The following is a 63,465-nucleotide window of genomic DNA, read 5'->3' on the forward strand; positions in this document are numbered from 1 at the left end:
CCGGCCAGCCTCTAGGGTGTGATGGATGGAAGACAGACAAATGGAAGGAAGGGAGAGCAAAAGGGGAATCGGATGCCGCCAGCCCAGAACAGAGGACCTTCCTGGCGGGCAGACCTCCTTCCTCAGGGGGCACTTACCTGCGTTACTGCGTTCCTGTTTCTATCTGAAACAGGCAACCCACTCCACACTGTTCACATCTCCACACCTTTGCAGGCAGTTCTCACTGACCGAAGTCACCTGTTCCTCTCCCCCAAAGCCACCTGCAGACCCACACTCCTCCCTTCATGACCTAGACAATATCTGGGCCATAGGATACTTAAATTCCAGTTTAACTGGGCATCCTGTATTTTTATCTGTTACATCTAGCACATGTACACTTCCTTCAAGACTCAGCTCTTGGGGGGCGCCTGGGTGGCCCAGTCGGTTAAGCGTCCAACTTGGGCTCAGGTCATGATCTCACGATTCGTGGGTTCTAGCCCCCTGTCGGGATCTGTGCTGACAGCTCAGAGCCTGAAGCCTGCTTGGGACTCCGTGTCTCCCTCTCTGCCCCTCCTCCACTCACACTCTGCCTGCCCCTCTCTCTCTCTCTCTCTCTCTCGCTCGCTCTTGCTCTCTCAATCTCTCAAAAATAAATAAACGTTAAAAAAATTAAAAACAAAAACAAAAAAGAGGGGCACCTGGGTGGTTCCGTCAGTTGAGCATCCGACTTTGACTCAGGTCACGATCTCACGGTCCGTGAGTTCGAGCCCCGCGTCGGGCTCTGTGCTGACAGCTCAGAGCCCGGAGCCTGCTTCCGATTCTGTGTCTCCCTCTCTCTCTGCCCCTCCCCAATTCGTGCTCTCTCTCCGTCTCAAAAATAAACATTAAAAAATAAAAAAAATAAAAAAATAAAAAAGACTCACTCTTGGACTCTTCCCACCCTGCCCCTGATGCTCCCAGGCCCAGGGGCTCTCTCCGCCACCGTCACATCTCATCTAGACTCTGTCATACGCATATCGCACTAGAGCACGTTCCCTTGTATCTGCTTTCCTCTCTGCAACATGAGCCCCAGGAGGGCATGATCCAAATGTGTGTTCTCTTGCCAGGCATGGACGAAATGAGAAAACCCAGGTAAATAAAAGGGAAATAAATTCACTCAAATAGGAATCTGCATCCTGTAATCCAGTATAGCGGGGCCCTACTTTTGAGCCTCTAGTGAAACAGTTGAAACGAATGTGGAAGCAGAGACAGTAGGTGAAGCACGTTATAGGCAGAGAGACCCTTTTTATCCCCACCTCTCTTCTTCCAGGTGGGACCACATCAGTAACCAAGTGGTCCCTGAGATAACCCTGATTCCCAGAGAAGGTCTGCCATCACTCTTTGGCCAACCCGTTGGAAGAATGCACACGTTCGTGGGCAGCCAGCTCTAACCAAAGTCTATGCATCCCAAAAAGTTTGAGATTCATTGTTTCCCCTTGCTCCCATCTTTCTTGCTTCCAGCAGAGATGAGATCAGCTTATGGAACTGGAATCTCTCTAAACCACAAATCTATCTGAAATGGATTCATTTCACACGTGATGGAATTTCAAGACCTGATTATTTTGCAGTTATATCAATGTTGATAAATGTCAACTATTAACCAGATAACTAAAAATATTAGTTTTTGAGTTTTTTTTTTTTTTAACACTTATTGTTGAGAGAGAGAGTGTGAGCAGGGAAGGGGCACAGAATGCGGAGCGGGCTCCAGGCTCTGAGCTGTTAGCACAGAGCCCGACGTGGGGCTTGAACCCACGAACCGTGAGATCGTGACCTGAGCCAAAGTCGGACACTCAACCAACCAAGCCACCCAGGTGCCCCCCAAAAATTACCTTTTGACGTCTCACACCTAGAACAAGAATTTCTGTATGTAGTCCCATAACTGGAAAGTTTGAAAAATCATATGTGTAAAGAAATGTATTGACTGACATGTTAAGAATAGCGTTTTTATTTTTGTAGATCGATAGAGTAGAATGAGAAAGGAGGGAGAGGGGGAGAGGAGAAAGAAGAGGAAGGAGAGAATGCGCTGGGGGGTTCTCGCTAGCTGCCCATCATTTAGAGGCGGAAGTCGTGCACTGACTCTGAAAATTGACAAAAAGTAACCAGAGAGCCGCCTGCCTGCGGCCAATTCTCTGGGTGATTTTTAACAAGGCCAGAGAAGGGAGTAGTGAAATCCATCAACACTGACCCAACGGAGATGCTCGATAGATGTTTATTGAGTGAATGAGTAAAAGACAAAGCCCCCGGAGCCCCATAGTCGCCAAAGCCCACCCTGGTTACGAATGGAGAAGCACCCGATCCCCTTAAAAGTGAAGAAAGCACCAAGTGAAACTTGTGTAACAGCCCCGCGTCCAGAACTGGCTGGGGCTCTGAGAGCCACCTCGTGGAAGGTATTCCTTTAAGTGCAGGTGTTTGTTTCCTTTGGCACGGCAATATGTAATTTCCCATTTTTAGAACAATGCTCCAAAGAACAGTCACCAAAACAACTTTCAGAGGGGGCGGTTTTCTTCCTGGCCACTGCTACAGCCCTGTAAAACAACAATAACCAAGGGATATTTATTCCAAACACGGTTTGCGTCTCTCCATAAAATCAGGAGGCCGTTCCTTAGCTTTGCACAGGCGGCCGAAAGACCCTTCCGACCCCTCGGCAGAGCATCCAGCCAAACTCTTGTGTCTCTGGGAGGGGGAGACTGGGAAACGGTTCTGCTGTTGGCGCAGTTTTGGTCTTGACACACCTCCCTCCGTGTGGTTCCCAGGCGGCGAGGGTGGAAAGGAAGTTTGTAGAAAGGCTGTGTCCGTTCTTTGGGTGTCCCGTACTAAGCCTGAACCCGGAAGAGGGCAGTGTGTTCTTGGGGACGTGCAAATAGCAGACTTTGAAGGTGAGGGCCCGGGAAGGGATGAGATGCATCCCCCCACCCCCCACCCCCGGTGGTGGAACCGTTGAGAAATCCCTTTCATTGGCATCCCCGCCCCGACCTTCTCTCTGCTTCATATACTCAAGAAACTGGCTCCAAGACTTCAGGAGTCCATCCCGCTCCTCCCCATCTACTTACCCTTTCATTTCCATCCCGCTGCTTCTGCCCAGATCACATAGAACTCCTTCCCACCTGAACCTGCATGTTTCCCCTCCTCCATGGCCTCCTGGCCCAGGTCACGTTGACCTCCCCTGTGGGTCTGCACATCCCGGCTTCATCTTGTACCTTCCCTGCTCAGCAATGGTCAGCGACTTCTCTTCCTGTAGAAAACGTCTGGGTTCCCTGGCAGGGGGGGAATCTCACCTGAGCCAGTCTTCCTTTCCAACCTTATCTTCCACTAGATCCTCCATAAATCTTAGGCGTCATCTCAAAACGGCCTGCTCACCATTCCCAGACTCCACCTTTGCCCTCCGGGTACCACCTCCCTCCCCCAACCCCCAAATTTGAATGACCTTCCTGGTCCTCTCTCTGTGACAAAAATCTTACGCATTGCTGACAGTCCCACCAGCTTTAACACCTCTCTCTGCCCAGTCCAGCTGAAGATGACCTCCCTCCCCCCACACCTTACTGAAGCACTGAGACTCCGCCCCATCCACAAAATGGCTCTACTTTGCGGAGATAACATTAGCGTAACTTTTTTTCAAACGTGTGCTAAATCGTTTCGAGGAGAAAGGTGCTGAGCCTCTTTAAGAGACCTAGGTAGAATCAGTTCAGTGTCGGCTCTGCCATTGCTACCCAGTCCTTTACTGGGCACTTGCTATGACCCGGGTGCTGAGCTGAGTGCTTCTTAGGTATGACCTCATTCAACCCTCGCGATGAAACTCTAAGGTAAGTACCACAGTCGCCTTTTTACAGACAAGGAAACAAAGGCTTTGAGAAGTTAAATAACTTCCCGAGAGCCTCCCAATTTCAGAGGAGCAGGGATGGGGCCCAGGCTTGGCTCACGATATTCACTGCTGTGGCCAATGCTCAGTATTTCCTTCTCAGAGAACTTACAACCCAGAACAGTCAGGATGAGCAGGTGAATGGGAAACCACAGGTCGTCTCCCAACCAGAACAAATTCATGGGAAGTTTCCCCATTCGATGTTTCGTTTTGTTTTGTTCTTTAGAGAGAGAGAGGGAACAAGCGCACGTGCACACAAGCAGGGGGAGGGGCAGAGAGAGAAAAGGAAAGAGAGAATCTCAAGCAGGCCCCAGGCTCAGCCGGGAGCCCGACTCCAGGGCTCAACCCCACAACCGTGAGATCATGACCTGAGCCAAAATCAAGAGTTTGGACGCTCAACCGACGGAGCCACCCAGGTCGTCCTTTTCATTTTTTTAAAATCAATGTGATCATCATCACGTTGTGATGGTGATAGTTTGTTTGGTCACCTGGATATACTATCTTATGAGTGTCTGTTAAGCCTCTTGCCCAATTTGTATGGGGTCATTGTCTTTTTCTTACTGATTTACAGTTGTTCTTTATATATCCTGAAAACAAATACTTGGCTGGATATATGTGTTACAGATTTCTTCTTCCGGGTCTGAGGCTCGCCTTTTCGTGGTTTTTTTTTTTTTTTTTTAACAGTTTATTTATTTATTTTGAGAAAGAGAGCGAGAGAGAGAACACGGTGGGGGGCGGGGGCAGAGAAAGAGGGAGAGAGAGAATCTTAAGCAGGCTCCATGCTCAGTCCGGAGCCGGACTCAGGGCTCGATCCCACGAACTGGGAGATCACGACCTGAGCCAAAGCCAAGAGTCGGATGCTGAACCGACTGAGCCACCCAGGCACCCTGCCTTTCCATGTTTTTAACAGTACTTCTTGACGAAGAGAGGTGGTGATTTTTCATAAAATGCTATCAATTTTCTTCTGTGGTTAGTGCTCTGGGTGTTCTGTTTTAGACATCTTTGCCCACCCCAAGGTCATGAAGACACCCTCTCTATGTTCATTTCTTTTACTCTCGCTTTCTAAGTATCTTCCCCTAGACTTGGAGACAACCAATTGGCTGCTATTTCAATAAGGAGCACAGGTCGCCTGGAAAAACGCACCACGACTGGCTCACGTGTCGTTACTCACAGGATAATGTCCACCTGTCTTCGGGCCATCTAGCCCGTTATCCTAAGGCCGCCTTAGAGCATCCACAGACGCCATTACGCACTGACTGCATTGCTGTAATTCCAGAGGAGGCACCCCTAATGAGGGGAAGGGGCATCTTCCAAAATGACCTGGAAAGGAGAAGGGAGGCCATCTGTCCCCCCAACCCTGTTGACACTCTCCAGCCGGCAGCCTACTCCCACAACCCGAGCTGTGATCACTGTGCAACACATTCTTCCCATCCTAGCAACTCTCGCGGTCCCTCTTTATAAACCCTTCCCCTGAGCGTGTTCTTTTCTCCCCGGATTTGCCCTTTTATCATCATTTATTTGCCTAGCCACTTGCCATCTCTAGGGCACTTACTGTGACACCTTTGCTTTCTCCTCCCTTCGCCCCTTCCTCCCCTCACGCAGGCTTATCCCAGCCTCAGTGCCTTGGATTTGGGGGCTGGAAAAGCCTGTGCGGTGAGCCCATCCAGTATGCTGGAGGCTCTTCAGCTTCCTGGCTCTTCTGGTTCCTCCTGTTTCCTTCCCACCTTCCTTCTGTCAATCAAGAGGCCTGAGGGAACAGTGAGGGAGTGGGAGGCAAATCATAGCTTTTTCAAGCTTAAAGGAGCCTTAGATACGATCTAGTGCAACCCCCTCATTTTACAGATGAGGAAACGGATCCCGAGAGGGGAGGGAGAGGATGTGCCAGAGCCAAATATGTGGGGGAACAAAGCCAGGCCAAACAGGAAGTCCAAATTCCAGGGCTTGAGGCAGAATTTCCAGTCCCACCAGGGAACCTGGGACTGCTTCCCACAGCAACTTTCTCCCTCCAAGCCACACATCCCATTCCAGAAACAACCAGGGCTGCTCAGACAGAGCAGCAGACGCAGATCCGACAAGCCCCCAGCGTGTGCACACCAGCGGTCGTCCCTGAGAGTCCATTCCGGAGCCTCCAGGGGACACAGAAGACCACCCATCCCAACAGGGGAGTTTCGCGATGACTAATGCCATGACCACATCTTCGTTTTAATTCTCTAACTGATGGGCATCCCGCCTGGCCGCACCTGTTCCAACTGGGGAGTTGGAGAGCAAGAGAGATGGGTGGAGAGCGGGAGGGGCCTGGAGATCATGTCTGTCCCCGCCCCTGTCACCAAGCCTGCGGCTGAGGGGACCCCCCCACCCAGGGCAGCCCTCAGCTGGGATCTCCCAAGTCATGGCGGCTGTTAGCACTTAACTGAGCGCTTACTATGCACTAGGCACTGTTCACACCACCTTAGATGAATTCAGTCCAACCTCGCCCAGCCTCTGAAGGAGACACTGCGTTTCCCCCACGTTGAAGATGCTGACACGTTGCCGGGGGGCCTCTGGTCGAGCAGCAGGGATGCCTTCCCGGAACGTCTTTGATGGAGTCACCAGTCGGCACGAATCACCCCACTCGTTACATCTTGCCAACATCAAGCTCACCCCCAGCATCACCACCAGACACCCACGGAGACCACCAGGAACATACACAAAGCCCAAGATTTTAGCAGCTCCGTGATGAATATTTGCATTTTCACCGTGACGAACTTGTGTCGACAATTACTAGACATTTTGTGGGATTTCATTTATGGTAGTGACCATAATTAAAAAGATTTCTTTTTAATTAAATGTGAGGATTTTTTTTTTTTTTTAATAAATCTACTTCAAGAGGATGATGAAATGAACAGGGCACGGAGGGCATGTGGATGTGCAGCGAGGGTGACGGTGGCACCGGATGGACTTAAGCGTGGGCGACCCACCCGGTCTGGTCCCAGCTCAGAGGCGACCTCGCTGCTGGAGCCCTTGTGCCTCCGATTCCCACCTGCCGCCCCCACAGCACCTCCCGCAGCGAAGCCCTGCGGATCGGGAGAACCTAGTCAGCCCTCCGGCCTCCTCTGGCCCCATTCCACATGAAGGTCACTCAATTCTGGGTTCTCTCCACTTTCCGGAGAAACCCAGTGAGGCCGATAAACATACTGAGACCCACAAACAAGAGGCCAAGTATGAAGACAGAAAGGAATGAGGAAACCCCGCCCTTTCTTTGGACCCAGTCCTGGGTCTTCTGCCTCCACAAAATCTGCACATCACTGGCTGGGGGGGGGGAATGTCCGCCCAGGACCCTCTGCTGAGGATCCCTCCCAGGCGCCGGGCTGTGAGCTGGCCCTGGCCAGGGGAATGCTGTCAAGGACCCAACACCACCCCCTCCTGCTGGGGTACATGGCCCAGCCTGGTGGCCCCGGAAGGTGATACAGGGAGGACTGTCCTTCCTTGGCAAATAGGGACAGTTTAAAAACAATACTCATAAATGAGATGGGGTGGGGGGGGGGGTGTCTAGGGGAGGGCAGAGGACTCGCTCAAATCCCCAGGGATCTAACAGCAAACCAGAGGCTGGGATTCGCCATCCCCAGCACTCTCAGAGGACAGGAGTCAAAGGCCCTCTGCCCTTGGAGTGCCCGCCATTGCATTCTCTTGGGCGCTGCCTCCCCCACAGCAGGGCGGGTGCCTGGCCAAGGAAGCCGGAGCCTTGTTCAGGGCATTGTTCTCCGTCAGAAGAGGATCTCGAAAGCAGAAGGAAATTAGAAACAACCACACAATGAATACCAGATTCTCCTTTCTCCTGGCTTTGGCTGCCAGGAGAGTAAGCAGGGCTGGGCCGACAGCACACCCCACCCAGCAGTTGCTGGCCCTCCAGGACGTCCAGGCCGTGGGGAAAGGCAGGGCTTGGAGGCTGCACTGGTTCTCCACTGATTCCCACCAGGTCCGTGTTCTTTCTCCAGCTAGATGCTGATTCCTAGACACAGAGCCGCCCTCTGGGGCTTCCTTTCCCACGAGGCACAGCCGACAAGCTACGGGCACTCTGTGTTTGTCGGTTGACTAACTGATACCATCTGGGCGCTTTTCTAGACGTTTTACAGGTGTAGATTCGTGGAACCCCCACAGCCACCCCACGAGGGAGACGCCACCGCTAGTCACGTTTTAGTCGTGACGAAGGGGGGTCCAGGCGACCGAGCGCCGGGCCGGACTGATCTGACTGGGGCAGTTTTGACGGGACTAAAATGATCCCGCTCCGCGCTTCTTACGAACGTCAGCCTCCCCTACGACACCATGAGACACGCGCAGAGCCCTCCTGGAGTCACCCCCACGTGTCAGATAAAAAGAGTGACCCGAGAGACGATGTGTCCCCTTCAGAACTTGCACCCCGAGACACAGGACACCATGGGGACGAACGCTAACGCGCTGTCGGGAGGGGAGACACGCAGAGCCGATGTCAATCTTACCAACTTAGCATCTGAATGTTCCCGCTGAGATTTTTTTCTTAAAAATGCACTTTTTTTCTCCCCCCTGTTGGGGCTATTCTTCATTTTAACATAATGTTGTGTTTTATGCCGCCTACGTAAGTAGGCACCAGCTTCAAATGTTGTGGAATATTGAGCTCATATATCTAGTCAAACTTCTGCTTGCTTTTTGCTGCCTCCATGGCTACCATGAGGATAAATAGAGGAGAAAGGTTTGGCTCTCAATCGTCCTAGCTGGGCCCTCTGCCATCATTCCCAAAAACAAAGGGGAAAAGATGCCAGCAGTGAGGGACCAGGGTGAGTGGTGAAAGAAAACACCGTCCTGTTCCAACGGGTACTGAGCAGAGTCAAAACTCCCCAGCGAGGGCTGGTGGAGGGGGCAGGAAGGCATTCCCCTAATTCCCTGTAAGGAGCATGCGCGTTGTAAACCTGCGGGCAGAGGAGGGAGAAGACGAGCTGTCACCCTCCAACCCTCTGCAGATGGGGTTGCAGGCTTGGAGGACACCAGTGAACCCCAGCTTGTAAGTGGTCCGCCTGGACCTGGGACCCAAGCCCTCTGTGCCCTACTTCGTGTGCCCCACCCCCTCCACCCTGCTGCCCATCCGCTGAAGGATCTGGAAGCTCTGCGTGGTCTGTTAAGTGACCTGCAGTCTCTGGACGGCATGATGGAATGACCACTCCCCTGACCGTGTGCTGTGAGGCTGTCTGAACAAGAAAACCCAAGGATCAGCCTTTGTCCTTGGACTTCCCAGTGGAGGACCACACAAATGGATTGGGTTTTGGGGGTGGAGGTTGTTTCTGTTTTTGTTTTTGTTTAGTCTGTTATGTCCGATTGTCAAAACAAAAGTGCTGGAAAGCTCAAGTTCACAGGTTCACTCTCTAAATGAACCCGTTGTCCCACAAAGGAGAGTGAAGGGAATCTTCATCCCTCCTGGGCATCTTCACCATCCTGCCACCCTTCTCCCATCTCAGAAGGCCTCTGAGTCTCCAGAAAAGCCTCTCTGCTCTGCCCAGTAACAGCTACCGCCTCCTGTGCACTTGACCCCATCCCTGTGCCTCTTTCGGGGACAAGGGAATCAACTACGCCATCTTGCTTCCCCCTCTCTCCCACTGGCTTCCTTGGCTCGTCCAATAAACATCTTCAAGTTTGCCCCAAACTGGGAAAACCTCGTTGTGTCTGCCTCCCGTGGCCAGAGACCGTCCCATCCTTCCTCTTACCTTTAACACCAAACTTCCCGGTGGTCTACCTTGCTCTCCGCAACTTCTCCCGCTAATTCCTAAGCCCCCACAGAGGGCAGCCCAAACCAGTGGGAGATGCTCTCTCAAGGGCCACACATAGTCTTTAAGCATCAAGTCCAGCAGCCACTGCTCAATACCCATCCTATCTGACCTCCCTGCATCAGTTACACCAACAGAAAAAAACCCCTCCTTGTGAAATGTGCTTAGGGCAAGCGCTTTGCATTGTTTTCTCAAAAGCCATTCCCCTTCTCCTTAGCTGGCACGAGCCCAACTTTGTCCAAGGACAGGAAAGAGATTCTTTTATTTCAGCAAGATGGGCACCGGCCCTGGTCCAAGGGCAGGCAGGCCTGCGTCCTTTCTGACCAGTGGAATATAGAGGGACGTCGGTTGGGATCTTCTGGGGACAGCCCCTCCGCCACCCCCACCCCCCACCAATAAGAGAGAGACATGTACAACAATAAGACAGAAGATGTCTGTCCCATGCTGCTCCTTGTTTCCTGTCTTTGAACTCAGCTGTGTGAGGATGTGATGTTGGAGGCTGACGGAAGGCCAGGAACACCTCAGCAACACCGGCCCAGAGCTTGGCCGCTGAACATTCCGACCGTGAAAAAGTTCATCTGTGTCTATACCACTGGACACGTTTGCCGTTACCTGCAGCCAAAAGCATCCCCAGCCGAGTTGTCACTCTTTTCTTGGTTATTGACATTTCCCTCCTGGCTCTCATTCTCAAGTCTCCTTGACTCCTTGGCAGGCCCTCTGCCCACCCCTTGAATATCCCTGTCCTCCATATCCATGGAGGGCCATGCTCCTGGGTGGGTGTGCCCTCTTCATCTACCTGTTGGCTAACTCCACAAATACCCACTGGCAACTTCTATGTGCTTGGCTGGCCTCCTAGATTTGACACTCAAGCAGGGGACACAATGAACAAATAGAAAGTTACAAGTTATGGGGGTGCCTGGGCGGCTCGGTCGGTTGAGTGCCTGACTCTTGATTTCAGCTCAGGTCATGATCTCACGGTTCGTGAGTTTGAGCCCTGTATCAGGCTCCATGCTGACAGCTCAGAGCCTGTTTGGGATTCTCTCTCTCTCTCTCTCTCTCTCTCTCTCTCTCAATAAATAAATAAACTTAAAAAGAGAGAGAGAGAGAGAAGTGAGTGAAGGGGAGGGGAGTCCAATGAAGCTGAGATCCTTGCAGAACCCAGTAAGCCTTGGGAAGGTGCTGGCTGCTCTGCTAAGAGTGCAGTTGGAAGTCATCAGATAAGATGATTAACCATGGAATTTGTGTTCCTTAAAGATCACTGAGGCTGGAATTTGGAGCCAGAGTGGAAGGGGAGAGGCAGTGTGGACTCGCAGTCACCCCGTTGAGAGATGGGGGTGGCCTGGAGATGAAGCCAGTGCAGATGGAGAGAGGGGACGTAGCAGAAAGCCTCAGAGAAGCAGTCGTGGAACGATCCCAGGTGGGAACGGGGTCACCCGGACCTGAGCTGGAGAGGCACCCGCGACAGAGAGAACGAGATGCCCAGGTCGGTAACCACAGCAATGGGGGTGGGTGCAGGCAGACTGCGGCCTTGAACCCCGGTCAGCACCCTGCTCTGGAAGGAGTGGCTTTATTAGCTCAGTTTACTCACGCCAGCCCATGTGGTTTCCAACCCAAAGGTACCACCCAGCACCTGGCATGCCCGCGGCCACTCTCTCCAACAGATAATAGCAACAATAACAAAAACAAGAGTGACCAACATTTACTGAGCATTTACAACATGCCAGGCACTGTGGCAAGTGCCAACCATCCTCCCCAAGTTACGAAGACAACTCTGTGCGGGAGGTATTATAGATGAGGACTCTGAGATTCAGGAAGGTTGAGGAGCAGTTCATAGCAAGGCCTTTGGTGTTGGATAGACATGGGTTTGTCTGCTGCTATGTGACTGGGCTTTGTGGACCTTCCCAGCCTCGTCTGCAAAGGGGGCTTAAACGAGAGAATTTGGCAAAGCACTTAGCTAATGCCTATCCCAAGACAGTGCTCAATACCGATCATTGTGATGGCTGTTGTAATTATAAGAAAACCAAAAGCCAGCTCCTGTCATTTCCCCGTATTAACACCTCCAGTGGCTCCCCCCTCCCCAAAGATTAGGACTCCCTGGCCCACCCACGCCACCCACTCCTCCCAACTGGGGCCACCCATTTCCTGAAGGCCACCCATTTCCTGAAGGCACCTTGCTGTCCGCACGAGCAGAACACCCTCCTCGCCCTTGTCCACCAGGCAGGAGACCGGAAGTTGTCAGCAGAGAGGCCCAGAACCGCCAGCCAGCCCTAGCTAGGCTCCCTGGACTTACAGACCGGGACATCTCTCCCCTATTTGCATTCCGGGCGCTTAGCGCAGCAGCGGCCACCCGGCGACACTGACTGAAGTAAATATCAAAAGCTCATCACATTTCCAAAAAGCAGTCATGGGGAAGGTTGGTGGAGAGGTCAGTTCGGATTCCAGGAAGAGCCAACATCTCAGCCAGCCCTTCTAGCTGTGGGCCAGCGCTACCACCTCCATGTTCTAAGGACGGGTCTCAACCCATCTCTCCTCCACCGAAACTCAGAACAATCCTGGAGGCGAGACAATCCTGGGGGCGAGACTTCGGTTTAAATAACTTGCGTGGTTTGGGGAACACAGCCCAGGGCAAAATGTCGGGTCAGAGAAAGGTTGTTTTCTGGTCCACTGTCTCTTCCAGGGCCCTCCACAGCCCCAGACCCTCACCCTGGGCCCACCCCAGGTCCTTGCCCAGCCAACCACCTGGCAGGACAGTTGCTAGATGGCTTAGAACAATTGCTTATTTATAAGACTCTCTAGGGGATGCCTGGCTGGCTCAGTTGGGGGCCTGTATAGCTTTTGATCTCAGGGTTGTGAGTTCCAGCCCCACGTTGGGTGTAGAGATTACTTAAAATCTTAAAAAAAAATAAATAAGGCTCTAGGGGCACCTGGGTGGTTCAGTCGGTTAAGCATCTAACTTCAGCTCAGGTCATGATCTCGAGGTTCCTGAGTTCGAGCCCCAAGTCAGGGTCTATACTAACAGGTACAGAGCCTGCTTGGGATTCTCTCTCTCCCTCTCTCTCTCTGTTTCCCCCTCACAACTTGAGCTCTCTCTCTCTCTCTCTCTCAAAATAAAGAATAAAGAATAAAGAATAAATAAACTTAAAAAAAAATAAGGCTCTCTAGAAGACTAAAAGCCTTTAATAATAATAATCACCTCATAGGATGGCTGTGGGCAGATTGCAAATCCCACCCCAAAGAGAGTAAGAACAGTAACAGATAACATTTCTTCCTACTTGCCCAGTATTTCACATTTATAATCTCATCTCTCTTTTTTCAAGTTTATTGATTTATTTTGAGAGAGAGAGAAAGTGTGCATGCACACGCAAGATGGGGAGAGGCAGAGACAGAGAGAGGATCCCAAGTAGGTTCCACGCTGTCAGCACAGAGCCGGACGTGGGGCTAGGACTCAGGAACTGTGAGATCGTGACCTGAGCCGAAGTCAGATGCGTAACCAACTGAGCCACCCAGGCACCCCTCTACTCTCATCTTATCCATGTGACGGTGCTATGATGTGCATGGTTTTATTGTCCCCCTTTCTAGGAGGGGGAAACAGAGATTAATTAAGAATGGCGTGGGGCGCCTGGGTGGCTCAGTCGGTTAAGCGTCCGACTTCAGCTCGGGTCACGATCCGTGAGTTCTCGAACGGTCCGTGAGTTCGAGCCCCGCGTCGGGCTCTGGGCTGACGGCTCAGAGCCTGGAGCCTGCTTCCGATTCTGTGTCTCCCTCTCTCTCTGCCCCTCCCCCGTTCATGCTCTGTCTCTCTCTGTCTCAAAAATAAATAAACGTTAAAAAAAATTAAAAAAAGAAAAAAAAGAATGGCTTGTAAGGTGGGGAGCCGGATTTGGAAGCAACCCCCCTTGGAGCCTGCAGTTCTGCCTACCATGCCTGTTCCAGAGGGGGCTCCGATCCCACGTGATGGTGGATTGGGGAGGTCGGTTGGAATCCTGTCGTTTCCTACCAGCTGCTTTTATTTGGAAGGTGGGGAAGGCAGGCAGGCAGTGTCAGAGCGGTCACCAGTGCCTTCACAGTCGGTCCCTGCCATGGTGCTATTTGACCTCCACCTAAGACTTCCCACGCTGAGGGGTGACAGAGATCAAAGACAGCAGGTGACTTGGACAACCCCCATCCCCGGAGTCTGAGCTCTCCCCAGGGCTCACATGATGGGACGTGTGAAGTCGTAAAAGGGGTTTCAGCAAATTTTGCAAGAATAGTAGGAAAACCCTAGGCCCGTCAGTGACCCAAAACAAAGTCAGATGTCCCAGGAGCATCCCGTCTCCAAACCCCATCCATATCTAGGTACTGCATCCAGAAGAGCGAACAGCGTTATCCTGACATGTCAGAAGGAGTGCTTAAGATATATTACACCTGTCTCCACTTTCTCCCACGGTTCAGATCGCTCTTTCATCAAGTGATGCCTCAGAGCTGGCTGTTATCGCTCTTGTCCAGCTCGTCACTCGGCTTCCCTGATGACCAGCGTGGCCCCAGGGCAGTTACTTATCCTCCTTCCAGGGAAAACCGCTGTATTCAATGCCATTTGGGCTGAGGACGTTGAACGGGTGATAACAATAATAAAAATAAAATCAGCCATGATTTCTGAGCACTTAATGTGTGTCAGGAACAAAGAAACAGACTCAGAAACACCCCAGGAGACCCCGCCCATCAACGGCAGAGCCGGGATTCGAACCCAGGACTTGCACCTGGCATCGCACCGCTGCCTTCCAAGAAGGTTACAAGCTGGTGTTCCAGGGTGTCTCTGCTCCCCCAGAGGAGGGGGTGGCTTGAGAAGACCCTTTAAGTAGGCGATACAGTCTGAATTCCAGACTGGATTCAGGAGCTCTGCCCCAGGAACACATCTCTGTAAGAAGACTGCATCCAGAGACCCTCTGCCATGCACACGGTCAGAAACTCTAAGCCAGTTCCGAGGCAGCCAAATGTTTGGAAAGAATGCCATCTTCAACCTCCAGCCCGCTCAGGATGACTATGAGCAGAGAGACTATCAAAACCCAAGCCATTTAAATAATACAAGACGTGAGTAAGAGGATCAAGGTGAGAGAGCTGGGATGTTGGTCGTGACAGCAGGAACTGCCCACCCTCGCTCCAGCAACAGGCTGCTCCATCCTGGGGGGGGGGGGGGGGGGTGCCTCTGGCCAAAATCAAATCCCGATGGCAGGCAAAGGGATGCTGAGTCCAGGAATCCGGGCTTTCGTGATCCACAGGGACAGATCTGCCAGGATGATGGGGATGTCCACAAAATAGCTCGGGGGGGGTGGGGGGGAACCCTTGTGGCAGAGAAATGTGGGAGGGGAGAGGTGGGGGCTTGACAAGTGACCCTCACAAGCTCATCCTGGGGTTGAAATTTAGTGGACTGACACCTGCCCGCATGCTGGGCTCCAGGCCTGTCCTTAAAAAGGCTCCGAGAAGTTAAAGACCTACAGCTGGTTCTCTGCTGAAGCTCAAATTTGCACTTCAGAAGAAAATGCATGGATGCCTATACTGGACCACTTATCACATTGGCTTCTTTAAAAGGGTTTCCTGACCCCACTGAAAGCAAGCAAGAGTCTTATGGACCCTAAAGAGCTGGGCCGGGGGCCCAGGGCCCCCAACCTTGGCTTTGTTTTGTCTCCCAATTCCCAAGGATGTGATCTTCCTGTTTCTTCGAGAGCCACTGTCTGCTCTCCCTTCCTTATCCCCACACCCACCTCCTCACTCCACCCATGGAGCTGACCTCAACCACACCTGCCAGGCTGGAGCCCAGGCAAACCCAGCCATCCACCATAATCCTAAATACGCTGCACTCAGCAGCATGGCCCGATAGGATGGGTTGTCTGGGCGACCACAGCGCGGGCCCCCAGACAAGCTTGGGCCTCACTCTCACGTCTGGCTCCCTAGAGGGGGCCTTTTGTGTCTGACCCTCAGATATCCTGGCCCTGAGACTGGCCCTTGTTATGGGCTGAATTGTGTCCCTAAATCCGTATGTTGAAGCCCTGACCCCCATATCACCTCAAAATGTGACTCTGTTTGGAGACAAGGCCTTTAAAGAGGTGATTAAGTTACAATAAGCCCATTAGGGTGGGCCCTAATCCAGCCTGACCCGTGTCTTCGTAAGAGGAGGAAACTTGCACCCACAAAGAGACACACAGGACGACCATGCATGGAGGAAAGACCGTGTGAGGACGGGGCGGGAAGGCGGCCATCGGCGAGCCAAAGAAAGAGAGCTCAGAAGCACTCAGACCTGCCGACACCAACATCTTGGGCTTCCAGCCTCCAGAACCGTGAGACGATGATTTTCTGTTGTTTAAACCATACAACCTATGGTATTTGGTTATGGGAACCTGAGCAAATGAATACAGACCTCATTCCGGGTCTTTGCCACTTTCTGTCACTAATGACAAGAAAGCTTAGCTTTCATTGTGCGTCAGGCACCGCGCTAAGCCGTCTGCAGGCTTCTCTCATTCCAGCCTCTCAACAGCACAGGGAACCTTACTCCATTTTACAAATAGGAAAACTGCCACCCAGAGAGGTCAGTGACTTCCCCAAGGTCATCCCAGCTGATAAGTGACCGACTGATACGGGATTCGACCCAAGGAGGGCGACTCCAGAGCTGGCGCTCACAGCCATCACACCCCACAACTAGGGATGCCCAGGCCACCAGCCCCTGGAAGGATGCTGCAAAGGACTGAATGTTTGTGTCCCCCCCGCCCAAATTCATCTGTTGAAACCCTACCTGCCCCCCACCACAACATGATGATATTAGGAGGTGGGGCCTTTGGGAAGTGATTAGGAATGAGGGTGAGATCCTTGTGACGGAATTAGCCCTCTTATGTAAGGGACCTCCGAGAATTCCCTCACCTTTTTCCAATGCGTAAGGGCACAGGGAGAAGTGGGCAGGCTACAACCCAGAAGAGGGCTCTCGCCAGAACCCAATTGTGCTGGCACCCTGACCTCAGGCTTCCAGAGCTACAAAGAATACATTTCTGTGGCTAATAAGCTGCCCGGTCCATACTATCCTCTCATAGCCGCCCAAACAGACTAAGACAGCCGCCCTCAGCTCAGCTCCCAGACCAGCTTGATGAGTCAGCATGGCCAGTGGTGACCCTCGGCCCCACAGCTCCAGGCTGCCGTGGACGCTGGCCTTCCTGGAGCCCCAGCGGTGACATGTCCTTCCAAGACCCCAAGAACCTCGTGTCCCTCATCTGAAGGCCTGTGGAGCTGTCGCTCTGCTCCTCTCCCCTCTGAGGGACGCCTCCGCCATTTTGTTCTGTGGCAGCAGGGACTGAGGGAACCCACCGGAACCCAGAGAATAAGCTTGCCCTTTACAGGCCATCTCGGGTCCTCTTCAAATCATCCCCATGACTAAGTGCCCTGGGGGACTCTAGCTCATCAGTTCACCTTAGAAAAAGGGGCAGCTCATAAGCAACAGAAATGACAGCTGCCCTACCAAGAACAAGAACGAGGCTGCTTTTCCTCACCCGCCCTCCATGCCGGAAGGTCAGGGCCACAGTGGGCCGTGGAGACGGTCCCCTTTAGAGGTGGTCCCCTCGCGCTTTCGCCAGAGGGTCACGCGGTGCAGCAGACAGAGCAGGGGTAGTTCTGGGACGGGAGAGTCTGCCGTCAACTGCAGGGAATGGTCATCTCTGGCAACTCACTCAAACTCCCTGCGGGCCCCCTGCCGAAAAATGCCAAGTCAACCCTCTTAATGAACAAAGCCGAGCTTTGTAAGCACTGGATTACTTGGGAGGGTGGGAGGAGGAATAAGAATCTTGGTCCTCGTGCTACTCATGTTACAGTGTCCATTATATTCTACCACACGGGAGCTGAGTTCCCTGCTGGGGCTTCTGCCCATGTCACAAGCAACATGAGGGCAGGAGCCAACCCTGTTCCCCGCATTACCCCAAGCACCGTGTGTGTCCCAGGGTGCGGTACTGATCCACCTGTACCAGACTCACCTGGAAGCCTTTAAATGCCAATTCGCAGTCCCCCGCCCCAGATCTACCGGAAGAGGCTCTCCAGAGTGGGGCCCAGGAATCCGCATCCACCAAGCCTTCCGGCTGATTCTGAGTCTCCCTGCCCCGCTGGGTCCTTTACTTACCCCGCTCAGGAAGTGAGCCAGGCCCTGACAGGGCAGAGCAGTAGGGGAACCGACCGTCCCCGGTGTGCCCTGTGGGGGTTCCTGGGACACGGGACAGTCCAGGGCAAGCCGGGATGGCTAGTCATTCTAGCCCCCCTTCAAAGTCACACACAAGGACAAGGAGCAGGAGTTTCCAAGGTCATCTCCAAATGGCTCTTACTTGGTGTTGGAATGCGCCCCAAATGTACTCAGGGTTGAGAGTGGGCGTGGGCGATGTTCTGGGATTTCACAACACTCCCAATGAAAAAATGAAGTCAGACCATGAGGAGCTGACTCAGGGACTCTAGAGAAGGGTCCAGCTTCCCTGGTTTGTCCCCTGCCCCAAACCTACTATCACCACCCTGTGCTAAAAGCAGCAAATGCCCAGAGCTCACGGTTCCCTTACGATCAGAGGGGTCACCCCTAGGTAGGAGGAGGTCAGGAGAGTCATGGGGTGTCAGAACCGGAAAGTCTCCTGGAGATCAAAGAGTCCTGGTCCTTCATTTCTTGCATGAAAAAACAGGTCCAGAAAGGCCACGTGATTGGCAGGGTCACACAGCTAGTCAGCCCAAAGGTGACCCTAGCTCTCTGATGTCTTGATGTCTGCACCTCGACATTTTTCTGCTGGACAAAAAAAAAAAAAAAAAAAAAAGACAACAGCAGGAAAAGAAACAAGAAATATGAATTGAGGAAGAGGAGGCTAGACACAGAGATGAGTTAGAGGAAAGAGTGCTTGAGGCCCATGGTGTCCTAACTCCCCAAGTTACAGATGAGGAAACTGAGGAACACAGAGCTCAAATATATTTCCCAGGGCTACACACAGGAAACCTCTCTTGCAGGTCACTTAAATCCTATCCACAGGGGGTCCCGTCAACAACTCTGAAGACGTGCTGTGTCTGAAACGAGAGACCCTCATGACAATGTCCAACAGAAAGGAGGGACCAGCGCTCCCAGGGCTAGAATTGGAGCCCTGGATCCACAGACACAGTCCTGAAGCCTTCAGCCTGGGGAGTTTCCCCAGAGAGGGTAGGGGCCACTCTGGAAAAGCAGTGGGGGTGACTTTTACTTTTCATTTTAAGCAGTTTTGAGTTATTTGGGGCTCTGGGTGGCTCAGTCGATTAAGCGTTCAACTCTCGGCTTCGACTCAGGGCACGATCTCACAGTTTGTGAATTTGAGCCCTGCATCCGTCTCTGCACTGAAAGCACGGAGCCTGCTTGGGATTGTCTCTCCCTCTCTCTGCCCCTCCTCCTCTTGTTCTCTATTTCTCTCTCAGAAGAAAACAAAACGAAACAAAAAAACAAACCAAAAAAACACCTATAGACGGTTTTGAGTTATTTGAAATAACTGGTAAGAATTTGCTTTTGTGGTATCTTTTTAAAAAGATTAAAGGAGGGGTGCATCTGGCTGGCTCGGTTGCTGGAGTGTGTGACTCTTGATCTTTGGGTTATGAGTTCGAGCCCCATGTCCGGGGTAGAGTTTACTTTAAAAATAGATAGATAGATAGATAGATAGATAGATAGATAGATAGATAGATAGATAAAATTAAAGAAGGGAAATAAATAAGATTAAAGAGGGGATAAAAGTTCTTTAGTGGCTGGTGAGAGAGGAGCAGGAGACCAAGCCCTGAGCTTGGGAAAGCAGAGAGATGAAAATAATGGGATTTTGAAGACAGAGGCTGAGATCAAGGAAAGAAGACCAAAGGACCCCCTCGGTAACTGGAGGTAAGTTGGATTTCCTGGACGGGAGGTGTCTGTATGGTGGTAGAATTGGACGTGAACTTGCTTTTTTAAGCACATTAAAAGTAACTAATTTAGGGGCTGGCTGGCTCAGTTGATTAAGCGTCTGACTCTCGATTTTGGCTCAGGTCATGATCTCATGGTTTGTGAGTTTGAATCCCACATCAGGCCCATAGCAGAGTCCGGAGCCTGCTTGAGGTTCTCTCTCTCTCTTCCTCTCTCTCTCTCTCTCTCTCTGCCCCTCCCCTGCTCATGCTCACTCTCTTTCTCTATCTCTCTCTCAAAATAAATAAATAAACATTAAAAAAATTTTTAGGGGCACCTGGGTGGTTCAGTCGGTTAAGCAGCTAATTTCGGCTCAGGTCATGATCTCACAGCTTGTGAGTTGGAGCCCCGTGTCTGGCTCTGTGCTGACAGCTCAGAGCCTGGAGCCTGCTTTGGATTCTGTCTCTCTCTCTCTCTCTCTCTCTCTCTGCCCCTCCGCCGCTCACACTCTGCCTCTCTCTCTCTCAAAAATAAACATTTAAAAATTTTTTTTAATTTTTAAATAACAAGTAACAAATCTAGAGATGATAAAGCATTTCTACTTGCCATAGTCATAGGACACAGCACCTAAGGATTTAAGAGCTAATTTCTAAAAAGTATTTCGAGTTCTCCGTAATTGGGTGTTCAAAAATATTACCTCCAAGTTATAGTCCATGACAAAATGGAAACAATCTTCCAGGAATTGATGTCTCTGCGGTTGACCCAGTAAAACCCTGGCTGTGCAGAATCCTTAGGGAATGAATGAGTCACTTTATAGAGTAGAATTTCCTGAATAGCTGAAGGCGAAAACTTTAAGTGACAGGCATGTAAACTTTTAAATACAACTCTTTCCAAACCGGCCTCATCGCAGCCTGCATTCTGAAACAGAGGACCCCGGACACTATTTCTATAATCCCATTTTAAGGCGGCCCCTAGGGTTTACCAACGCCTGGAAGGACTCCACACCCAGTATCTTACAACCAGAAGTTTCTCTCTTGCCACATTCCCCACCCCACACCCGTGCCTCACTCCCTCCACCCCTACTCTACACTCACTTCATCCCTGGTCCCTAGTCCAGCGCCTCATTCCTGACGGTCATCAGGAGCTTAGCCACCACGCCCAGGGGATCGGCAGTTTTCTCTGTCCCTATTATTAAAGCTGCAGAATTGAAATCTACCAAAGAAAGGCACAGAACCACACCGCAAACAATCAGAGCAATAGCCAACCTATGTGTGACACACGACACTTTCCTTCACAGAGTTTATGAAGCAGCTGGCACAGGTAAGTTTAGCCACATTTTTATGACGAAACTGAGGCTGGCAGGTTAGAGGCGCTTCAGAAGGTCACCTGCCCAAAATCCAGTACGTGGATAACTCAAATCCAGGTGTTGTAACTCCAAATCCTTATGCTTTGCTACTTTCTGAATTACCCACGTTGATTAAATGCCTAAAATCTGCCAAAAGAAGAGGCAGCACAAACCAAAACCGGCAATCCGGCCGGACTCCTTTAACACGAAGATCGGTGAAATCACGCCGGGCAGTAACTTTTTATTTCCGTTCGTGTTAAGCTGTTGCTTCTGCAGATCATCGTAATTGCAAATTGCAAAGAAGTATTTGGTATGAGCAAGCCACTGGGGTGTTTCGGCAGGAGAGGAGAGGAAGGGTGCCATGCTTACAAAGGGTGTGGACAACGTGACCGGGTCTGCACTACAATTATGAACAGCCCCTATGGGAAGAAATCAAAGGTCTGAGTGAAAGTGTTGCTAATCTACTCTCAGGAGAGTTGGCTGCGGCTCTGTTTTCATCTGGAAGTCCTACAGACCAGGAATGTGTTTCTGCTGACGTACCCCTTTCCACCATGTTCCAGGACAACGCAATTAGCGTCCCGTGTTCCAACAAATCGCTTGTGACAGAACGTTAGCCATTTGGAGTTTTCCAGTGTATACACCCCACTGCCGCTCTGCCTGCTATCACGTGACGTGGGTGACCACAGATCACAAGTTGCCACCCAGCACTGCCCAGAAATGCTACCTTATTTCTTAGCGAGCTCCCTTTCCCCCCTCCCAAGATGGCTGTCCTACCACTTTTCCTCTCCCTTCCAGCCTCCCTCCCTCTCTTTGCTCTCAGTTCATGATCTCAGCCCTTATGTCACCCAGAAAATAGAAGCCAACGATTAAAGACTACCTCATCTTCCCTCCAACAAGCCCCTTGGCCTCCCAGCATCCAACTCTCCCTTCAAACCTGACCTGGTTTGCCTGGGACTGGGAGAGGGGAGAGGGGAGTGGCCCTGGGACATGGAACTTTCTGTTTTAAAGCTTTCCCAGGACAGGGGCCTTTCAGCTAAAACTGGGGAAGTCGCTCCAAATACAGATGTGCTCCCCCTGCTCCTTCCCATCAGGAGCCCACCCTCCAGGGGACACCGGATGCCATCTCCTCTCACCAGCCTACGGGCTCCAGTCCTGACCACCCTCTCTTCTGCCTCATCCCCCTCTCCCTTCCGCTGAGCATGCAGACGAGGTCTGAGATCCCTCATCTTAAAGAATAAGAAACACCTCCCTTGATCCCACTTTTCCCTCCTCCTGCCAACCCGATTCGCTGCCCTCCAGAGCGAAGTTCTATCCATACTCACCAAATCCTTTCACACCTGCTATTCTTTTATTTTTATGTTTATTTATTTATTTTTGAGAGAGAAAGAGAGAGCGCAGGGGAGGGACAGAAAGAGAGGGAGAGAGAGAAACCCAAGCAGGCTCCGTGCTGTCAGTGCACAGCCTGAAGCAGGGCTCCATCTTAAGAACTGTGAGATCGTGACCTGAGCCAAAATCAAGGCCACGCGGGCGCCCCTCACACCTGCCATTCTTGGCGAAGCACTTCCACTCAGGCTCCCTCCCCTTCAGTCCAACAAAACCTCCATGGTCAAGGCCACCCACACTTGCCAAATCCAAGGTGAAGTCTGAGCTCCTATCTTACTCAACCGGTGGCGAGGGAGGGAGGTTTTTAATTTTTTATTTCCTATCGATTACAGACCAATACTGTTGAGAAAGAGAAAACAGATGGATAGCTGCAAGAATGAACCTGTGCTTGGGGGATTCGGCTATAAAAGTTGCTGAATGCCTACTCGGGAGTTTCTGTAATACATCTCCCCATGAGCCAGGCACTGCTCCGGATCCCATACTCTCCTGGTTTAGGGTGGGCCCTCATCCAACAATTGGGGTTCTTCTAAGAGGGCAGTTTGGACAAAGAGACACAGACAGGTACAGAGGAAAGATGGCCATGTGTGTGACGAGGCAGAAATGGAATAGTACAGCTGTAAACCAAGGAATGCCAAGCCTTGTCAGCAACCACCAGAAGCCAGGAAGAGGCAAGGAAAGAGTCCTCCCTAGAACCTTCCAAGGGCACGTGGCCCGGACGACACTTTGATTCTGGGCTTCCAGCCTCCAGAACCGGGAGGCAATAAATTTCTGTTATTTTAAGCCAGCCTGAGAAAGCCCCCAATTTGTATCTCCAGCCCAGACTGCTCCCCTGAACACCAGACCTCTGCACGACCATCTGCGCCCCTGACATCCCCCCTGATGTCTGAACTTTGGGGTTTTCTTTCCCAGATCCATTTCTCCCTGCCTCCCCCAGCTCAGTGCATGGCGGGGGCATTCTGCCAGTTGTTCAGGCCAAAAATTTAGGAGTCATCCTTGATCCCTCTCTCACCACCTCCCCCACATATCCAATCCATCAGCAGTTTCCGTCAGCTCTACATAGCAGATATTTCCTCCTTTTCTGCCAACCATCCTCACGCCTGGCCTCACTAGAATGTTCCAAGAGGGCAAGGATTCGGATTGTTCATTGCTATCCATGGTGCCTGGAACATAATAGGCATTCAGTGAATACTTGTGAGATCAGTGAATGAAACAAAACTGTATTAATTCAAACACTCCCCTGATTGAGGATTTGTGATCATGTAAACAGAGGCTACTAAGCGCACTCACAGTACAAGGAAGGTAAGGAAGCATTTTAACTATGCGGTACAATAAGCAATAAGTCTACAAGCAACATGCCTGTTAATTAGGAATCATTTGCATACTCATGATGGCCCTCAGGTTTCTCTTTTAAACGACCTGGTTCATGGGCCACCAGGGTGGCTCAGTCGGTTGAGCGTCCAACTCTTGCTGGCAGCTCAGGTCATGATCTCACGGTTCGTAGGTTCAAGCCCTGCATCGGGCTCTGTGCTGGCAGCATGGAGCCTGCTTGGGATTCTCCCTCTCTCTCTCTCTCTCTCTCTCTCTCTCTCTCTCTCTCACTTTCTCTCCCTCTCTCCCTCTTTCTGCCCCTCCCCTGTTCTCTCTCTCTCTCTCTCTCTCTCTCTCTCTCTCAAAATAAATAAACATTTTTTTAAATGACCTGGTTTACTTGGTGGTTATACAAAGCCTAGGTCCTTCTTCACAGTCTAGTTCAATACATTTAAGTATGGCCTTCCAACTAGTATCATTGCATTTCCTTAAAAGAAAATGCATATTCTCCAATTCAAAATCTGCAGAATGTCAGAGAGCACACGCATCCTAGAAATACCCTAGCTTCTTGATGTTTCCACCATGGCTCGCCCAGCATTCCAAAAATGCATCTTGAAATACTCAAGCCTTTTGATACTGAGAAAAGCATGTTAGAAGCTGTAATTGCTTTGAAAAAGAGAGACGGCCACTCTCAGGCAACTTCCCAACACACCCTGCTAAACTTCCAGCAGTGCCTTCCTTCTGTGTGCGATGTATTCAGTGACCCACGTTTGCCATTTTAAACCGTGAAACTGACGCAAACAGTTCACTCTTTTGAAGTTCAGCTCAGCTCAGCAAACACTTCCTGAAGCCTGATCTTGGGTCAGACACAGTGCCAGTGTCAAGGGCTCAAAGATGAGTAAACAACATGTGGTCCCTACCCTCCAGAATCTTCCACTGTGGGATAATTATATTAGCTATATTAATTACCTTGGGATTATATTCACATAACCAGACTGTAGTAGAAGCTTGGTCGAGGGCTGTTTAAGGTGCTGTGTAGGTACAAGGGGTAACTCCATGAGGGTGAGAGATATCAGGCGCAGAGTAGGTGGCTTGAGAGATGGCCTGAGTTCACAAAGTGGACAACGCAGGGAAAGCAGGAAGCACACCTCACTCATGTATGAGCGCCAGATCACGAACCAAAATTACATGGAAAAATCTCCTAAAATTTAAAGAATAACTCCTGTAAGTAAAACTCTGATTCCCAGCCACCAAAACCACAAAAGTTAAGAGGTTCAAAACTCAGCTAATTGTCCAAATGCTTTGTCACACAGCCGCTGGATGAGGCTTGGGTGTTGATTAAAGGGTCCAATGGGTGGTCATCCCAGGTGGGCAAGGTCAACAGTTTTGTGAATGACCGCTGACTTCAGATCATCACCTCCCATAAACCTTCATCTCTCATCTCTTTATTTGCAAGAATCCTATGCCCAGATCCTTTCAATAGACGCAGAAAATACATTTGAGAAAATACAGCATCTTTCTTGATAAAAACCCTCAAGAAAGTAGGGATAGAGACAACATACCTCAAGATCATAAAGGTCATCTATGAAAGACCCACAGCTAATATGGGTCCTCAATGGGGAAAAACTGAGAGCTTTTCCCCTAAGGTCGGGAACACGACAGGGATGTTCACTCTCACCACTGTTGTTCAACATAGTGTTGGAAGTCCTGCCTCAGCAATCAGGCAACAAAAAGAAATAAAAGAGATCCAAACTGGCAAGAAAGAAGTCAAACTTCCACGCTTCACAGACGACATGATACTATACGTGGAAAACCTGAAAGACTCCACCAAAAAACTGCTGGAACTGATCCATGAATTCAGCAAAGTCACAGGATACAAAATTAATGTACAGAAATAGGTTGCATTTCTATACACCAATAATGAAGCAGCAGAAGGAGAAATCAAGGAATTGATCCCATTCACAGTTGTACCAAAAACCATAAAATACCTTGGAATAAACCTAACCAAAGAGGTGAAAAATCTATACACTGAAAACTATAGAAAGCTTATGAAAGAAATTGAAGACGACACACAAGAAAATGGAAAAATATTCCACGCTCAATGAGTTGGAAGAACAAATACTGTTAAAATGTCGATACTACGAAAGCAATCTACATATTCAATGCAATCTCTATCAAAATAACACCAGCATTCTTCACAGAGCTAGAACAAGCAATCCTAAAATTTGATTGGAAACAGAAAAGACCCCCAAATAGCCAAAGCAATGTTGAAAAAAGAAAACCAGGGGCGCCTGGGTGGCTCAGTCGGTTAGGCATCCGACTTCGGCTCAGGTCATGATCTCACGGTTCATGAGTTGAAGCCCCGCGTCGGGCTCTGTGCTGACAGCTCGGAGCCTGGAGCCTGCTTTGGATTCTGTGTCTCCTTCACTCTCTCTCTCTCTCTCTCTCTCTCTCTCTCTCTCTCTCTCTCAAAAATAAATAAAAATTAAAAAAAAAAAAAAAAAAGAAAACCAGAGCTGGAGGCATCACAATTCGAGCTGTAATCATCAAAACAGTATGGTACTGGCACAAAAACAGACACACAGATCAATGGAACAGAACAGAGAACCCAGAAATGGACCTACCAATGTATGGCAAACTAATCTTCAACAAAGCAGGAAAGAATATACAATGGAAAAAGACAGTCTCTTCAGCAAACGGTTCTGGGAAAACTGGACAGCAACGTGCAGAAAACTGGACCACTTTCTTACACCAGACACAAAAACAAACTCAAAATGGATGAAAGACCTAAAAGTAAGACAGGAAACCACCAAAATCCTAGAGGATAAAACAGGCAGCAACCTCTTTGACCTCAGCCTCAACAACTTCTTATTAGACATGTCTCCCAAGTCAAGGAAAACAAAACCAAAAATGAACTCATCAAGATAAAAAGCTTCTGATGGTGAAGAAAACCATCAGCAAAACTAAAGGACAGTCTGAAGAATGGGAGAAGATATTTGCAAATGACATATCAGGTAAAGGGTTAGTATCCAAAATCTATAAAGAACTTATCAAACTCAACACCCAAAAAAACAAATAATCCAGTGAAGAAATGGGCAAAAGATATGAACAGACACTTTTCCAAAGACACCCAGATCGCTAACAGACACATGAAAAGATGCTCAACATCACTCATCATCCTGGAGATACAAATCAAAACCACAATGAGATACCACCCTGAAACCTGTCAGAATGGGTAAAATTAACAAGCAACTCCAGAAATAACAGATGTTGGTGAGGATGAGGAGAAAAGGGAACCGTTTTGCACTGTTGGTGGGAATGCAAACTGGTGCAGCCACTCTGGAAAACAATATGGAGGTTCCTCAAAAAAATTAAAAATAGGGGTGCCTGGGTGGCTCATTCAGTTAAGCATCTAACTCTTGATTTCGGCTTAGGTCCTGATCTCATGATTCATGAGTTCAAGCCCTGCGGTGGGCTCCTCACTGTCTGTGTGGAGCCTGCTTGGGATTCTCTCTCTCTCTGCCCATCTCCTGCTTGCTCTTTCTCTCTCTCTCAAAATAAATAAATAAACTTAAAAAATATGTATGTGAAAAAAGAAAAATTATTTTAAAAAAATTAAAATACGACCTAGCAATTGCACTACTAGGTATTTATCCAAAGGATACAAAAATAGTGATTTGAAGGGGCACACGCACCTCAATGTTGATAGCAGCACTATCATGGAAACAGCAATGTCCATCGAGTGACCAACGAATAAAGAAGATGTGGTATACATACACAATGGAATATTACTCAGTGATCAAAAAGAATGAAATCTTGCCATTTGCAACAATGTGGATGGAACTAAAGTGTATTATGCTAAGCAAAATAAGTCAGTCAGAGAAAGGTAAATATCGTGTGATTTCACTCATCAGTGGAGTTTGAGAAATAAAACAGATGAACATAATGGAAGGGAAGGAAAAATAAGATGAAAACAGACAGGAAGACAAACCGTAAGAGACTCTTAAATACAAAGAACAAACTGAGGGGTGATGGAGGGGAGGTGGGTGGGGGGATGGGCTAGATGGGTGATGGGCATTAAGGAGGGCACTTGCTGGGATGAGCACTGGGTGTTATATGTAAGTGATGAATCACTAAATCCTATTCCTAAAACCATTACTACGCTATATGTTAACTAGCTTGGATTCAAATAAAATCTTTAAAAAAATAATTAATTAAAAAAAAAAAAAAAAGAATCTCATGCCCTCCCAGCTGGTACATTTCAATGGAATAAATAAAAATACAAGTTGCTGGGCTAATCCAGATGGCTCCAGAGCTAACCCTTCCTGCTGTTCAACCCAGATGCCTCCTCCACCTGTGATCACCCCTGCAAGTTAAGAGACCTTCTGATTTTATTTATACCAATATGGGAGAAGGCTCTGGGAGGGACTTTTGTCGGACAAGAGCTTCCGCCTCCTGCAGCCCCAGGGATAAAGACAGAGAGGTGTGGTTCTTGGGGCAGAGGTGAGGGGGGGGGGGGTGGTGTTTGCTGATTGCAAACACAGTTCAAGCAGCCCAGAGCAGAGTTTCTTTCTCAGCAGCAACACTTGAAACATTTTGCACTGGATAATTCTTTGTTGTGGGAGGCTGTTCTGTGCACCACAGGATGCTTAGCTCCGGGCTGCAAGGACGAAGATACTCCAGCTGGGTGGCTCAAGCTATAGAAATTTATCTCAGAGTTCTGGAAGCTGGAAGTCTGCCATCAGAGCGCCAGCAGGGTGGGTTCTAGGAGAGTCCTCTTCCTGGCTTGCCCATGGCCACTGTTTTGCTGTATCTTTATTATTCTTATTCTTATTCTTATTCTTATTCTTGAGTTTTTTCTTTTAAATCCAGTATAGTTAACATACACTTGCTATATCCACACAAGGCAGAGGCAAAGATCTCTACAGCTCTTCTTATAAAGCACTAATCTCATCATGAGGGCCCCACCCTCGTGACCTCATTACCTCCCAAAGGCCCTACCTGCAAAAACCATCACATTGTCACATTGGGCTTTAGGGTTTCAACCATAATCCCAATGAACCTGGGAGAGACACACACATTCAGTCCATGACACCTATTTCTACCCACTACAGCCAGTAGGACCCCCGCCCCCAGCAAGCTGTGACAACCCAAGCTGTGTCTGAAAATCATCGCATGGCCCTTGGGAGGCAATCCTCCCCCCCCTCCCATTTGAGAACTACTGCCTTAGAGGACAGAGCAGGGACAAAGGCAGGAAGAAGCCCAGTGGGAATTGGACACTGGGGAATATAGAGTTGGGACAGGGTGGGGACGAGGGGTGGGGCCAGGGTGCCTGTGGTATACACCACGCAGGGTGCTAAAAAGCCCTGCGATGACCCAGCCAGGGAGAGGGATTAAGGGAAGGAGGCTTCCTCCAAGCCCCTCCTTGAGAGAGGGTCACTGCACTCAGCCCGGAGGAGAAAACATTAATAAAATCAAGCTCCACACCCGCAGGGAAGAAAGGAAAGGTCTCGTGAAGTTCAAAAGCAGCTTACACCTCCCGTGTTGACAAGAGAGAGAAACAATTTTCAGTAGGAAGGGAAACATTATCCTTTATTAATAAATGTGTGACCTGTGTTTGCCTGGGCCACCCCACATGGACTTAAGGTTGGGGCTGTTTTGACAGTGATGATGTGGGTGTCACTGACTCTTCCTCCAACAGTTATGGTGGGGTCTCGGCCTCCTCCAACACCTACCATCGTTTACACACACACACACACACACACACACACAATTACTCTGGGAAATCCTCGCACAGCGGCTTACATGTCCTCCTAAGCAGACCCAGTCTGCTCCCACGAAGGGTCTGCCACGAATTCTACCTCAGCGTCTCCCTCCACGGAGGGCCACACCCCCACTCTTTGCCAAGTTGACCCTAGGGTCCCCACACCGGCCACCGGCCACCCTAGCCGGGCACCTCCTCCACCCGCAAGGGGGCCACCACACCGCTGGGCACTGTGCTGTCGCCCCAAGGCACTGTGCTGCTGTGACCGGGCGTGAAGGCCCAAGGCCACACTATATTTCCTCGGTCCTCAATGCGACAAAGACACCCCATCCTTCGTGCCCATTTGGGCAAAACGCCTCTTCCTTCTGCCTCAGGCTGATGAGCACGAAGGCATCATCCTTCCATGTTCTGACTCAGCCCCCTTGTCTCCACAGGACTCAAGGGTGAGACACAGGAAGACCTATTCGAGGGTCCCACCTCAGGCCGCACGTCGAACCATCTGGCAACCTCCAACAGCTGAGGCCTAAATCTTTCTTCCCTTGAAGGAATTTGTTTATCAGAAAACCCCTCCATCCCTCAAGCAAGCCGACTTCCAGCGGCTTCCCCGCTCCCCGCAAGATATGGCAGAAATCCTGCAGAGCGGGGGAGCCCGGCTCAAGCTGTCTCAGCCACCACTCACCCACCGCCCGCTGCCCATGCTGTCCACGTCCGTACACGCGGCGCCTGGAGGTCCCGGGCCTCCTCTCGAAGTCTCTGTTGCATTACGTGGGAAAAATAATAATAAGTCAGGGAAAGTCACACCCTACCAGAAACTTCTGTGAGTTCTGACGGATATTTATTAACTGCCAGCTGCGCCAAGCACGGCTCTGAGCCCGTTACCTGAGTTCTCCCATCTAATCCCTAAGACCGACCTCTGCCGTCGGTGCTGTTTCCGTGCACGTCCTAAGAGGGGAAAGTGAGGTGCCGGGCAGACGTAGGAGGCAAAGCGGTGCGCCCGCTCTGTGCAGGGCCCTCGGGACAAGGAGGAATTAAGAGGAAAGGGGGGAGCGGAGGCAGATGGGGTGGGAGAGGGTGGAAAGGCGGAGAAAGACACCCCTGAGCGAGCTGTCTGCGGTGGAGCGTGGGGGGGGGGGGGGGGGGTGCCGACCTTGCCGCTCCCACGCCCTGGGCGCGCCCTCAGGGTCACACTGCCCCGAACCCGGGCACCTCCTCAGCAGGAAGTCTGCGCAATCTCCTGACTGAGGCAAAGGGTTGGCCCCATGTCAAACCTCTCTCTTGTGCCCACAGGCCCGCTTGCCCAGACCTGATGACCCTACTTTTTTGCCTCTAGGCCTAGGGTGGGATCTGGGCCCTGCTTCTCAAGGGCGCCCCCGCTTGGGTTGACCTGCGTGGCTCTGACACCACCACCCGCCCCTCCGGTTTTTCTCATGGCCCCACACCCCCCCCACCCCACCCCAGCCTTATTGGCACCTCGCCCTGGCCTGTGACCCACAGCCTCTGGACCCTCCCTGACCTGACCGGTCCACACACCTCTCCTTCCACGGGCCCTCTGCCCTGAGTTCCTTGGTCAACACCCTGCCCTGAGCACTACCTGCCAGAAACCAGCCGCTGCCCACCCCAGGGCCCCTCTGTCACCATCCCCCTCACCGCTCTCCCTTTCTGACTCTCAGCCCACACCCCCTGACGCCTTCCTGCCTCACCCCATGTAAATTCAGCCCTCCAAGCCTGTGCCAGGATGCTTCTCCCACCTCTCCTCCCTGCCGCGACCAGAATTTCTCGGAGCAGTCCAGACCCCTAGGCGAGCATTACCAGGGGCCCTTGTTTAAAACGCTGCTGACAGTGACATAAGCCAGACACAAGAGGACACATGCTGTATGATTCTACTTATCGGAGGTCCCTAGTCAATCCATAGAGACAGAAAAAAGACGGGTGGGTGGCTGCCAAGGGCTGGGGGAAGGGGAGCAGGGAGTTAGTGTTTCATGGGGACAGTTTCTGTCTGGAAAGATGAAAAAGTGCTGGAGATGGATGGTGGCGATGGTTGCATGACCGTGTCAATGTCCTTAATGCCACCAAACTGTGCACTTTAAAAATGATTCAAGGGGGGCGCCTGGGTGGCTCAGTCGGTTGAGCGTCCGACTTCGGCTCAGGTCACGAGCTCACAGCTCGTGAGTTCGAGCCCCGCGTCGGGCTCTGTGCTGACAGCCCAGAGCCTGGAGCCTGCTTCTGCTTCTGTGTCTCCCTCTCTCTCTGCCCCTAACCCACTCACATTCTGTCTCTGTCTCTCTCAAAAATAAATAAACATTAAAAAAAATAAAAATAAAAAATTTAAAAAAAATAAATAAATAAAAATGATTCAAGGGCCGCCTGGGTGGCTCAGGTGGTTAAGCATCCGACCCTTGGTTTTGGCTCAGGTCATGATCTCACGGTTTGTGGGTTCGAGCCCCACATCGGGCTCTGAGCTGACAGCTCAGAGCCTGGAACCCGCTTCAGATTCTGTGTCTCTTTCTCTTGCCTCCTCCCCTGCTCCCTCTCTCTCTCTCTCTCAAAAATAAATAAACATTTAAAAAAAATTTGTTTAGTAATAATAATAATAAATAAGGGGTGCCTGGGTGGCTCAGTCGGTTAAGCATCTAGCTCTTGGTTTCGGCTCAGGTCGTGATCTCACGGTTTGTGAGGCCGAGCCCCTCATCGGGCTCCGTGCTAACGGTGCGGAGCCTGCTTGGGAATCTCTCTCTCCCTCTCTCTCTCTCTGCCCCACCCCACTCACTCTATCTCTCTCAGAAGTAAATAAATAAACTTTAAAAAAAAAAAACACACAAAATTTTTTAATTAAAAATTAAAAAAAAAAAAGCCGTGACACAGAATCTTGAGAGCCAGGCAAGGAAGCTATGTTTTTAACCAGTTCCCCAGAGGGTCTCGGGCACCCTAAGTGTGAGAACTGGGAACCATGACCCCTTCTGAGTGTAGCCCGAGTCCAGTCACGGGGCCTGCTGAGCCCCACCTTCCTCATCCGGAAGTGGATGCTACACCCCCCCTCACGGGGGAGACGGCAGGGGTCTCCCTTCTTCCACCCTCACACCCCCAAAGGACTACCTCCAGGCACAGACACGTGGCAACATGCAAGGGACTCGCTGACTTCTTGGAGGCTGGGGTTATAACGTGGCGAAGGAGAGGAAGAGTCACAGAGCCCAGGGGCAGGGAGCTGGGACAACGAGTACCAGGGGACCTCAGGCTTTCCTGAGGGGTGAAGGCTGTCAACATCCGGAGGGATAATTGGCCCAGGGAGCGGCCCGGGGCACTCCTGGCCGAAGGAATTACACGCGCAAAGGCCCTGAGGCCTCCAGTACGTGTGAAAAGAGCAGGAAGGCCAGCTGGGGAATGTATACAAGAGCAAAGGAAAACCTGGTCAGAGGGTTTCACTCAGTCTGGGTCCCCCAGAAGCAGCCTGGAATCTCAGCTTCTCTGCTCCGAGGACCTCCCCCTCTACAGGAGAGGGTGTTATCTTAAGAGCACAAAGCACTTGGTCTCTTTATCTCCTCACACTGTTCCCTGTGGTTTCTGGGGATGGCCTCTTGCCTCCCACAGCCTCGGCCAGGCGGGTCTGGTCAGCACGGCATTCCATTCTCCCAGCTGCATCTGGGGCTGGGTGGGGCTTGGCCCTGAGGCCTCCCCAGACTCAAACTGGACCCCTCCGGTCCCTGCCGGTGCTCCCCACAGACGCTGCAGGGAGTTAGCGGCCCTCGCTGGGGCCACTGTAACCCTTTTCCAGACCCCAGGAGAGCACTGGTGGAAGACAGCCTCTTCTTTTTTCCTTTTTTTTCTCCTCCTTTGCTTTTCCCAAATTGGCCACCCCTGGCCGTGGTTAGAAAGCAGGAAAGTTCACACCACACAAAATCACTTGAAAAAATACACTTGAAAAAAAATATGTAAATTATATTCTACTATATATAAATTCTACTATATATAAATTGTATATATATATATTAGACCTGCCAGGCCTTGGTGCACAAGAGTTTCACTAAGGTAGACAGTGAAGATTAGAAAATATACCTACTTCACGGGTGCCTGGGTGGCTCAGCGGGTTAAGCATCCGACTTCGGCTCAGGTTATGATTTCGCAGTTCGTGAGTTCAAGCCCGACCAGTTCAGAGCCTGGAGCCTGCTTCGGATTCTGTGTCTCCCCCTCTCTCTCTCTCTCTCTCTCTCTCTCTCTCTCTCTCTCCGCCCCTCCCCCACTCACACCTTGTCTGTCTCTCTCTTTCTGAAAAATAAATAAACATAAAAAAATAAACTGCACCTACTTCAGCACTTACTGTAATAAGATAGTTGGACAAATTTTAGATGGCTTTATTTCTTTTCAAGACCCCCATTCTCGGGTAGCGTGGGGTCTGTGAAGTGGTAAATGCACTAGGAAATTACCTAAACAGTTTTGCCAGGCCTGCCTTTTTGTCTCAGGTACAAGGAGGGTTGGAAGGCTGCCAGACCGCTCATGACCCGTTTACTAAGCTGTCCCCCTGACAGCCTGTCACTGTGCACAGGGGGACCTCCTGGACAGGTAGCAGGCCTCTGTCCCCTCCGCCCCAACGCTGCCCACTCCCTTCTTCCTCTGCGCGTGAAGCCCCTCGCGCGAAATCAAAGTCCTCTTTCTAGAACCGGCTCTCCAAGTGGGTGATCTAGCCCTTTGTGCAATCTTGTCCTTTTGCCTGTTTCGCTGTGAAACTATTCTTGAACGTATTCCAAAGTGGCTCCAGGGAATATTCATATCTCCACTGTTTTTCACTTCAGCAAAAAGTGATGGCGAACTTGGCTGGGGCCAGGGAGCTGGAAACCCGAGGAGAGAGCAGTAAGATGCCACGTACCTTTCTGGTTTGATTCCAGATTTGCAGAAGGGTATCACACCCCGCTCTCCCTATTTCTAGCAGGACAGCAGTAGGCAGGACTCGGGAAGCCTCGCCCAGACCCTGCTTCCCGCCAGGGGGCTCAGGCAAGCCCCAGTGGCCAGCTGTCCTGGGAAGCGAGAGCCACCGAACCCTCTCCTTGCTATGCCTGCCCCAGCCCCTTTCTAAATCCCCCAGGAGTCTGATGGTTTAGGGACGAGAGAAAATAAAGCTCAAGGGTTAAATTACATTCTTGGGTTGTGTCAAAGTTCATTCTAGGTACATCAGTTCAGAGGCTAATCAAGCAGACTTGGGATTAGCAGAGGAGGGCCTGACCCTTTCTGAAGGGCCCCTGACCTCTGTCCCCAAACAGGGCCTTCCTTCCTGAGCTCTCTGCTATGCAAGGGATTCTGCAGACAGTTAAAAAAAAAAAAAAAAAAAAAAAAAAAAAAAAAATTCCCCCTGGATTTGCTGCTTTCTGATCTGACCAAGTCGGAATGTGTGGCGCGGAGGAGGAACACCCCTTGCCTGGGCAAAGACAGCCTCGCACAGGAAAACAGGCCTCAGAAAATAACGTCCCTGACCTTCCCAAAAAAGCCCAGAGGCTGCCTTCCATGAGTAGCCAGAGGTAAGAGCTGGAGCCGTCGGTATAGCTGTGGGGCTGATCCTTCACCATGAGATTAAGTAGGATGAGAAAGAAAGTGTGAGGGGCGCCTGGGTGGCTCAGTCGGTTGAGCGTCCGACTTCGGCTCAGGTCATGATCTCACGGTCCGTGAGTTCGAGCCCCGCGTCGGGCTCTGTGCTGACTGCTCAGAGCCTGGAGCCTGTTTCAGATTCTGTGTCTCCCTCTCTCTCTGACCCTCCCCCGTTCATGCTCTGTCTCTCTCTATCTCAAAAATAAATAAACGTTAAAAAAAATTAAAAAAAAAAGTGTGAGAGGCTGAACCATACCCTCAAAAAATTCATATGGAGAAATCCTAATTTCCGCCACCTCAGAATGGGACTGTATTTCAAGACGGGTCCTTAAAGAAGAGATGAAAGTAAGGTCATCAGAGGGGGCCGAATCCAATATGGCTGGTGTCCTTACTCGCAAGAGGACCTAAGCACACGGGCAGTTATAGAAGGAAGACCCCGTGGAGACCCAGGGAGAAGACCAGCATCTACCAGCCGAGGAGAGAGGCCTCAAGACACCAACCCTGCCGAGACCTTGATCTTGGACTTGAGCCTCCAGAACCGTGAGACAAGAAGTCTCTGCGGTTCGAGCCACCTGGTCAGTGGCACCTCGTTCCAGAGGCCCTAGGAGGCGAATGCAGAAGACGCGGCTGCAGGAAACCTCCCACCACCGGTGTACGTGATGAGGCCAACAGAAAGATTAAAGACAAGTGAATCTGCCTTGTATGTGGACAAGGACAGTGTGGCTACATTTCCCAGAAGGCGCAAGTGAAGCACAGCCATTTTGTTCTGCTCTAAAGGTGGTGGAGGGCAGACGCACCCCCACGCACCCCCACGCTGGCAGTTCCAGTCTATCCCTTTGCTTCCATCGTCCCTCCCTGAGCCGGCCCAGATAAGACAGAAGGACAACACCTTATATAGACCTCAGACCCACCTCCCACCAGCCCCGGGAGCTCTGCCCCGCATGATAAAGCCCCTCTTCTCTATAGCTCACAGGGGTTCTACTTCTCTGATCAAATCCTGACTGACACAATCAATAGGAAAAATTCTCAGTAGCCTTTTAAGACCAATAACCTGATTATGTCCTATCTGTTTAATTCTCTGTGATAGCACTTTGGGTGAGTAAGCAGTGAGCTCTCAGCCCATGGAGTCAACACTGTGCCTCCTGCCAGACTCAGAACCTCAAAGCCAGCAGAACGTGGAGCTTCTTTTCCCACCTCTGTTCCCGTCCGTGAATTCTCTCACACTGCGCTCCCTTGCTTCCAGGCCTCTTGCATCATCCTAGGCTAGACCCTCAACGCTTCATTCCTGCCTCCACACCTCCTACCCTCAGACCTGTCGCTGCCACCCAAACCTCTGCTTCTAGAAAGCCACCTTGTAACACACTTCAAAGGAGATCTCAAGACCAAACCCTCTCTGCCTAGATGTTAAGACCTTTTATCATCTGTCCCCACTCTACTGCCTCGCCATCCTCCCCACTGCTCTTCAGCACGTGCCCTCTCCCAAGTGAGGTCAGTCTCTCCTTCCCTGTTGGGGCCTGCCATGCCTACTCCATCCCTGGGCCACCTCTCAGATTGTCCCCATGCTGCAGGACCTCTCATGCTTCAAGGCTCCAGGCCCACCTCCTTCACAAAGCCATCAGCAAGACCATCAGGTGTAGCATTCTAGAGAAAGGACTCTGGAGCTGGCCAGTCTGGATCCAAACCTTGGCTCTGCCCCTCCCAGCTCTCTATCACTTTGGGCAAATTACTCGATCTTTCTGTGTCTCACACTCCTCCACTGTAAAATAGGGATACGAGTGCACCTGCGTCTTAGGGTTTTCGTGGGGATTTTTAAGTCACATAAAGCATTTGCATCACGCCTGACGTCTAGAAAGTGCTTGATAAAGGTCAGTTCTTGTGTTATTTTTGTTTTTATTATTACCTGACCATTCTGACCATCTCCAATACTCTTTTCCCCTGAATTTCTGCACCTAGTATCATAGAGACCACATCACTCAAGCACATAATTATAGTCGATCTTGCACCGTTCGCCGCCGTTTCACGGGTAACAAAGAGGAACAAGGACATTTTCTCTGTAATCGGAACATCAATAGGCAATAGCTTACTCATGAACGTCAAATATTCCTCATTCCTCATGTGCAGAGTAAGCAGGGGAACTTGCCCTGCTTCTTCCTGATAGCATTTAACCCCTAGGAGGCCTAGGAGGAAAAAGATGAAGACAGCTAACGGTCAGGAGCATGAAGATACAAAGATGCCCACGTCATGGTCCTGAAGCTCATCCTGGTGCATCTGACCCCCCAAAAGATGACATTTTGAAAGACGTGGTTTTCAGATGAAGAAGAAATGCCTGGAGGGCGGCCTGCTCAGAGGCAGGGACCTCAGCCAGCATCTGCTTCTACAGAAACTGAACAGCACCCAAGTTAGGGGAGACCCGAGCGGGCCACTAGATGGCGACAGACCAGGTGGGGTGGGTCGTGGCACTCCCTCCATGGGCCTTCTGGTTTACCAGTCAGACTGCTGAAGGCTCACGAATTTGCCAGTTTGTAGTTCAAGACATTATGGGAGTTGGGGCACCCGGGTGGCTCGGTCGGTTAGGCGTCTGCCTTTGGCTCAGGTCATGATCTCGAGGTTAGCGAGATCAAGCCCCACATCCGGCTGGCATCAGAGCACAGCCTACCTCAGATCTTCTGTCTCCCGCTCTAAGCCCCTTCCCTACTTGCACTCTCTCTCAAAACTTAATAAACATTTTCAAAAAATAATAATAAAGTAAAATAAAATGAAGGGATGGGTGGAACCAGAGGAAAGCTAACGAGCCACCCCGTTCTGGAATGTTCTGCCCAGTGTTTTCTGTACAGCCAGAGCAAACAAAGGCAGTCAGGGAGGGCTCTGAGAGTTTGATTTTTGCCAACACTCCCCCAAACAACCTACAGAGAGGATGCCATCTCTATCAAAATCCCAATGACATTTTTCAGAGAAATAGAAAAAACAATCGAACACTTGTATGGAACCACAAAGCAGCCAAAGCAATCCTGAGAGAGGCGAGCAAGGCTGGAGGCATCACACTTCCTGATTTCAAACTATATTACGAAGCTACAATAATCAAAACAGTATGGTATTGGCATAACAACAGATATACGGGTCAATGGAACAGAGTAGAGAGCCCAGAAATAAACCCATGCATTTATGGTCAATTAATTTATAACAAAGGAGCCAGGGATAAACACAATGGGGAAAGTATAGCCTCTTCAATAAATGAGAGTTTGATTTTCCCTTTCCCCATGAACAGAGCAATATTAGAAAGAAGAGAGGGAAAACAGAGCCCTACCTGTGCCTTGATGCATTTGGTACTGGAGCCTTCCCATAGAGGTCCCAAAGCTAGGGGTGAATACTGCAAGGTGAACAACTTACCTGGGTTCAAGTCCCAGCTCTGACCCTTAGAGGTAAGTCATGAGACCCCAGTTTTCTCAGCCACTGCGTAAGGCTAATAATAATTCTTCCTTAATGCACGTACTGATTGAAGGGTAAAGCACTTGGGACAGTACCCAAACCAAAGGAGGTGCTCAAATCATTAAGCTTTTCAGCAAATGTTGACTAGTGTGTCCAAAATGACAGGCAGTGTCCCAAGGTTCTGGGGCACAGTCTTAGGAAAGACTCCACCTTATAGAGTCGACCTTTAGAAGGAAAAGAGATAATAAGAAATGACCAAATAATAATGATAATAAGAGTCAGATTTCGGGGCACCTGGGTGGCTCAGTCAGTTGAGCAACCGACTTCGGCTCAGGTCGTGATCTCACGGTCCGGGAGGTCGAGCCCCGCGTCGGGCTGTGTGCCGACAGCTCAGAGCCCGGAGCCTGCTTCGGATTCTGTGTCTCCCTCTCTCCCTGCCCCTCCCCCACTCATGCTTTGTCTCTCTCTGTCTCAGAAATAAATAAACATTAAAAAATAAAAAAAAAAGAGTCAGATTTCCTCAAAAACATAGGAAAAGAATATGAAGAGAAATCGAACAGGATAAATGGGACAGAAATCAGGGTGTGATTTTAGGTAAAGTCCTCAGAAAAGGCCATTTGGAGAAAGCAAGACTTGAATGGACACCCGTCAAATGTAGTCATTGTTAATCCTCGTTGCCAGTGCCCTGGGCTCGGTACCAACAAAGTATTTCTCTTGGTGTTCAAATGGACATTGCTGCTTGACGGACCTCACAAAACCAAATGTCTGAGCTGGAAGAGAATTTAAAGATGAAGGACTGAGACCCAGAAAGGTGAGTTGACAAACCCAGGGCTGACAAACCTCAGAGTTGACAAACCCCAGAGACAGAGGCTGTTCCAGACTCTACAGCCAAGGTTCCTGCCTCTGTTTTTGTACCCCGTTGTCTCCGGCTGACTCAGACCCTTGTGAAACAACCACCTGGAGCCTGGAAGATTCCTATCCTGGTATCGTATCTCAGCCTTCACTCTAGCTCGTGGTTAATGGCGGTGTAGTCCGAATACTTCTCATTCAGACACCTTTTACAGGAAAAAAAAAATGATCACAGATTTGCAGGAAGACCTCCACGAACCAAGGACCCCAGTTTAAATAATTAAGAATTAGTGGCCATTGCCTCAGGTGGTCACTGGGTACCCAGAGTACCATCCACAGACAAAAGCGAACACCTCCCGCGAACCACTTATGTGGCACTCCTTGGCGGGAAGACAGTCATCAACGAACAAAAACACAAAAGTAAGTACGCCTCCATTCTTTCCCTTTTCACAGAGGGTCATCAAAATGTGAAAACAAAATTTCAAATTGTGGCGAATCCTCGGGCCCCTGAGAAGATACCCACAAGAGCCCCGTGTGAGGAACATCACGTGTGGGACACGTCTTTGAAGGGCTGTGTATTTTAGGAGAAATCCTTGCAGCCATCAGGGACATGCATGTTAAGAACCCACTGAGGCCAAAGGGAGCGGCAAATGCTGATCAACCAGTTTCACTTCATTTTGAAGCTGCCCTGGGCCAGAAGGATGACACTGAGGCCTTGACAGCAGCAGGATCTTGTCGCCTCTGCCCCATGGTCAGAGGCACAGAAACATCAGGGGTCCATTAAGGTGGGGACCTCAAAGCACCGCCCATTCATTCAACAGATACGAACTGAGCACACTATGTGCTAGGCACTGAGGACACCACAGGAAACCAAACAGAGCCCCCGACAACATGAAGCTTACCTTCTAGTGAGGAAGAAGGAAGCGAGCAAATTAGGGTGTTAATCTACTCCAGGGAGCGATAGGGAAATGGGTAAATGGCGGTGCTTGAGGTCAGGGGAAGGAGGGCTTGTTACTTTATGTATCAAAGAAGGCTCTCTGGTCAAGTGACACTGGAGGGCAAAGAGCTGATCGAGGGAAGAACGTTCCAGGCATAGTTCATGGCAAATGCAGGAGCCCTGAGGTGAAGGAGCAAGGAAACCCTTGTGGCCGGAGCTCAATAAAAGACGAGAGCTGAGGTCAGAAGAGTGGTGAGGGCCAGCAGACCTTCGCAAGCCCTTGAGATCCGCCTTAAGTCAGAGGGAGAGCAAGGGAAGGTTGTGAGTGAGGAATGACGTTATTTGACTCACGTTTTAAAAGGCTCCAACCTGTTGCTGGGCTAAGAGGAGACCAGAGGGTTCCCGGGGCAGAAACAGGCAGAGCGGGTTGGAAACAGGTGCCATACTGTTTCTGGCAGCGTTATTCACAATAGCCAAGATGTGGAAACAACCTGAATGTCCATAATGGATGGACGAATGGATAAACAAAATGCGGCATGCATATATACACGTACAAATGGAACATTATTCAGCCTTAAAAAGAAATGAAATTCTGACACCTGCTACAACCTGGCTGAACCATGAAGACAGTATGCTGAGTGAAATGAAGCCAGGCACAAAAGGACAAATATTGTATGGTTCCACTGATACGAGTGACCTAAGTAGTTAATTCATAGAGGCAAAAAACGAAATGGTGGGGCACCTGGGTGGCTCTGTCAGTCGAGCGTCCGACTCTTGAGTTCAGTTCAGGTCAGGATCTCACGGTTGGTGGGTTCAAGCCTGGGATCAGGCTCTGCGCTGACAGTGCGGAGCCTGCTTGGGATTCTCTCTCTCCCTCTCTCTCTACCCCCTCCCCTACTCACACACTCTGTCTCTCCTTCCAAATAAGTAAATAAACAAGAAGAGAAGGGAAGGGAGGGGGAGGGGAGGGGAGGGAAAGAAAAGGGGAGGGGAGGGAAGGGAAAGAAAAGGGGAGGGGAGGGGAAGGGAGGGGAGGGGAGGGGAGGAAAGAAAAGGAGAGAAGAGGAGGGGAGGAGAGGGGAGGGGAGGGAAGGGAAGGGGAGGGGAGGGGAGGGGAGGGGAGGGGAGGGGAGGGGAGGGAAGGGAAGGGAAGGGAAGGGAAGGGAAAGAAAGGGAAGGGAAGGGAAGAAAAGGAGAGGAGAGGGGAGGGGAGGGGAGGGGAGGGAAGGGAAGGGAAGGAAAGGGAAGGGAAAGGAAGGGAAGGGAAGGGAAAGAAAGGGAAGGGAAGGGAAGAAAAGGAGGGGAGACGGTAGGGGAGGGAAGGGGAGGGGAGGGGAGGGGAGGGGAGGGGAGGGGAGGGAAGGGGAGGGAAGGGGAGGGAAGGGAAGGGAAGGGAAGGGAAGGGGAGGGGAGGGGAGGGGAGGGGAGGGGAGGGGAGGGAAGGGAAGGGAAGGGAAGGGAAGGGAAGGGAAGGGAAGGGGAGGGGAGGGGAGGGGAGGGGAGGGGAGGGGAGGGGAGGGGAGGGAAGGGAAGGGGAGGGGAGGGAAGGGAGAGGGGAGGGGAGGGGAGGGGAGGGGAGGGGAGGGAAAGAGAACTTTTAGAAAATAGATGATCTCACGGGTTAGTCCACCGGCAAGGGTTCTATAAGATTTACAAACACAAAGGCAAATGAAAAATTATCCTAGAGTTGTCCCACGGTTAGCCATGGGCACAGGAATGTCTGCATCCATTCCATCCAGAGGCTTCGGAATTGGGAGAGGGAGAGAACTGCGGGGGCGGGGGGGGGCAGGCAGGGGCAAAACAGAAGCTTGTTGCAGGCAGCAAGGACAATACGGAAAAGGACAGGACTACAATAAGATGCTCAGAGAGGCAGAGAGCAAAGGGAACTCGAACGCCAGGCACAGGGACAGTGAGGTACGCAAATGGTGGGGGACAGCTGATGACAGCTTTGTTGACCTAGAGCAAGTGCCCACGGAGAAGAGTCCCAGGCGAGGCCGATAAAAGGGCATAATGGCAACAGCTGACACTTACTATGTGTCTAAGCACCATCTAGGGACCAAGGGGCTCAATCCACACGGTCACCACGTAAGAGGAGTCGCCCAATCATCCCACCAGGATTTCACAAATGAAGACACTGGAACTTCCCAAGCTCAGAGTTTGGGCAGGAGCAAGGATTTGACCCCAAGCAGTGCAGTCCCAGAGCAGGCTACACGGCTCCTGGTGCCAGACAGCGTGACCTGCGACACTGTGGCCAATTTCCCAGGCTTCCACTTGAGCCCCTAGGACACTGTGTGACCGGGGAGATGCCTCGACTGAAAAGCCCCCTGGCTGAAACCTCACAGTCGTATCTCAAAGTGCAGCAGTGGCTTTCTGGTCACACCCACTGATCTGCTTCCCGAAACGCCTTTATGACAACAGTTGACAGCCGTGTTGCCGTGAGGAAGCAAACACAAGTTGTGTGCCGTTCAAACGTGTTTTTAACTATTAAGGGAAAGGGCAGAATCCTCCGGAGGAGTTGATTTAGAGAGAGCCGGAGGCTCCTGGCAGGGGCAGAAAAGGTTCATTTCCGGCATCCCAGTGAAGTCATGTTGACACAAAACTCAGCTTCAAAGTCCATGAAAGTGCGGGACATAGAAGTTGGTTTCTTTCCACCACCACCACCCCCCCTTTTTTTTAAGTAGACTTCTTACTCAGCATGGAGCCCAATGCGGGGCTTGAACTTACAACCCTGAGATCAAGACCTGAGCTGAGATCAAGAGTCAGATGCTCAACCAACTGAGCCACCCAGGATCGTGATCCGGGGAAAGCGGTCTGTCGATGAGTCCCCGACAAATATAACTGTAATCTCTCCCTCTAGTTTAGACTAAGCCACAGCAAGACAAAAAGCCACAGCAAGTTCCTCTAAGCTGCACACACTTGATCTGAATCCCTGTTCTTGGCTGCTTTTTTTTTTAAATTTTTTTTTAACATTTATTTATTTTTGAGAGAGAGAGAGACAGAGCATGAACAGGGGAGGGGCAGAGAGAGAGGGAGACACAGAATCTGAAACAGGCTCCAGGCTCTGAGCTGTCAGCACAGAGCCCGACACGGGGCTTGAACTCATGGACTGTGAGATCATGACCTGAGCCGAAGCCGGATGCCTAACCGACTGAGCCACCCAGGCGTCCCTCTTGGCTGCTTTAATTCCACCTCCTTCCGCGCCGGCTCTCGATAAATGCTCATCGAACTGAATAGATATTATGCATCAGAGTTTAACAAGTCCTTTGAGGAAGGATCCCGAACACCTTTAAATCTCAAGACACTTCATAAATGTCGACGAAGTACACCGTACAAGCAAAAAGTGCCGCGTGGGCAAGGCAAACACTGTGAGAAGCTAGAATTCGCTCCCAAAGGGGCAAGAGAGGACTATCGGGCCATGTGCGGCCGGGAAGCCAGCCGAAGCTCTTGCAATCATCTCTTTTATGCGCCTGGCACGCTGTGCCGGGGACCTTCCTGGTCCCCACTGGATGTGAAGTCTGGTGGAAGCCCCGTACTGTGGGAGCCGAAACAGGGATGCCCGGGCACCATGGGAGAACACAGAGAAGGGACACCGAGCCCAGAGGCTCAGGTGCGCCTGGGTTCGTGACTCAAATGCCCAGCAAAAACAGGAAGCAGAAGGCGTGTGGAAGGGCATCGTGAACACACAGGAGCTGGCACCGGCGCAGTGACTTTGGGCACCCGTGAGCACTTTGTTCAGCTGGCGTGAAAGATGTTAGGCTGGCCTCTACTTAAAGCTCACTCCAGCCGCGGAGGGGACAGATCTGTGACAGGGAGACCAGTTAGGAGGCGACTGCAGTAAGCAATGAAAATCTAAGACGTCAGGCCTGGCGCTCGGAAAAGCAGGCTTGAACCAGCAGGCCCCACGAGGTGACCCAGAGAGAGTCTAGAGTCAGTAAAATAAAGACCCCAGGCCAGGTCCCCGGGAAGTTCTGCCATTTGCAAGCTTGCGAGAAGAGAGCCCCCAGAGGGCCTGGGAAGGGAGGGGAGAGTCCCCCCTAACCACACAGACCTCAAGACAAGAGATGTGGGTCACCTGGAGGGCTCAGTCGGTTGACTGTTTCAGGCTCTTGGTCTCCGCTCAGGTCTTGATCTCGCGATTCGTGGGTTAGAGCCCTGCACTGCTTGGGACTCTCTCTCTGCCTCTCTCTCCCTGCCCTTCCCCAGCTCGCACTCGCTCGCTCACTCTCAAAATAAATCAATCAACTTAAAAAAAAAAAAATCAAGGGGCGCCTGGGTGGCGTAGTCGGTTGAGCGTCCGACTTCAGCCAGGTCACGATCTCGCGGTCCGTGAGTTCGAGCCCCGCGTCAGGCTCTGGGCTGATGGCTCGGAGCCTGGAGGCTGTTTCCGATTCTGTGTCTCCCTCTCTCTCTGCCCCTCCCCCGTTCATGGTCTGTCTCTCTCTGTCCCAAAAATAAATAAAAAACGTTGAAAAAAAAATTAAAAAAAAAAAATCAAGAGATGTCACTAAGCAGAGGGAGGAGAAGCCTTCCAGGAGGGGGGGGGACACACGGCACCAAGTGCCCAGGGACTGAGCTGCACAGAGTATAAGGATAAGCAAGAACAACTTTAGTTGGGGGGAGGGGGGAGGGCAGGGGGGCGGTGGAGGCGGGGGCACTAGGGTGAGTAGGAGGCAAGGAAGAGGCACCCTTTCTAGCAGGTTGGCTCCACAGGGACAGCGCCATAGCTAGCCGGAGGGGACTGTCTTTAAACAGGGAAGGGGGCACACTCTGCTCCAGCTGACAGGTTCCATGAAGATGTTCACATTTCAAGGAAAGTCATACAGTCCCTATTTCATTCCCTATGAAATCTCCAGATTTTTTTTTTAATGTTTATTTATTTTTGAGAGAGAGAGAGACAGAGCATGAACGGGGGAGGGGCAGAGAGAGAGGGAGACACAGAATCCGAAGCAGGCTCCAGGCTCCGAGCCGTCAGCCCAGAGCCCGACGCGGGGCTCGAACTCACGGACTGCGAGATCGTGACCTCAGCTGAAGTCGGACGCTTAGCCGACTGAGCCACCCAGGCGCGCCATCCAGATTTTTAAATGTGCCCAATTACCTCAAAAAAAAAAAAAGAAAAAAAGTGCAATTGTGGGGGGCCTGGGTGGCTCAGTCAGTTAGGCGTCCGACTCTTGGTTTCAGCTCAGGTCATGATCTCACAGTTCGTGAGTTCAAGGCCTGTATCAGGTTCTGTGCTGGCAGCATGGAGCCTGCTTGGGATTCTCTCTCTCTGCCTCTCCTCCCTCTCTCTCTCAAAATAAGTAAGTAAACTTAAAAAAAAAAAAAAAAAGTTTAATTGTTGTGCAGGCCCAAATCATGGCTACAGCCTGGACTGAGCCAACAGCCCTTGGTCGGTCCCCTATGATCCAGGACTTCCACTCTGCAGTTACTTGTTCCTCCGTCTCGCCCTTCACGTGGGTGCCTCCCCTCCAGGAGGCCTGAGAAAATATTTCCTTTATAGTTTTTCCTTAAACCCTGGTTGATCTTCAACTAGACCTGGATAGGAACCCTTTAATCGTAAATCTCTGGCCTCGGCCCCACCCTGAACTCTTCATTTAATAGACACTGTCCTATAGGGGGCGCCAGGGTGGCTCAGCAGTTTAAGCATCCCACTCTTGATTTCAGCTCAGGTCACCGTCTCATGGTTTGTGAGTTCGAGCCCCGAGTCGACCTCTGCGCGGACAGCGTGGAGCCTGCCTGGGATTCTCTCTCCCTCTCTCTCTGCCCCTCCCCACCCCCGAAAAATAGACACTGTCCTATAAGCATGTAAACAATCCCCAGCAGCCCTCCTTTCAAAGGAAGCCCTCACTGTATGTAAACTAACTGGGGGGGAAAAAAGGGGGGGGGCGCGGAGCAAGCCTTGAGAATCCTTCTGTAGCAAGTGCATTCTCCACACGCTTTTCCAGAAGCCGAAGGGGGAGGAAGACTTGAATTCCTAGCCCCCCGGGGAGGGAGAGACTTCTGCACCGCCAGGGAAGGCATGGTCCTCTGCAGGCACTCCCATGAGCCCTCTGCTGGATGGAGGGTACCCTTCCCACAGCCATTCTTTCAGGCCCCCCTCCTTCTCTCACCTGCATTGGGGCTGGAGATCGAAACTGCCCTGCTCGGTTGCCAGTTTCCTCGGGCTTAGTCTGGTCCTTGCCTCCCAGTGCTGAAGGCTGTGGTGTGTTCTAACAAAGGATAAGGATTATCACAGGCCACTCTTCGGATCGTCCAACCGATTAACATGTCTCAACGGGTGCCTGGAAAACCCCGAGGCCCCAACTCTGCCCCCCACCACATCCCAGCCCGGCCTCCTCCTCCCTCACTTGGACGCTCTGCCTGTCGGAGAGATGACAGAATCTTAAGGGAGTTGGCAAAAACTGAAAGACATCCTTCTGTGAAAGTCCAGTGAACCTCCTACAAGGGGGGCAATGTTATCTAGGGTTCATCAGCTCAGCAGACCGGGTCCCCGGCCACGGGGATTTAAGGTACCATGTAACTCTGAGAACAAGTTGCTGTCGAGCGAAGGGGTGGAAAGGAGGGTTGCGAGTCACCGTCCGCTGAGCATCTTCTCTCTGTCCAGCACCGAGCTTGATGCTGTGGCACAGGAGTTCCAACCAGTGGACTCCACCAGAGGAGTTCCTGAAACTTTCCGTGGGAGAGCTCCAACCCTGGGTAACCATCCTGGATGGGGGCTCCCATCAGGAAGGCAGGCCCACCTGGCCACGGGATTCCCTGGCCGATGCCAGGATTCCGTCTGGCAGCAACATGGAAACCAGTCCATGGAGAACACGATTGCTATCAGCAACTTCAACGGAATGTTCTTTCCATGGGTTTGCACAAGTTGAACATCATCTCAAGAAATTACTCTTCTCCTGGGAGAAAGCAACCCGGAGCCTGATGAATGAATTCAATTTCAAACTGGTGATCTTCTTATTCGTGCTTCCTTTTCACAGATGGTTTATCTCCCTTGCCCCAAGCTTTCAGAGGGATGTTGGGGGCACTTAAATTTTTCCTCACCATGAGTAATAAGAAGATCCCCCACTAGACTTTCCTAAGGGCTGGAACCATGGATTATTTGTCTTTGTGTCCCTGTTTGTAGAGCCTAGGACAGTGTCGCAGGTGCTCTGGAAATGTTTGTGGCTTAGAGAGAGGAAGGAAGGAAGGAAGGAAGGAAGGAAGGAAGGAAGGAAGGAAGGGAGGAAGAAAGGAAGGGAGGGAGGGAGGGAGGAAGAAAAGGAAGGAAGGGAGGGAGGGAGGAAGAAAGGGAGGGAGGGAGGGAGGGAGGGAGAAAGGGAGGGAGGGAAGAAGGAATGAAGGGAGGAAGAAAAGAAGGAAGGAATGAAGGAAGGAATGAGGGAGGAAGGAAGGAAGGAAGGAAGGAAGGAAGGAAGCAAGGCAGGAAGGAAGAAAAGAAGGAAGGAATGAAGGGAGGGAGGGAGGAAGGAAGGAAGCAAGGAAGGGAGGGAGGGAGGGAGGGAGGGAGGAAGGAAGGTTGTAATCATTCAATAGGAAGGAAGGAAGGAAGGAAGGAAGGAAGGAAGGAAGGAAGGAAGGAAGGAAGGAAGGAAGGAAGGAAAGAAGGAAGGAAGAAATATTCTTTCTGCTGAATGATAACACCAGTGGCATGAAAACTTCCAAGGCTCCTAAAACCTACACATAGATTAATCCGATTACACCGATTCTTCTTAGGCCACAAATTTTCAAAAATTCTAATAGATTAATCAGGTGTGAATTATTTTAGAGAAACAATCTTGCCTTTTCCATATAGGGTTTGGCTGAGCATGGAGTGATTCTTTCTTCTATTTGAATTTGTTCAGTTCTCAATTATAAAATGAGACTCAGAAGCAGTCCAAAGAACCACAGAAGAAAGGAATGTTTTTTCTTTCAGAAAGGACTGCATAGTAATGGCAAACACATCAGCCCTTACCACGTGCCAACCACAATTTAAATTGTGTGTTAACCCCTTGTGGCCGCGGTGGAGACAGTAGCTACTCTTAACTTCGTTTTACACAAGAGAAAACAGGCTCAGAGAGCGTGAGTAACTTGCCCAAGATCACACAGTTCGGAAGTGGCAGAGGTAGGGGGAAAATGTCCAAGCCAAAGTTATTAGAATATCCAAAATAAGGAGTGATCCCTGAAGAAAGTATGGTTCTTAGCTAAATATATAGATCACCTAGCAGCGTCCTGTTGGTGTACCTTGTGGCCAAAACTTGTGCGCTTTAGAAATAACACAGTAAGGGGCACTTGGGTGGCTCGGTGGGTTAAGTGGCCGACTTTGGCTCAGGTCATGATCTCACGGTCTGTGAGTTCGAGCCCCGCATTGTGCTCTGTGCTGACCGCTCAGAGCCTTGAACCTGTTTCAGATTCTGAGTCTCCCTCTCTCTCTGACCCTCCCCCGTTCATGCTCTGTCTCTCTCTGTCTCAAAAATAAATAAACGTTAAAAAAAAAAAATTGGGGGGCGCCTGGGTGGCTCAGTCGGTTGGGCGTCCGACTTCGGCTCAGGTCACAATCTCACGGTATGTGAGTTCGAGCCCCGCATCGGGCTCTGTGCTGACTGCTCAGAGCCCCGAGCCTGTTTCAGATTCTGTGTCTCCCTCTCTCTCTGACCCTCCCCCGTTCATGCTCTGTCTCTCTCTGTCTCAAAAATAAATAAACGTTTAAAAAAAAAAAAAAGAAAAAGAAAATGGAACAATCAAATTTTCAAGTAAATGGCTTTCTGACACAAACTTGCAAAATTAATCTGAAACCATCAAAACAAGTCACAATCCTTAAAATCCTAATAAACCAAAGGAGGGAGCCATTATTCAATCCAGCCTTATTGGAGGCTGGTTCCAACTTGGTTGAAGAGTAATAGAAAAGTCAGTAAATGATTCTTTTTTTTTTTTAATGTTTCTTTTTGAGAGAGAGAGAGAAAGACAGAGCGTGAGGTGGGGAGGAGCAGAGTGAGAGGGAAACACAGAATCCGAACCATGCTCCAGGCTCCAAGCTGTCAGCACAGAAGCCGACGCAGGGCTCAAACCCACCAACCATGAGATCATGACCTGAGCCAAAGTCAGACGCTTAACCGACTGAGCCACCCAGGTGCCCCAGAGTCACTAAATGATTCCAAGCTAGATGTTGTCAGTAACAAAGAACCAGGCCTAGAGAAAACTTACAGGGGGAAGAATCATTTATAGCTGCCATTTTTATATTATCCTGAATACAGAGGTTGAGAAGAATAGAGCAAAGAACACATGGAGTCAAGGTGGGAGTAAGGGAGGGAAATAGACACGAAATTTAAATAGTGTAAAATCGCAAATGCTCTCACAGCTTTTCCTCCTTTTAAAATGCACTTCTCATGATTCGTGGGTTCGAGCCCGCATCAGGCTCTGTGCTGACAGCTCAGAGCCTGAAGCCTGCTTCGGATTCTCTCTCTCCCTCTCTCTCTGCCCCTCCCCTGCTCGCTCGCTCTCTCTCTCAAAAATAAGTAAACATTAATAAAAATGCACTTCTCTGTGGAAAACATTGTCCGAGGTGATGTGTGAGCTTGGACAAGTTTAAGGTGGGATCCAGCCCATGACATAGCTTCTGATGTACCCGAAGATGGCCCTGATGATAACCTCAAAGTCAAGCAAAGGACAAAACCAGCTGACGTGTTCCGAACTGATTACAGGAGAAACCCAGAGGCAGAGAACGTACTGCCGCTTGAGACTGGACCATTTGACATGTCATTCCGGGACACAGCCGCTGTGCGGCAGGAAGGGACATGAAGGAAGGCGAGGCTGTGGCGCCAAAGAACTCCCTGGAGCCGCTTTGAAGACAGATTAAGCAGGGAGAAGTGGAGGTCTGCACCCTCCAAGACCCCAGATTCTTGTGTTTTACATCTAAAAGTCATGGGGCAGGGTGGGTACCTGAACGGCTCAGTTGGTTAAGCGTCTGACTTTTGATTTTGGTTCATCGTGATCTCGCAGTCCATAGGATTGAGCCCCATCTCAGGCTCTGCGCTGACCGCACAAAGCTTGCTTGGGATTCTCTCTCCCTCTCTCCCTACCCCTCCCCCACTCACGCTTGCACTCTCTCTCTTTCCAAATAAATAAATATATTTTTTAATTTTCTTAATAATTTTTTTAATGTTTGTTTATTTTTGAGAGAGAGAGAGAGAGAGAGAGAGAGAGAGAAGTGAGCAGGGAAGGGGCAGAGAGAGAGGGAGACACAGAATCAGAAGCAGGCTCCAGGCTCCAACCTGTCAGCACAGAGCCCGACGCGGGACTTGAACTCACGGACCGCAAGGTCATGATTTGAGCCAAAGTCAGCCGCTTAACCTACTGAGCCATCAAGGTGCGCCGAAAATTTTTCAAAAATAGAAATAAATAAAGGTCATGGTGGAATATGGGGAGAAAACTGATCTGTAACTATTCCTGATTATTACTCACTCCATGTAAAATAGTTACTAAGTAACAGAATACATAGCAATTAAATAGTATTATTACTATACATATGGTTATGTTACTAATGTGAATCACTCACAATTTCCTGGCCAAGAGGATTGAACTGAACATTTTTATTCTAACAATGAGATAATGGCTTTTGGCCAACAGATTGGGAAAAAATAAGATCTCTGAAAACCAATAAGAGTATTGCAACACCTGGGTGGCTCAATCGGTTAAGCGTCTGACTCTCGGTTTCAGCTCAGGTCATAATCTCACAGTTTGTGAGTTCAAGCTCTGTATCAGGTTCTGTGCTGGCAGCATGGAGCCTGCTTGGGATTCTGTCTCCCTCTCTCTCTGCCCTCCCCTGCTTGCTCTCTACCTCTTCTCTCTCTCTCTCAAATAAATAAATTAAATTAAAAACCAGTAAGGGTATGCAGTGGGAATGTATGTGGATACAGCCTTTTGGGAGGGCAATTTTGAGTAGCTATTAACATGGGAGGGGCACCTGGGTGGCTCAGTTGAGCGTCCGCCTCCTGATTCTGGCTCAGGTCATGATCTCACAGTTCATGGGATCGAGCCCTGCATCGGGCTCCACAATGAGTATGGTGCTTGCTTAGGATTTTCTCTCTCCCTCTGCCCCTCTCCCCTGCTCATAAACTCTAGCGTGCATGCGCTCGCTCTCTCTCAAAACAAACAAACAAAAAAAGATAGAAAAAAGTTAAATTTTTGTGGGGAGATGGGCAAAATAGGGAAAAAAAAATTAAATCTTTGGAAATGTTCTTCGAGCCCCGCGTCGGGCTCTGGGCTGATGGCTCAGAGCCCGGAGCCTGCTTCAGATTCTGTGTCTCCTTCTCTCTCTGCCCCTCCCCTGCTCGTGCTCTGTCTCTCTCTGTCTCTCAAAACTAAATAAATGTAAAAAAAAAAAAAAAAAAAGAAAAATTTTTTTAAAATACCTGCCTTGATGGAGCTTGCATTCCAGTGGAATTTAGGGCATATCCACTTTGCAGGGAGGGAGGTGACTCTGGGAGAGAGGCACGGGCCTCGTGGCAGGGCCATGGCATCGACAGGCTCCAGTCATCTCTTCCAGGCCCGGGAAAGAGGAAGAGGAGAGAATGGTTTAAGGCCTCAGTGCAGACCCGCAGCCCCTGGCTGGCCCCTCACTGAGCACCCTCCACGCCCGCTTCAGCCAGCTGCCCAACTTGGGGTGTCTGTAGTTGGCAGCTGTGGGGCCCCTGCCTGGAGCCTCGTGGAGGGATTGAGACCCAAGTGCGGAAAGAGGAAAGGGTGCCCCCACCCCGCTCTGGTCTGGCTCAGGAGCTTGTAGCGCCTCGGGGTAGCAGTGAGAGGCCCTCTTCTTCAGGGGGCCCCTTACCGTGAGGATGGCTGCCTGCGAGAGTGGTTGGAAGGAGGGATAGCCCGGGTGCGGAGAGTGAGGGAAAGGAAGCCAGAGTAGCGAGGGAAGGAGCCCTGAAGGACTGACAGGGCTCCACCACGGCCAAAAGCAGAGAGGACATTTCCCTTCGTGCGCCATCTGGAACCAGAGCACTGCGGCCGGCAGCCCTTATGGGGCCAGGAAGCTACGTGAGAGCCTGCTGGTCCTCAGCGCCCTGAGTCGCCTTCCTCCTCCCCTCTGTCCCCACACCAGGCCCCCTGGCTTCCAGCTCTGCTTCCTGTCTACACCGAACAACACAGGGAACAGCGTAGGTGAGGTGACTCGAGAGAGGCCTAACATTTAGAAAGTGGAACTAAGCTGATTGTGGGGATCACTTTGCAATGTATATAAATATCAAGTCATTGCGTGGCACACCTCAAACTAACACAAGGTTATATGTCAATTATATCTCAATAAAGCTAGAAAGAGAAAAAATGGAACTGAGGTGGTGGTTTATCCAAGAGATTAACAGAATTAAGGGGGGAAGGTTAAGAATGTAAGGTCTATACCCCAGAGCAACCTGCATTTCAGAGGGACAGCAAGGAGAATGTCCATGGTAAACACAAAGGAATGACTCGCTAACAGTGAAATTGCAGACATCCTTGATGAGCCAGTGGGAAGACATTTCAGGCCAGGGTGGGTCTTTCCTGAGGCCTTCAAATCACACCTTATAGACACTAGGCTGCCCCACCTGAACCCTGGCCCAGCCAGCTTCTCTGTCAAGCCAGTTCACAGGGGCGCTGGAAGGCTGAGATAATCTGATTGGCCAGGAGATTCATGTTTGCTGTGGAAGGCTGGCTTTGTTAATGATCAAAGTCAGGTTTCAACCTGTTCCTCCCAAACCTACGTGCAGTCCCTCATAGAGCCCGACACAGGGCGTGGTGAGCAGCTTTGCAGAGCCCTCATGGTTTATAAAATCCAAGTGAGTTTTAAACTGCTCAGTAGTGGATACTGGAAATCAGGCTGGCTAAAGAACCACCTCCATCTCGTCTATTTTCCACTTATAATTTTTGTTTAATGTTTATTTATTTTTGAGAGAGAGAGAGAACAAGTAGGGGAGGGGCACAGAGAGAGGGAGACACAGAATCCGAAGCAGGCTCCAGGCTCTGAGCTGTCAGCACAGAGCCCGACGTGGGGCTCGAACCCACAAACTGAGATCATGACCTGAGCCACCCAGGCCCCCCTCTTTTCCACTTTAAATTAGGAGAATCAGCTGGAGGGTTCCTAACCCACCAATTCACATATCCTCTCGCCCTCAGCTGGGGAGTCCTTCCTCCCTCCAGGGCCCTGCTGTCTGTAGGTAAGGAGCCAGCACAAACACCCAGTCAGCTGCCAAAGGACAAGTCTGTGTTGGGCTGGAAATGGGATCTCTTTCTTGACAAATGACCATCGCTCAAGCACGCTGCACCACACGAAAACACACAATTGCGTACCACTTCCCCAGGAGGTTTCTGATCTCAATGCCTCAAAATCTACTTCCTAGAAGGGCTTTGCCCAAACCTGAGAAAGATAAACACGTTTACCACACTCCGGCCCCGCTGTCCTCGAAGGAGGCTCCGGAAGGCGTGCGTGTGAGCGCCGTGTGCAGGGGCACCGCAAACGCTTTTGTGCGCTCACATGCCTGGACGTCACAGCCAAGTGCTTCCCGGCAAAATACACAAGGGCTTTGTCTCATTCTGCAAAGGTCTGCACTGGCAACGGGGCCACTGCCGCTGTGTTTGTCCAGCTCAAAGGGGAGAAAGGCAGGGTGGGGGTGACACAGTTTGTCGCCACAAAGAGAAGGGCAGCCCCACCTTGCTTCAGGTGGAAAACACAACTCTCCACATCCTGGCTAGGCTTTCCGGTCAAAAATTTCACTAGGAAGGAAGGGAGGGAGGGACCAGAAGGAGGGGGGGGGGTGTGCAAAAGAAGGCGCTTTCTTTGTATTACTCTCTGAGTAAAACAATGCCTGGTCGGAACGCTCAGAATCTCATCAGAAACACATTTTTTCCTTTTTAATTAACAAAAACAGGAGCGCCTGGGTGGCTCAGGCAGTTAAGCATCTGACTTCAGCTCCGGTCATGATCTCACTGTCGGTGGGTTCGAGCCCCGCGTCGGGCTCTGTGCTGACGGCTCGGAGCCTGGAGCCTGCTTCGGATTCTGTGCCTCCCTCCCTCTCTCTCTGCCCCGCCCTGTTCTGTCCCCCGCCTCTCAAAAATAAAATAAATATTATAAAAATAAATTAAATTTTTAAAAATAATCATTGGGAACAGAAAAATCAAAAGTCAATTCCCAGACTCAGGCAATGAGTCACGTTTCAGATGCCAGCCACCGGTTTTGGAGCAAAGTGATCAGATTTAGGGAGCCCCTCCTCCTCGCTTCAATTCTTGGTCATCAGATCCCCGCTGCAATTCTGGTGGGGGCCATCTGGAACCTCCCCCCAGCCCCACTCCTCCTCTCCAACCAACCCCCTGCAGGCCTCATCCGCATTCAGCATCCCCCTCTGCCCTCTGCAACCACCATCTCACCTCCTGGGTCTCCAGGCTTTTCTTTTACGTCCTTTCCCACCAGGCTTTTCTTTTACGTCCTTTCCCACCCCAAAGAGGCAGTCCCGCACACGGGCAAGGTGTGGATTTTGAAGTTTGCTGACTGCCGGGCTCCACGCTTCCCATCCTTGCTGAAGTCAAATCAGACTCATCAACAGCTCAAGGAGAACAGCTGATTTGCAAAACCCCTTAGCAGTAACTTACCAGAGAACCAGTTCTGGTGTGTGTTTCTTTTGTTGATTTTCTAGGTTTTGTTTTGTTTGTTTTTGTTACCCAAGTAGAGGCTGACGGGTTGGAGATAGGGTGGAGATCAGGGAAATACACAAGAGTGGGCAGCCGAACAACTGCAGTTCATGTTGCTAAGGGGAAGTGTATGAAGTGACAAAATAGCGATAGAAGGGCTTACTGAGTTTCTGCCGTGTGTTGTGTGCCTGGCACTGTGCCGGAGCTGTGATGCTGAACAAGCAGGCTGCATCCCTCCCTCACAGAGCTGACAGTCTGACGGGGGAGGCAGACAGACAAGCAACTCGTCACCGGTAATTTAGTATGAATAATGCTGAGAACAGGAAGCTACAGACCAGCACGAATGCACAGGCACGTGGGGGGTGTGGGGTGGGGGTGGGGGGTAGGGAAGAAGAATCCCAGGAAGAAATGCCGCCTAAACTGAAATCCAACGGATGGGGAAGAGAAACCTGCTTAAAAGTCAGGGGGCTGGAGACAGCAGGGAATGTTAAAGAGCACTGGAAACAGCTGCGTGTGGCTCAGAGGCCAGCTTGAGGCTGCCGGGGTTGACAATGGCCAGAGTGAAAAGCAGGGGAGGGCTTGGGAGACCACGGAGCCAGAACACGGAAAGGCTGAGACAGACACAGTGCTCAGAGCCACCTCCAAGACCTTTTCCTACCTGCGTGAACCTGCCTGTGGCTCAGGCCGTCTCAATAAAGCATTCCTATTCACTCTTATTTAGTGAGAGCTCATCAGATACCCGTGAACACAGAGCAAGAGTCCAGTCCATGTCTGAACGGAGTAAGCAGGAGACACGCCCCGTTCCCCATGTTTTTTCCTGTACTTGCTTCTGCAACCAGAAAAAGACTAGCAAAGGTCCTCCGTGATGACGTAACAAGGACACGGCAAGCAAGCTTCGTGGGACACACAGGATCCAACCATTTCCCCTGCAGAAATGGTCAAACACCGAAAGTGAATGTGTTTGCAGGATGTAGTGTGCAGGCTTCCCACCCAGCTTGCAGGCAAGGTCGGGGATCGCTCTCTGGGGGCAAGAACCCTAGTCATCCAAGGTGTTTATTTCCTTTCGGTAAACAGTAATGTGTAATTTCCCATTTCTAGGGACAATGATTACTTCAAACAAAGGGCAGTCACCAAAAGCAGTATTTAGCAGGGAGCGGTTTTCCTCCATAAGAGGGACTGAAGTTCAGTGGGGATTAAAAAAAAAAAAGCCCTTGGCTAAAAAAAGTATTAATTTGTCTCTTAGATCTGATTCAAATACAAGTGATTTTTGGAAACTCAGGGTGTCCAAATACAGAAAGAAGAGCAAAAAGCCACCTCCTCCCCTCCTGGGGCCTCCTGGATTACCAGCTCTGACCCCCTGCCCCGAGTGGGGTGTGCTCACCTTGGCACTCCTCCTTCCCCACAGCTAAATTCCTAGAATTTATTTTCTAGGAATTTAGACAATCCACAATGGCTGCCTCCACTCTCACTTGACCTCCCTAATCTGCCTGAAGGGCCCACTTGAAATTCAAGTTGTGAACTGAGCTTGCACTGTTACAAGTAGAAAATGCCCGGTCATTATTCCATCCTGTCTGTTCTCATTCCAACCCTCCCCACCGCCTGGCCACTGGACACAGAGGATAGAGGCCAGGATGGCTGCCGTGCCCCCTGGGGGAAACCACACACTCAGGTGAGGATACAGAGCCCAGGCCACAGGCTGAAAAGGCCAGAGGTTGTTAAAAGCCGGGCCAGGGGCGCCTGGGTGGCTCAGTCGGTTGAGCGTCCGACTTCAGCTCAGGTCACGATCTCGCGGTCCGTGAGTTCGAGCCCCGCGTCGGGCTCTGGGCTGATGGCTCAGAGCCTGGAGCCTGCTTCGGATGCTGTGTCTCCCTCTCTCTCTGCCCCTCCCCCGTTCATGCTCTGTCTCTCTCTGTCTCAAAAATAAATAAATGTTAAAAAAAAAAAAAAAATTAAAAAAAAAAAAAAAAGCCGGGCCAGAGTGGAGACCTCAAGACAGGTAGGGGTCAAATGCCCCCCTACGACCCTGAAAGCTGAGCGCTCAGGGCCCCAGTGGGGAAAACAAGACCTACCTCTGCTGCTTGTGAGGCTTTGCTAAAAGGCTCTCCTGTCCCCAAATGCCTGGAGCTGGCCCGCCCATCGGTCTGAAATAAACACCTTAAGGGACCCATCCCTGGAGCCCAAAAGCCCCCTTTAAAAATTTTTTTTAATGTTTATTTGTTTTTTTAAAGAGAGCACAAGCGGGGGAGGGGCAGAGAGAGAGGGGGACAGAGGATCTGAAGCAGGCTCCTCCCTGACAGCAGCGAGCCTGAGCCCCATGCGGGCGCTCAAACTCATGAACCATGGTGAGATCACGACCGGAACCTAAGTCGGACGCTCAACCGACAGAGCCACCCAAGCGCCCCAGCCCTCTTTTTTTTTTTAATTAAATTAAATTAAATTTAATTTAACTTAATTTTATTTTATTTCATTTTTTAATATAATTTATGGTCAAGTTGGCTAACATACAGTGTATAGAGTGTGCTCTTGGCTTGGGGGATAGATTCCCGTGATTCATCACTTACATACAACCCCCAGTGCTGATCCCAACAAGTGCCCTCCTCAATGCCCATCACTCATTTTCCCCGCCCCTCTCGCCCCCACCCAAGCAACGTTCAGTTTGTTCTCTGTGTTTAAAAGTCTCTTATGGTTTGCCTCCCTCCCTCTCTGGAACTATTTTTTCCCCTTCCCTTCCTCCATGGTCTTCTGTTAAGTTGCTCAGGTTGCACATATGAGTGGAAACATACGATATCTGTCCTTCTCTGACTGACTTCTTTCACTCAGCATAATACCCTCCAGTTCCATCCACGTTGCTGCAAATGGCCAGATTTCATTTTTTCTCATTGCCCAGTAGTACTCCATTGTATATATAAACCACATCTTTTTCATCCATTCATCAGTTGATGGGCCCAGCCCTCTTCTTAAATGTAAATATCCTAAGTATTAACATCTGTGGCGCAGTCACTCTCCAACACAGCATTTCTTGAGGGAAGTCTGGCCTAAGGAAAGAGCTAGCGTCCCTCCGTCCCTCGTCCCTCCTCAACTGGGTAAGGAGGCCAGCTCTCCTGGAAGCCATTGGAGGTGTGGCCTTGGCCTCCAGCACCTTCCTTCTGAACAGCCCCTCCCCAGAGTCTTCTGTCCCCAATTTCCTACCAACGGTGCCCCTCCCCTAGTCCCAGCCGGCCACCATCGCCACCTTCACAGCAGCCCCGAGGTGGGTAAAGCTCAGCCTGGAAAAAGGTCCACGGACCGGACCGAGGATGGCCTGGTGACTGGCAGATCGACAGAACGGGGTGGGGTGGCAGATACTCCCTGGATCTGGCCCTCACCCCTCTGCTTTCCTCCCTCCCTCCCCTCTACTGCTCTGGGATGCAGAGTTGCTTTGGGAGGCTTTTACTCTCTGGACACTGGCAGGCCCCGCGATTACAGTATGGGGCGGGGGGGGGGGGGGGGGGGGATGGGGGGTTGGAGGGCTGAAGGGTGTCATATGGTTTGGGGCTGAAGCAAAAAAAAACAGAAGTTAGGCTGGAGTTTGGGGGACAAAGTGACATTGCATGTTTGCTGTTTTTGAAGTTCTTTTGGGGAGCCAGGAGAGGCTTATGGAGATAGGAAGCGAGGCTAAGCTGCCCCTTTGCTTGCTCCCCGTGCGTTATCTCTTCTCACCTCCCCTCTACATGCACTTTCACGCTCCCTGCTGCTCATTCCAATCTCCCTCCTCCCCTCTCTCCTCCTAGCTCTTTGCTCCTCCCAGCTGCCTTCCCGCTCCAGGCCCCCGGGCCCTGCTCTTCTGTTTTCCCTACAGATTTCTGCTTCCTTCTTCCCTCGAGCCCCCATCATCTCCAGAATAAAGGGCCAGTGGTCCCAGTTGGTGGGGACCTCAGTTCCCTCCCCTGGGGTGGGGTGTGGGGTGGCGGGTGGATGGGGCTGCTGCGTCTCACCCTGGAAGCGGGGAGGTCCTCACAGCGCAGACTGTTAGCAAGGTTCTAATTGGCCACAGCCCTGGAGCCATCAGGGCCAAAGAATAAAAAAGGGAGGCTCTCTCCACAGTCGAGAATTACTCTGTTCTGCCCCCAACTCTTCTCTGAATCCCCCTCACATTGCCTGGCCCACCCTCCCCTCCACGCCCCAGAGAGGGAGGTCAGCCCCACAGGGCCCCAGCTGGCCAGAGGGCTGTGCGCAGGCCTTGGCCTGCATTCCCACTGCTGTGGGGCAGCGAGGCCAAGGCCGCTGGCTGGAGCCAGCCCAGAGGTTTCCATGCTGCCAGGACAGCGATCAGGGACAGGGAGTGGGGCTACTTATAATGCAAATGTTTTGATTATAGTTACTCCCTTGTTTATCATCAGCCTGGAAGAGGGAAGACTCCGGAGAGGAAAAGACCCTGGGTAACACTGAGCAGGAGCGGGGCTGGCAGCAGCTGAGGGGGCTGAACCACTTTGCTTGAGGCCCCGGAGTCTCCCTCCTGCTTCCAAAATGGGCAAATTGATTAAGAGCCTTTTCCTTTCCTTTCTGGGCTGGACCAGAAACCAGCTAAGCTCCGTGGTCTTGAATTTCGTTCAAAGTTCCCCACCCTTCTCTTGCTCCCCCCCCCCCAACCTCCCCACACACTTCACTTCCACCTTTTCCTCCTGTTCCCTTTGCTGCACTGTGTACCCCACAATCCTCCCCAGACCTTGAAACAGTTATAGACTGTTTTTAACACATCTCTCCCATTATCAGAGCAAGCAGAAAGCACGGCCTTCTCGGTCAGACCAGACCCAGTTTGAATTCTGCTACATTCTAGCTGTGTGACCCTGAACACTTTGCTTAACCTCTTGGGGCCTCTGTCTGCCTGTAAGTAAGAAAAAGAGTACCCACTTCTTGGGGTTGTTGTAGAAGTCAAAAGAGACAAAAAGCATGTACAATCATATAGAATGCCTAACACAAAGTATTCAAGAGTAATCACTAACACATAGTTTTTCCTTTATGCCAAACACATTGCAACGCTAGGAGAGAGAGGTACCATATCATCCCTATTTTATAGAGTAGGAAACTGAGGCACAGAGAGGTTTAATCCCTTGCCCAAGATCATACGGCCAGGAAGATAGCTATTATTATTATTATTCCCCTACGAGACAATAAGCTCACTGAGGAGAGAGGCTTTGCACATACGTATCTAATATCTACTTTAGGGATGTCGTTGAAAGGTCAAGGCCCTACAAATTTCAAGAGACATCTTCCATTTCCTAAAACCTCCCCAGAAAAAGATCCCCAGTTTCCACAGGGAAACAGCAATAGCATCATGGGAAAAGGGGGGGGGGGGGGAACACAATTTTTTTTAAGTCAGAAGGTTTGCATTGACCTATCGGAGTCACCTATTCCCAGCTCTGTGAGTTGAGACTGATGGCTTCACCTCCCCTCACCTCACCTTTTTTTATGCCTCCTTGCCCACAGAGCTGAGAGCCCGGTGTGAGATCTCAAGTGATAAGGCACTTTGTGGACTGGAATGTCCTGTCCGAAGAGAGGGGTTTTTCATTCTTAACCCTTCCCAGCCCTTGGCCCCCTTGCTGGGAAGCGGTTCCATTAAGGCCAGGCCTCTCGAGTGTGTGGTGGAAAATAACAGAGGTTTTTTTAAAGGGAACTGAAACCGCACTCCTCAGCAGAATGTTCCCCACACATTCGCTGTGGCCCATGACGGAGTCTCTACATTCAGCTTTGAGAAGCGCTTGTGGGTCCCGGCTGCCGGCCACCGCAGGGCTATTCAGAGGCTGGTAAACAGCACATGGCATTCTCCGCCTATGGCAAGCATTCATGCACCGAATTCTTTGTCCTCGTGAGGAGAGACAGAGAGCTACTCTGTGCTGCAAAACCAGATCCCCGTTTGCAAAAGCCCCGGCCGGAGAGCACGCCAAGGCTGGGGCCCACATGCCACCAAGCCCTTGTGCGCTTGCGAAATAAACTTGCCCGAACTTGGACTTCTCTCAAAAAAAAACTTGGGTTAACTTGTTAATTCCAAAGGGAAAGCATGGCACTGTTACCATGGAGAAGCTTGGCCATCTGCTCCTTAATCAAGAGCTCCAAGTCCTGCGGGTCCTGAGAAGCGATCCCACACCGCTTCTGTGGTATTCCTGCCCCCAGTGCATAACCCGAATCTAACCAAGAGGGAAACAAACATCATCACACAAACCCAGGCTGAGGGACGTTTCTAGAGGACAACCAGCCCCGCATATTAAAAAAATATTAATGTCGCCCCCCACCCCCTGGGTGGCTCAGTCAGTTAAGCGTCTGACTCTTGGTTTCGGCTCAGGTCATGATCTTAGGGTTCATGAACATCATCGGCTCTGCCCTGACGGTGTGGAGCCTGCTTGGGATTCTCACTCTGTCCCTCTGTCTCTGCCCCTCCCCTGCTCTCTCTCTCTCTCTCTCTCTCTGGCTCTCTCTCAAATATAAATAAATTAAAACTTAAAAAAATACATGAAAATCTTTTTAAAAAAATATCAGTGTCATGAAGGGCAACGAAAAGCTGAGCACCTGTTCCAGATTGAAGAAACCAGATGGGAGAGACCAGGAGAACTGAACGTCAGGTGGGATTGTGGACATGGGTTGAAACCAAAATGGGAATAAAGACCTTGGCAAAAGGCAATGGTTGGGCAGTTAATAAAACTTACAAATGGACTGTATGTCAGATAAGAATATTTTACCAGTGTTTTCTTCTAATTTTTTTTAATGTTTATTTATTTTTGAAGGAGAGAGACAGAGCGTGAGCAGGGTAGGGACAAAGAGAGAGGGAGACACAGAATCCAAAGCAGGCTCCAGGCTCCAAACTGTCAGCACGGAGCCTGACGCAGGGCTTGAACCCACAAACCTCAAGATCATGACCTGAGCTGAAGTCGGACACTTAACCGACTGAGCCGCCCAGGCGCCCCTTATCAACGTTAAGTTTTCTGAATTTGCTGATTGTATTGCGTTATTAAACAGGATGTCCATGCATGCTGAAGTATTTGGGAGTAAAGGGTCGTGGCGTCTGCAATTTAGTCTCAAACGATCCAGCAAACCTGATGCTACTGATAACCTGTACATAGAGAGATTAAAACACACGAGGTAACATTGGTAAAAATCTAAGTGAAAGGCATATGGATTATCCTAGGTATCGCTCTTGCAAGGTCTCTGTAGGTTTAAAGTCAAAATAAATACACTTTAAAAAAGAAAAAAAAGGAACATCGGGGGCGCCTGACTGGCTCAGTTGGAGGAGCATGCGACTGCTATCTCAGGGTCGTGGGTTTGAGCCCCGCGTTGGGGGTAGAGATTGCTTAAAAATAAAATTTTTTTTTAAGTTAAATAAATAAACGAAAACGCCCCAACCGACAAAGAAATAAAGGAACATCAGTTACATGCACACCTGCATCTCCCAGATACTAATTCACGTCCGCTAATGTGCAAGAAGGGCAGGGCGATGAGAGCCAGCAACATGCTAAGTCCCAGTGGAACACTGGAGACATAGCAGAAATTCACTAAAGACACAGCAGTAATTCACTAACGCTGCTATTGCTGGAAACATTTGATCCAACCTACCAACCTCATGGGAAAATTAGTTACATTATATTATAATCACACCTTGCTTTTGACCCCAAACAGTTCCACGCACCTAATTAACCTTACTTCTGAAAGGATCATAAACAGCTAGAACTGGCAGCAGCCTTCAAGAATGCAAGCCTGAGCCATGTTACAAATGAGGAAACCAAGGCTGAGAGAGGAACCTTAATGTGCCCAAGGTCGTGGCTAATCCCATTTACTCCCAGGCCAGTACTGCTTTCCAGGCTCTGTCCTGAGAATCCTGGAGTATCTTCCCCCAACTTTTGGCTATTTGCAAAACTTCAAGACAAGAAGACTTGTGTTTCCCCAAGGGGAAAAAAAAAAATTTTAATGTATAGGTGACATTGGGAGCCTTTTGAAAAGAGAGGGAACAAATATATTTTTTTAATGTTTATTTTTGAGAGAGAGAGAGAGGCAGAGTATGAGCAGAGGAGGGGCGGAGAGAGAGAGAGGGAGACAGAATCCGAAGCAGGCTCCAGGCTCTGAGCTGTCAGCACAGAGCCCAACGCGGGGCTGGAACCTACAAACTGCGAGATCATGACCTGAGCCGAAGTCAGTCGCTTAACCCACTGAGCCATCCAGGCGCCCCTAAGTATGTTTGTTTAAAACAAAAATTGTCCTAGTACTTTGTGATCAAATACATCCCATGTGATGAGGGCTAGTTTCAGAAATCTCAAAATACAGAAATTCAAACTTGCCTAACAGAAAAATGAGAGGATTGGGACATTGTCCTGATTATTCTTTACCTGTATCTCCCCCTTCAGAGCCCTTCTGCCTGCCCTCTGCCTCCCGGAGGTTCTGTGCCTCCAGGAGGCTGACCCCTTCACCTGCAACACCTAGACTCACCTACCCTCCAGGGAGAGGCACCATAAGGAGGAAAGGTCATCTTCCTGTTGCCCATGACCAGCACTTTCCAGCAAATGCTATGTCCTTTGTGACTACAGCTCCTGCCGGTGGACCCTCCTCTGCCTCCAGCTCACGCTGGGTTCCAAGGAGCACCATGTCTTCCCCAAGCCCCTCCAGGCCCCCGGGCGATACCAGCTTCCTGCTGTCCGTGTTCCTGTCACCCCCTGTTGGCTCCTCTGTTCCTGCCCACTATTCCTCGAACAGTCCCTTTCTCTAATCCTCTATGA

General features: G+C 50.6%; 1 long non-coding RNA gene across 2 annotated transcripts; it reads right to left on the minus strand.

Moving 5' to 3' along the window:
* Positions 1-2,211: 2,211 nt before the first annotated feature.
* LOC107180539 lies at positions 2,212-54,773 on the minus strand. Of its 2 annotated transcripts, XR_006208061.1 has the most exons (5): positions 54,689-54,773; positions 51,481-51,607; positions 46,204-46,302; positions 3,069-3,272; positions 2,212-2,543 (listed from the first exon to the last, which is right to left on the minus strand). It is a non-coding gene; the product is annotated as an uncharacterized LOC107180539 (long non-coding RNA). The 2 variants fall into 2 exon arrangements; XR_001511295.2 differs by having other exon boundaries at positions 2,212-3,272.
* Positions 54,774-63,465: the final 8,692 nt, after the last annotated feature.

The sequence above is a fragment of the Panthera tigris genome, chromosome D1 (genome assembly GCF_018350195.1).
Source record: "Panthera tigris isolate Pti1 chromosome D1, P.tigris_Pti1_mat1.1, whole genome shotgun sequence".
Lineage (NCBI taxonomy): Eukaryota > Metazoa > Chordata > Mammalia > Carnivora > Felidae > Panthera > Panthera tigris.